The 55,230-nt window shown below is 40.6% G+C and overlaps 1 protein-coding gene and 1 non-coding gene across 3 annotated transcripts; both read right to left on the bottom strand.

Annotated features, from left to right (window-relative positions):
* Positions 1–4,536: 4,536 nt before the first annotated feature.
* LOC141411237 (small nucleolar RNA SNORA44) lies at positions 4,537–4,664 on the bottom strand. The gene has a single exon (XR_012436051.1). It is a non-coding gene; the product is annotated as a small nucleolar RNA SNORA44 (small nucleolar RNA).
* Positions 4,665–10,436: 5,772 nt separating this feature from the next.
* Positions 10,437–45,845, bottom strand: Hpse (heparanase). 2 transcript variants are annotated; one of them, XM_074041869.1, is made up of 12 exons: positions 45,231–45,845; positions 40,279–40,424; positions 38,189–38,314; positions 30,380–30,553; positions 28,829–28,997; positions 28,301–28,348; positions 27,703–27,796; positions 27,072–27,178; positions 25,303–25,417; positions 23,770–23,888; positions 22,502–22,648; positions 10,437–12,007 (listed from the first exon to the last, which is right to left on the bottom strand). In XM_074041869.1, exons 1-12 carry the CDS (start codon positions 45,527–45,529, stop codon positions 11,848–11,850), a joined length of 1,704 nt encoding a protein of 567 aa, XP_073897970.1. In that variant the 5' UTR covers positions 45,530–45,845; the 3' UTR covers positions 10,437–11,847. The 2 variants fall into 2 exon arrangements, with proteins under 2 accessions (XP_073897970.1, XP_020014677.2); XM_020159088.2 differs by having other exon boundaries at positions 45,157–45,459.
* Between the last annotated feature and the right edge of the window lie 9,385 nt (positions 45,846–55,230).

Raw genomic sequence — 55,230 nt, 5'->3', positions numbered from 1 at the left:
AGTCCGGAAATGATTTAGGTCTGCCCCAAGTCTTAACAGGATGTAATACCAATCACTGAATGCATCCATGGCTCATCAGTTTATGTCCAAATTCCTCAACTTGAGGCCTCTGACTCACCTTTCTTTTCCAAAGGTTGCCCCTCCCCCCACGAAGACTGTTTATACTTAATAGGTAACAAGAGATTATTTCCCATTGCCAGGAGTTTGCACCACAGTTACCTCCTCTTGCTTTAAAATTTAAGAGGTATTATGGATATTTTTTCCACGTTGGGTAGAAAAAAAGATGATAAAGTATTTTATTTCTTAAAATACTTGAAGTAAAATATATCCATATAAAGACGAATAAATACTGTTGGAGGATTTTTACAGTTGTTATTTACAGAAACAGGAATGCTCAATGCAATTGAATGCCCAGAAAATGGGACCATCTAACATATGAAAAGAGGCATTAACATTTCTTCTCAGTTTTTAAAAAATTATAATCCTACAGGCTAATTCAGTGCAGTTGTCTTTCTAGAAACTGATAGGGGTCCTAAAGATCACTGCCAAATTCAGTGATTCACTAAAGAGAACTCACAGGACTCAGGATGTAGTCATACTCGTGGCTGTGACTTGTTGCATCCAACTGATAAAAAGAATGTATCAGTTGAATGTCTGGAAGAAATTAGGTGCAAACTTCCAAAAATCTTCTTGTAGTACGGTCACATAAGACACAACTTAATTTCCTCAGCAATGAATTGTGACAATGCATATAACATGTCTCCTTTTAGGAGAGCCTCAGTATCCAGGGTTTTTATTGGGGTCTAGTCACATAGGCACCTTCTATCATGCGTGTATCAAAATTTCAGGCTTTAGAAGGAAAGCAGATGTTCAGCATTAACCATGATGGTTGTGAACCAATTTAGGCTAACAATCCAATTTTATTAGTTCTAGGAATGGTAGGAACCCTCCCAAATTAAGTGCCTAAGGCCCATTCAAGGGACACCCTTGCCTGCAGGCCTTTCTAAACAATAGTCTCAGGCCTGCTGTATTATCTCTTTTCTGAGCAATAATACTGTACAAACACAACATTACCTAAAGTGCATCATAGTTACAAAGCTAAAAACAAATATTATTGCTGCGTTGTATAACAAGAGCCAAGAATGCAGTGTATACTTTACAGATAAACATTTTGGGCCACTATCTGCCTGAGCCTAATAGTGCTGGGAAGGAGGCAGTCCTTAAAAATTTTATAAACCAAGCCTACAATTTGTGAATTAATTAATTACAGAAGTAGACTTAAAACTATAATTCCAGTCCTAAAAGAAACCCTACATAAATTCTCTTCCTTTTCCTTTAATGTGCTAGGCAGACGAAGAGTCTAATATTTGCAATCAAATTATTAGACTCAGGATATTTCTTACAAAAAGTGCTTCAAGATAAGAGTAACTGGCTTTGCTACTAGTCTTCCAGAAGTTGCAAACAGTTGAGCCAGAACAACAAGTGGTCATTGATAAACAGTAACTCAGAGAGTGCCACCCTTGTGCAGGCAAAATACATAGACTTCAGACAAAATGCCCCAGTTGATGACTTGTAAGCCCTACCCCCAGGAGTGAAGGGAGCTCAAACATGAAAGCCCTTACTGACTCAGGCATCTGGCATGGGTCTTTTCTACTTCTGCCCCAGGCACAAGTCACAGTATTTTAACCTTTGCCATAGAGGCACAGGAGCTTCTGTGGGCCTTTGTTACCAGGAGGTAATGCAGAGCTTCTGTGACTGCAGTGACCCTGGAATGAGAGTACTCTTTGTGGATCTGGGTCTTCATGAGGAGCCTCGTGGTGTTGGGGGACAGGTAAGATGTTTGGCTAAGAGTCAGCATTGATGGAGGGCAGCACCTAACTATTCATCCTCATCTATGTGTTTCAATCTCTTCTTCATCTGGTTTCTCAAACTCAAGACATTTACTTTGGAAACACAGTGACATATTTTCTGTTGGCACATCAGCACTTAGATTATCCCCAAAGTGGGAAATACCTATGTGATGTGATTCTAGTTAAGCTTCTTGGAAGCCTCCCAGTGAGTATTTCCATAGATCTGGGGAGAATGAGTCTAACTTTTCCTTTCCTAGGTGATTTAGCTTTGGAATGAGAATGCTGTCTGTTGTCCTATCTCTGGTGAGACGAACTCAGAGGAGATACGAAGAAAATAAGAACTTCCTAAGTGGTCAGGCCTTGCCCTTCAGCTTAATGCAGACATGCTGGTCCCAGTCCGAGTTCTGAAATCGTCACTGTCAACATGAGAGCCCTTATCCACTAGCTTCCTTGGTGGCTGTATTATCTCTGTGCAACCCTTAGGCTTGTCATCAGAGTAGCTTTTGTGTTTGATAGGAAAAAGGGCCCTACTGTTGGATGATCTTGGCAGGTAGAGTTGGTGGTTTCCTTTCCCAGTTTGCTACACACTCCACGCTGAAATTTACATGCAAGAGCAGCATCTTCTCACCCCTCACTGCCAATCACATTTAGAATTGCAGACACAGTCCTTCAACTAGAAAAGATTTTTTTCCTCTCCTTAATTTTTTTAGTACTGTGTATCCAACCCAGTGCTTCATGCATGGTAGGCAAGAGCTCTACTACTAAGCTACACCCCAGTCAATTCTTAAATTAAAAAAAAAAAATGTCAGACTGGGTCTTACTAAGTTGCCCATACTGGTCTTGAACTCACTATGTAGCCTAAGCTTACAATTCTGCCTCAGCCTCTGGAATAGCTGGAATTACAGATGTCTATCACCACACCAGGCCTCTCATTAAAATATTAATAGAACTTTCTTTTGTTTATTTTATGGAACTTAAGTAATTTCCTTTGTATTTTAGTAATTTATATGCTTTTCTCATTTTTAATTGAAGCCACTTAAGCGAGAAACTTACTATAAGAAAATATTCAATGAATTCTTATTTTATAAAAGTACTGTGCTTAGCATAGGGACAAAAAGACTCTCAAGGAACACAAAGACTAGAGAGGAAAGCATTGTGTTCCCAACAGCAATATCTGATACAAATTGGGTGTCCTACAATGCAAGTCTGACACTAACTTCCCAAAGTTAGGACAGACCCTGTAAATTAAAGGTTCAGTTCTATACACCAGCCACAAGAGGGCTCTCATGCTGCCTGCCCTTGTGGCTGGCCAGCTGTGAATTTGGTGGTACCCATGACCCTTTCTCAGGTTTGATAATTTCCCGAACAATTCACATAACTCAAGAAAGTACTACATTTAGGATTATAGTTTATTATGAAGGTGTGTTAGTTACTTTTCTCATCAATGTGACAAAATGCCTGACAGAAACCACCTAAGGGAGGAAGGATTTATTTTGGCTGACGGTTTCAGGGATTTCAGTTCCTAGTCTTTAGTTCTATTAATTCTGGGTCCATAGTGAGGCAGGCTGCAGGGGTGTGCAGACAAGGAGGCTGTTCACTTCATGGTGGGCAGAAAGGAAGGGACAGGGGACCAGATCTAATGTTCCCAAGGCATGCCTCCACGATCTACTTCCTCTAGCTAGGCCTCACCTCCTAAAATTTCCATCACCTCCCAGAATAGCACCACCAGTTGGGGACCACGCATTCAACCCAGGAGCCTGTGGGGGACGTTTCACATTCAGACCATAACAGAAAGATCCAAATTTAACAGGCAGATGAAGGGATACAGAGGGCAAGATTCTAAACAACTCAAGTACAGGAACTTCTATCTCCATGGAATTGGAGTGCACCACCTTCCTGGTACATAAATTTGTTCACTAACCAGGAAGATATCCTAGGTCCATTATTTGAAAAGTTTCGTTGAAGCTTTAAGGTTAAAACATGATTAATTAAGCCATTGGCCATTGGTGATTGGACTTAATTTTCAGCTTTCTCCTCTTCCTAAAGAAAGTGGGGTGGAACTGAAAGTTCCAAGCCTCTAATCTTGTGGGTGGCTAGCCCTTGTCTTGAAATTATCTGAGGTCATTAGCATAAACTCAGGTATGGTAGAAAAGGATTTTTTTTTTTTTAATTGGTAGTACTGGGGTTTTAACTCAGGGTCTTGCTCTTGTTAGGCAAGTGCTGTACTACTTGAGCCCTAGTCCTTTTTGCTTTTAGTTTTTTGTTTTCAGAGAGGGTCTCATGCTTTTGCCAGGGCTGGCCTCTGACCACAATTCTTTTATCTCTGCCTCCCCAGAAGTTGGGATAATTGGCATGAACCACCATACCCACCCTGACAAGGGATCTTTATGAAAACACTCCTATCATTCAGGAAATTCCAAGGATTTCTAGAGCTCTGAGTCAGGAATCAGTGAGAAAGACTATATAATTATACCACAAGCTCCCAAAGCAGCAGGAAGACTGGAACATATCTCCTTGGCTATTGATGTTTCAATGTGGAATAAGACCCAGAAATGTGGCAGTATTTCTAGGTCAGAAAAGCTGGAGATAATTGGGAGCTATCTGGCACTGAAGGGATTTTATTTACATTCCAAAAAATTACATCTGAGAGCCCAGAATCCTTTTCTTTTGCTTTTTTTCTCTAATACACTATAGGAAAGACAAATGGCAGCTGCAGGTATTGTAATGACCTGAACTGTCAGTCACTCCAGGTTTCTCAGTATGCAGTTGGAGATCCCATGGCCACAACCAGCCACAGCCCTTGGAAAAATGCTGCCAGAATCCTTTTCATCCTGTGCCCAACATCCTGAGGTGTGGAGAGAAAGCTGCCTCTTTCTCCTTTATACATTCTTTAAAAATCTATATTTCTCCTTTTCTCACCTGTAATATAATAGACTTCCAGATTTGTACGGATTAGACATTTGGCCTGGTTTTGATTGCGTTGCCTCAGGAGTAAAAATTGTGGTATGGGGAATTGAGCAAATAGCATTTGCTTTTTAAATGAATAATAATAACAATACTTTGAGCCACCATATTGGGACCTGTGTCTGATGCTGAGAGAGGCCTCAGGTGTCTCAGCCTCCGTCTGTAGCTTTGTGCCCTCCAATGACTGAAGGAGTCATCGGAAGGGCACCAGGACATGCCAGACACTGGGAATGGCAAAAGGGACTTCACTCTTGTGATTCAGCTAAAGATTTTTTCTCAGAACATAATAAATAAATAATAAACTTTTCTCTGGTGGTAGTTTTATTTATTTTTTTCTTATCATATTATTGTACTGGGGTACATTGTGGCATTTATAAAAGTGCTTACAATGTATCCTAGACGCACCCTCTCCATCCTTCTCCTTTATCTCCCCTCTCGCATTCTTGGAATAGTTTGCCACTTTCACACACGAGTACATAATATTTCCACGATAAATGCCCTTCTACGCCCTTTCCTTATCCTGGGTTATAGAGCTGAGTCCTATGGAACCTCAAAGGTCCTTATAAGAGGGAGAATGCAAGAAGAGGCATTTTCCCGAGATCCTCCAGGAGGAAGCAGCCCTGTCGAGTCCTCAATGCAAGCCCAACTGAAGCCCAGAGCAATTGATTTCAGACTTCAGGCATTTACAAATATAAGAGAATAAATCAGTGCTGTTTGAAGCCACCAAATTGATGGTGGGGCATGTTTGTAATTCCAGCTACTCAGGAGGCAGAGGGCAGAGGATCACAAGTTCAAGGCTAGCCTGGGAAAAGTTATCAAGACACAAAATAAAAAACAAAATAAAACAAAAAAGAGGGTGTCCGTGGTTCAAGTGGTAGAGTGCTTGACTAGCAAGTGTGAGGACCTGGGTTCAATCTCCAGTACTGAAAAAAATGTTTATAGCACTTTGATATAGCAGTTCTGGGAAAGAAACACATTAGTTAACACTGAAAATGGCATCCTGCTGTTAAATATTGCATTGCCTTTAGTAACAAAATTAGTTTCAGATCACATTCTCAGGCCAGGCTTTTTACTGAGAAAACTTAAGCAAGTTGAGGTGGTGCCCAGGGGACAATCTCTGGACTCCACTCACAGTGGCAAAGGAGTCTCAATAGCTCAGGTGCAAGATTTGCTCTTGGAGGCAATCCTTTGTCATGAGAATAATTAATACCAGGTAGCTACTGGGGGACCCATCATAAGTCCTGGAATGCTTACTTCCACCAACAGTGGCTCATGAGGAAATGGAAAATACCCCAAACGATTGTTCTTGGTCAAAGTGGAGAGGACTCTGAAGAGATGCTAAAGATCTGTGTGATTGTGGCCTACTGGTTCTAACGAAGATAAGCAAACCTGAACTTTGATACAATCAGAAAGATGAGTTAACACAGAAGACCTGGTGGAAATACTTTAACAAAGAAAAATCACCTTCACCTGAGGATGTAGCTCAGTGGTGGAGAACTGGTGTAGCATGTATAAGGCTCTGGACTCCACCTGCAGCACAGCACCGGAAGGGAGGGAGGAAGGAAGGAAGGAAGGAAGGAAGGAAGGAAGGAAGGGAGGGAGGGAGGGAGGGAGGGAGGAAGGAAGGAAGGAAGGAAGGAAGGAAGGAAGGAAGGAAGGGAGGGAGGGAGGGAGGCAAGGAGGGAGGGAGGGAGAGAGAGAGAGAGAAAAGAAGAGAAGAGAAGAGAAGAGAGAAAAGAGAAGAGAAGAAAGAAAAGAAGAAAAGGAGTGACCTTTTGAAAATACTTTAGCAAACCAAAGGAACAAACAAAATCCTGTTGGTAATTCTTAAGTTGGGAACTCACATATTATTGGATGGAAGAGTGGCAATTTACAAGATTTTTTTTTTGGGTATGTGTATTAGTCCATTGTGTAAGTTGCTTTCATTTGTGTGTGTGTATATATATACAAGCAATTGTTTATATATTTGTATATACAAATGTCTTTTGTATGTGTGTATTTATATATAGGTATATAAATTTCTCTTTTGTATGTATATGTATACTATCTGTAATTATGTATAAATTGTCTCCATATTATATATGTGTCTGTCTCTATAAAAGTTTATTTTTATGTATGTGTCTATTACACAAATATAAAAATGTTTTTATGTGCATATTCATAAATGTATATTTATATCTTAGATAGGTATATATATTAAGACATGTATAAATATGTGGAGTTTTGTAAACATATATATAATATACAGAGCCAATAAATACATACATATGTTTCTATCTATGTCTAAGATGAATTTATATAATTGTGCATCTTTCTATAAATATGTATATAAATGTATACAGAGAAGGAAATAAATTGATAATGAGGAATGAAAAAATGCTACTTTGTCTCTGTTCTGAACACTTTATGTTCACATTCAAGATAAAGTTAATAAACATAAATATTAAAAATGTTATGAAAACAGTATAATGAAACCCACCAAACACTGTTTGAAAAAGAGGAAGGAAGGGCTGGAGACAGCTCAAGTGATAGGGTGTCTGCCTAGCAAGTGTGAGGCCCTGAGTTCAAACCCCAGAACTGAAATAAAGGGTGGGGGGGAAGAGAGAGAGGAATGGGAATATAATGGAGGGGGTGAAGTTGTTCAAAGTACACTGTACACATGTGTGGAATTATCACAATGAAGTCCCCTTGTATTATGAATGTATGCTAATTCAAAAGCAAAATAAAAAAAAAGTAACATCACAAAAGAGAGCAAGGTCCTTTCTTGATACTGTAGGTATGATAACACTCCAGGAAGAGAGTTGGGATTGTCTCTCAAGAGACTGCACTGGATAGAGACAAGCAGAGAAACAGGGACCCAAAAAAAATACAGAGAAGAAGCAGCAAGAGCGGTAAATGGAAAACCAGGAGAATGTGTTGAGGAACTCAAGAGGATGATTTCAAGGAGAGAAAGTGGCCAACAGGGTTAACAATAAGAAATGAAAAGTAACCACTGGACATATTCCTTGCAGCAGCTGGCACAGTGCCTTTTACATGGTAAGAGTATATATATATATATATATATATATATATATATACTGATGTAAAGAGAACAAATCTGGAAATATCAACATCTGGATTTTAGCCAGGTGTGTTGGCTCGAGCTGTAATTGTACCTACGTGGAAAGTGGAGATCAGAAGAAGCAGGGTTTGTGAGGCCAACTCAGGCAAAAATTAGAGATGCATATCAACCAACAGCTGAGCAGGATGGCATGCACTTGTTATCCCAGCTATGTGGGGAAGCACAATAGGAGGATGATGGTCCACGCCTGCCCCAGGGGCATAAAGCGAGACCTATTAGAAAAATAACCAGTTCAAAAGGGGCTGGGAAAGGCTCAGGTAGTAAACCACTTGCTTGGCAAGCTCGAGGACCTGAGTTCAAACTCCATATGCCCAATATCAAACACAAAATCTGGATTTTAATTGCAACTGACACAATTGTTCTGAACATATTATTGCATATATCAGAGGAATTTGACTTTCCTGTGACTACTAAGTATAGCCTTCATGTAGCAAGCTTTCTCAGCTCTAAAGAACTGAGTACTCTGAGCATTTTCTCTGTCATTCCATATTCTTCCAAAACATGGTTGTTAAGGACTGTAAAATAGTCACTCATTTATTGGTACCATGACTATTTAACCATTCTCTCAGGCACTTAGATGATTTTCACTTTTCACTACTATCAATAACACTTCCCCCGATGACTTTTGTAGGTACCTTTTCAGTCACTCTATTTCCCCTATTTTTAGATTCCTAAAAATAGCGTCAAATTTTTCTGGTTTGACTGAATTACATGGCTGATTTCCACAAAAGCTTTAAGAATGTCCTAAACCACAGTGCCTTGGTGGAAGAGTTCAAAGTAGCATGAGAAAGCCACAAAGATTAGTGTTTTAAAAGCTGGGAAAGCATTAAATAAGGAGTAAAGCTAGCAGACCGTACAGATGCTGCATGGACTGGCTAGACATGAGCAACAGGTAGGAAGGTCCAGTGGGCTCATTCTTTTCCATTCTTTAGCTAGTATCCAGTGACAGGACTGGCTACATAATTTTTAAAAAATGAGTCCAACTACAAAACTGACAAGCCCTGAACACACAAATTTCACCTGGACTTGGAAATTCTCATTTTCATGGAGATAAAGTGAACCACACGGGCAAAACTAAAGGACAAAAATAATTTTGAGCCTTAGGATACATATGCTAATAGAGAGGTACGGGCCCCAAAGTCAGTGACATGACTGAAAAGGAAATCTAAGGACACCTTAACATTACATTCTTTTTGGAGATAGCATCTTGTTTTGTAGCCTAGGTTGACCTTGAACTTGCTCTAAACCCCAGATGGGCCTCCAACTTGAGATCCTTCTGCCTCAGCCTCCTGAGTACTGGGATTACAAGTGTACACCACATCTGGCTAGTATTATTGCGTTTAATATACCTTCTTCACATAACCATGCCTTCAGTTCTTCACGTGACCACACACCATTAGGAACAACTTACAAACAATTTTTTTGGCAGTACTGGGGTTTGACCCCAGGGTTTCATGCTTGCTAGTAGTCACTCAACCACTTGAAGAACATCCCAAATCTTAATTTAAACAAGAGATTTTTAGAGATATAGCAGAAACCTTCTTTTGGAAATGTCATTAGATTTTTCGGAACAAAATCAAAATAAGTCAGCCAAGTTTCAAATTTGAATGCTCATTAAGATGTCATTAAGAAGACATCTGAACAGTTACCATATGCCAGATAAAATGCCCAGCACAGAGAATGAAAGATGATTAAGATACTGAACCTGTTCCTAGTAAACCTCAAGTCAAGCAAGACAGATTTGTGGCTACAATTAAGACGCATCATTAGTGCACAGTAAATGTTGAAAGTGCTGTGGAAGCAAAGAAAAATAATGAATGCTACTTGAGTGATAGAGGAACCATCACAATTAATGTCTGAGCTGTATCTTCATGAACATGAATGTTTGCCACCTAGACAGGAGAACTGGATCAGGATGAGGGAAAGAGCAGCACAAAAGGATAGGAGCAAAAGGTATAAGAGCATGTGTGTTCAGGCTTCTCAACTCATGTGTACTTGGCAAACAAAATTCATGAGTAAAGTGACAAGGGTTAAGCCTGAAGAAAAAGGCAGGTGCCAGGGTTTGGAGAACCTTATGTGCCTAAAAGAAATGGGAGTTATTTAAGAATTTTTAAAAAACTCAGTGAATAACTAGAATATTATTATAATACAAGTGAAAAATTATTCTTGAATATTTTTAAGTGGAAGAGGGGACAGGGAAAAGAAAAACAGACAAGAAAGAACTTTGATTGTAATAGAATCTATATAATGAGGTAGAAAATTGTGTTTATGCCTGATGGTCCCTCTTCTTCAAGTACTTTGGTGCTGGGGAGGCTGAAAGGACAGATAAAGGCAGGAGGTTTGGAGAAAACAGTGAAGGAAGGCAAGGCTTGTTTTTTGTTTTTCCCAGTGCTGGTGACCAGGATTCTACCACCAGGTCATACCCCCAACCCAGAAAAACAAAGCTTTCAAGTACAAGAATCTGTGGGTTCTAGCTTTATTAAAAGAATAAGCATGCAATATTAAGGGTATAAAATTATTTTATTTCAAATGTGAAAATATAACAACTACTTACATATAAAATTTTAGGGTATTGAGGCATCCAAACTTTAAATTCTAACTTTATAAATGAACTTAAATTGGAGATAATAGTTATAGCAGGCATAAATATAATGGATAGTAATCCTTAGGTGGATTAAAATATAGGAGAAAAATAATATACTTTGTCACTGCTAAATGTACAGAATTGTCATGTCTAGTGCTGTGGACTCCCCCAAAACTTCTCCTCTTCAAAAGAGGATAACCAGAAGACAATTATAGGCACCTCATGGTTACGGGCAGGGATTGGTGAAAAGACCACATGACCTATTTCTGACCAATAAGACATGAAGAAAGTTTTGCTGGGAGAACCTCTGAGAAAGAGTTCAAGTCTGAGGGGACAGAAAAAAATTGTTCATCTTCTTCTGGATGCTACCAGGTCTGAAAGGGTCCATGGAACAGCCACAGCCACCATGCTACTAGCCCCAGAATGAAACCAGCACTGAAGAAGGCTGAGCAGATAAAGGGAAAAGATCTACACAGTTGTCTGAACCTGCCCTACTTGAATCTGTTGTTATGTGGGGTTGTAAATTTCCTTGTCTTCTAAGCCATTTAAATCAGGATTTTCTGTCACTTGTAGCACAAAGTTTTCAAAATGAAACAAGAACTAACAGGAGGGAAAACTAAACATTAACAGATGGTTATGATGTAGTGGACATTTTCTAAAGTTTCTGCTTTTAGTAAGTCAATTTCATGCACAATCATTTTAACACCTTATTTGAAGTTTACATAATACCTTCCCTCTGAATTGTCATTCACCATTTTTTGGGGGATGCTATCTCATCTAATCATCTGTCCTCTCACAAACTGTTTCTGAAAAAGATACACGAGCAGAGAGAAGTAGCAGCTGAATGTAGCTCCTGCTCTGGTGTAAGCAGGTAGCTCCTTTTTTACAACCAGCTTCAAGTTCTGGCAGTAAACTTCTCCCCCTTGGGAGCCTGTACAGATGGCAGAGGGAGGCGAGCATCTGACAACCTTCGAGTAGTTTTTAAAAATAAAAATAAGCACTTTCTTAAATCTAAAAATGTATCCTTCACCAATTTGCCTCCCAGCCATACTGGGAATATTCTTATACATTTTTAATAACCTTAAAAATAGTACACGCAAAGTGCTAAGCATAGTGTTTGGCACATGGTTTAATTAGCTACCATTATTAGCAGTGTTCTACTTAGACATCAAAATTCTGAGCTAAATTTGCAATGAGAGAGTCCCGGTGTTTCTGAGGCTCCCACTGGTTGATTTGTAACAAATCTGCTTGCCTTTCTATGGCTTGAGTTTTGCTTTCCTCTTACCAATACTTTTGAAATAGTTCATCTCAGGGCTAGACATTTGTTTTCATATACAGGCAGCAACTTTGGCATTTCTTATCACGAAAAACCCATAGGAGAAAGGGGGCAAGCCTAATGCACTTCCTGGACGGAGAGCTTTTTCTGACAAAGCTGGCAGGGTTTGATCATCCACCATCTTCAGAGTTTGACCATTGAGTTGGACAGATCTGCAAAGAGAAAGATACCTCTAAGTGAATAAAGGTGTACATGTACCATGACCCCTACAAAACTTGTGAAATCTTTTTTAGACCAAAAGAAATTTTTGTGGCAGGCATTGTTATACAACTTGTATTTCAACACTCTGCACGGCATTTGACATAAATGATTTTTACACTACAGTGGTAGAAGAGTTGGAACCAAGAACATAGGAATGCAAAGTCTGAAATATTTAGTTTCTATCTGGCCCTTTACTCAAATGGAACACCCCCCAACCTTTACTAGGCAAGATGATGGATATACAAAAAGGAAAACATAACTTCTGGAATTGTGGCAATTATATTTGATGGAAAATAGTTGGAAACAGTTATATATAAACGTACATTTTTATTAGAATAGTATGTAAATTTCCTTAACATAAAAAATGAAAGTCCACTTGAAACTCTGTCCATAAACCATCTAACTAACTCCTTTCTTTCGCCAGAAAGTATTGGCTCATTATGTTACATTAGTAAGGTATTTTTGTAGGGTGTATTTTGCTATAGTGAAATAAAAACAATTTTGTTTGGCTAAACCACAGGAAAAAATATGTCTCTGTGCATTTTACTGTTGAAATTAAAATTAAAAATTGAGCTGCTGGCCTATAATCCTAGCTACTCAGGAGCAAGAGATCAGGAAGATCGCAGTTTGAAGCCAGCCGGGGCAAATATTTTGCCAGACCCTATCTTGAAAAAACGTTTCACAAAAATAGGGCTGGTGGAATGGCTCAAGGTGAAGGCCCTGAGTTCAAATGCCGGTACTGGGAAAAAAAAAAGAAACAAAACAACAACAATAAAAAACTGAGTCAAAAAATGAAAAAAAACTTAGACTAGTGTTATTTCTTATACATACCTATTATTTAATAAAAAGTAATTGTGCTCAGCAACTAATCCAATATAGGTAAGAGTCTATGAAAAGCTTTAGTCTATTTTTACTGATTTCCTCAATCCTGAATTATGCTTATGTCTTTATCATTTTCTTAAATACTTTTCATACTACAAAAAATCAGTATGAAGAGGAGGATCCAAGATGGTGACTAGAGGGAGGAAGCAGACAGCATGAGCTCTGTGAATCAAATATCTTACTGAGATACTGGAGCCACACTTGGCAGGAAAAAACCACCAAGAAGAAGCAAAACTCTGACACCTCGAGCTCCCAGCCCATACAAAGCTTTGCCACACTAAATTACACTAAGAAAAACGAAGGGCTCCTGCGCCGCTAGATGCTGGCTCCAGACCTGCTTGGGAGAGGCAGACCAACAGACTAGGGACAGAAACAGCACCAAGGGGAATGATAGGCAGACGAAAAAGGGATGGAAACTATTCTCCCCCACCACCCAACAATAAATTAGTACAGGATTCAGAGGGAAGTGAAGAAAACGGATACCCAATTCCAGACTCTAACAAAACAAAGGTAGACTATGCCAAGCCCACAAGAACACCCTGAAAGAAGAAATCCTGCAAGAAATCACTGAGAATTTCATGGAGATGTTACTAGACATGGTCAACCAAAATGTACAGGAGGCACTCAAAAAATTCCAAGACAACAAAAATAAAGAATATGAAAAGACACAAAAACAAATAAATGAACTCATAGGAGCCCTAAATAAATACCAAAGTGAAACAGAACACCACAAATAGAGAGATAAATGAATTAAGGAAGAAAATTGACAATATTAAAGAGGAAGTGACCCATGATATGGACAACCTCAGAAAAAAGAATGAAACAAAAATACAAAGAAAATGGATGGCCACTCCAGCAGACTAGAACAAGCAGAAGACAGAATCTCAGAACTTGAAGATGAAATAGAAATTAAAGGAAAAACTGAAGAACTATTAGTCAAGCAACTCAAAACCTGTGAAAGGATTATGCAAGAACTCACCAACTCTAACAAAAGACCAAACCTGAGAATCATGGGCATTGAAGAAGAAGAAGAGGTGCAAGCAAAAGGAATTCATAATATATTCAACAAAATAATAACAGAAAAATTTTCCAAATCTAGAGAAAACTATGCCCATTCAGGTACAGGAAGCCTCCAGGACACCAAACAGACTTGAGCAAAACAGAACTACCCCATGACATATTATCATTAAAACAACAAGTACAGAGAATAGAGAAAGCATATTGAAGGTTGCAAGAGAGAAAAAACAAATAACACACAAAGGTAAACCCATCAAAACCACAGCAGATTTCTCAACAGAAACCTTAAAAGCAAGAAGAGCATTGAGTGAGGTATTCTGGGCACTGAATGAAAATAATTTCAACCCTAGGATACTCTATCCAGCAAAGCTATCATTCAAAATAGATGGAGCAATAAAGTCTTCCATGATAAGCAGAAACTAAAACAATATATGACCACCAAGCCACCACTACAAAAGATTCTTCAAGGAATTCTGCACACACAAAATGGAAGGAAATGAAACCATGAAAGGACAGGCAGTACGAAACCACAGGAGAAGAAAAGGCAAGAAAGTAGAGAGTAACACTGATTCAGCTGCACACAATCAAACCCTACATGACAGGGATCACCACATACCTATCAATACTAACACTGAATGTTATCAGACTTAATTCCACAATCAAAAGGCACCATTAGGCAAACTGGATTAAAAAGGAAGATCCAACAATCTGTTGTTTACAGGAGGCCCATCTCATTGACAGAAACAAGCACTGGCTTAGAATGAAAGGCTGGAAGAAGATTTACCAAGGCAATGGCCCCTGAAAACAGGAAGGAGTAGAAATTCTTACCTAGGACAAAGTAGACTTCAAACCTACATTGATCAAATGAGATAAAGAAGGACATTCCATACTAATAAAAGGGGAAATACACCAAAAGGAAATAACAATTATCAACCTATATGCACCCAATGTCAATGCACCCAATTTCATCAAACATACCCTGAAGGACCTAAAAACATATATAGACTCCAACACAGTGGTAGTGGGAGACATTAATACCACCCTATCACCAATAGATAGGTCATCCAAACAAAAAATCAATAAAGAAATCCTAGATCTAAATCACACCATAGATCAAATGGAACCTAGCTGATGTCTACAGAATATTTTATCCAACTTCTGCACAATATACATCTTCTCAGCAGCCCTTCTCCAAAACTGATCATATCTTAGGGCACAAATCAAGCCTCAGCAAATATAAGAAAACAGAAATAATCCCATGCATTCTATCTGATCACAATGCATTAAAACTAGAACTAAACAACAAAAACAACAGCAGAAAATACACAAGCAATTGGAAGCTGAACAACACATTACTCAATGATCAGTGAGTCATCAATGAAATAAAGGAGGAAATTAAAAGGTTCCTGGAAGTTAATGAAAATAAAAACATGACCTACCAGAACCTATGGGACACAGCAAAGGCAGTCCTAAGAGGAAAGTTTATAGCCATGAGTGTCTATATTAAAAGGACAGAAAGATCGCAAATCAATGATTTAATGCTTCATCTCAAACTCCTAGAAAAACAAGAACAAGCAAATCCCAAAACAAGCAGAAGGAGAGAAAAATAAAAATAAGGGTCAAAATCAATGAAATAGAAACAAACAAACAAAAAACACATACAAAGAATCAATGAAACAAAAAGTTGCTTCTTCGAAAAAATAAGCAAGATTGACAGACCCCTGGCAAACCTGACTAAAATGAGGAAAGAACAAACCCAAATCAGTAAAATCAGAAATGCAAAAAAGGGAGATAACAACAAACACCACGGAAATCCAGGAAATCATCAGAGACTACTTTGAAAGCCTATAATCTAATAAATTTGAAAATCTTGGAGAAATGGACAGATTTCTAGACACCTATGATATCCAAAACTGAACCAAGAGGATATTAATCACATGAATAGATCTATAACACAAAACAAAATTGAAGCAGCAATCAAGAGTCTCCCAAAAAAGAGAAGTTCAGGACATGATGGATTCTCTGCTGAATTCTATCAGACCTTTAAAGAACAAATACCAACCCTCCTTAAACTGTTCCATGAAATAGAAAGGGAAGGAAAACTGCCTAACTCATTCTATAAGCCAGTATTACTCTCATTCCCAAACCAGACAAAGACACTATAGGAGAACTACAGGCCAAGCTCCTTAATGAACATTGATGCAGAAATACTCAATAAAATAATGACAAACCAAATCCAACAACATATCAGAAAGATTATTCATCATGACCAAGTTGGCTTCATCCCAGGGATGCAGGGGTGGTTCAACATACGAAAATCTACAAATGTAATACAGCACATTAATAGAACCACAGACAAAAACCATTTGATCATCTCAATAGATGTAGAAAAAGCCTTCAACAAGATCCAACATCACTTCATGATAAAAGCTCTAAGAAAACTAGGAATAGAAGGAATGTACCTCAACATTGTAAAGGCTATATGTGACAAACCTATAGCCAACATCATACTTAATGGAGAAAAACTGAAACCATTCCCCTAAAATCATGAACGAGACAAGGGTGTCCACTATCCTCACTCCTATTCAACATAGTCCTAGAATTCCTAGCCAGAGCAATTAGGCAGGAAGAAGGAATAAAAGGAATACAAATAGGTAAACAAACAGTCAAAATATCCCATTTGAAGATGGTATGACCCTATACCTTAAAGACCCAAAAAACTCTACCCAAAAGCTCCTAGACACCATAAACAGCTGCAAGGTAGCAGGACACAAAATCAACTTACAAAAATCATTAGCTTTTCTATGCACCAATAAGGAACAAACCAAGAAAGAATACATGGAAACAATTCCATTTGCAATAGCCTTAAAAAAAATCAAATATCTAGGAGTAAACTTAACAAAGGATGTGAATGACCTCTACAAGGAGAACTATAAACTCCTGAAGAAAGAGATCGAGGAAGACTACAGAAAGTGGAGAGATCTCCCATGCTCATGGATCGGTAGAATCAACATAGTAAAAATGGCTATACAAAGCAATCTACACGTTTAATGCAATTCCCATCAAGATCCCAATGACTTTCATCACAGAGATTGAAAAAATCTACCCTAAAATTCATTTGGAAACACAAAAGACTGTGAGTAGCCAAGGCAATACTCAGCAAAAAGAGCAATGCTGGAGGTATCACAATACCCAACTTCAAACTATATTACAAAGCAATAGCAATAAAAACAGCATGGTACTGGCACAAAAACAGACATGAAGACCAGTGGAACAGAATAGAGGACCCGGATATGAATCCACACAGCTATGCCCACCTTATTTTTGACAAAGGCACTAAAAATATACAATGGAGAAAAGACAGCCTCTTCAACAAATGTTGCTGGGAAAAGTGGTTATCTGTCTGCAAAAAACTGAAACTAGATCCATGTTTATCACCCTGTACTAGTATCAACTCAAAATGGATCAAGGGCCTTAATATCACACCCAAAACTCTGAAGTTGGTACAGGAAAGAGCAAGAAACACTCTGGAAGTAATAGGTACAGGCAAGGACTTCCCCAGTAGAACCCCAGCAGCTCAGCAACTAAGAGAAAGGATGGACAAATGGGACTTCTTAAAATTAAAAAGCTTCTGCACAACAAAAGAAATGGTCTCTAAACTGAAAAGACCACCCACAGAGTAGGAGAAAATATTTGCTAGCTATACATCAGACAAAGGACTGATAACCAGAATATACAAGGAACTTAAAAAACTAAACTCTCCCAAAATTGATGAACTAATAAAGAAATTGGCAACTGAACTAAACAGAACTTTCTCAAAAGAAGCAATTCAAATGGCCAAAAAAACACATGAAAAATGCTCACCATCTCTAGCCATAAAGAAAATGCAAATCAAAACCACACTAAGATTCCACCTCATCCCTGTTAGAATAGCCATCATCAAAAACACCAACAATGACAGGTATTGGCGAGGATGTGGGGAAAAGGAACCCTTGTACACTGCTGGTGGGAATGCAAGCTGGTGCAACCACTCTGGAAAAAAATTTGGAGGCTTCTTAAAAATCTAAACATAGACCTACCATATAATCCAGCAACCCCACTCATAGGGATATACCCAAAGAATGCAACACAGGTTGCTCCAGAGGCACCTGCACACCCATGTTTATTGCAGCGCTATTCACAATAGCCAAGTTATGGAAACAGCCAAGATGTCCCACTACTGATGAATGGATTAAGAAAATGTAGTATTTATACACAATGGAATTTTACTCAGCCATGAAGAAGAATGAAATCTTATTCTTTGCAACTAAATGAACGGAACTGGAAAACATCATTCTGAGTGAGGTTAGCCAGGCTCAGAAGACCAAAAATTGTATGTTGTCCCTCATATGCGGACTTTAGATCTAGGGCAAATGCAGCAATGTGGTTGGACTTGGGTCACATGACAAGGGGAGAGCACATACAGGAAGAATGGGGAGAGGCAGGAAACCCAAAACATGTAAGCATTTGATGTCCCCACTGCAGAGGAGCTAATACAGAAACCTTAAAGCAACAGAGGTCAGTATGAGAAGGGGATCAGGAATCAGTGTAAAAATCAGTTAGAGATGAATCAATTCGGGTTGTAACACATTTGTACAAGGAAGCAATGCTTGGAATCTCTCTGTATAGCTTTCCTTATCTCAACTAGCAAAACTGCTTTTTCTTTCTTATTGTTGTCTATACTCTCTCTTCAACAAAATTAGAGATAAGGGCAGAACAGGCTCTGCCTGGAAGCAAGTGGGGGGGTGCAGGCGGAGAGGAAGGGGATGGGGGGCAGTGGGGAGAAATGGCCAAAACAATGTATGCACATGTGAATAAATGAGTAAAAAAAATCAGTATGACAATGAAAAAGTGGGACCTGTTGAAACTATTCTAAGAATGGGGAAGGATAAAAGAGAATGATGGAGGGGGTGAATTTAACTAAGATACATTGTAAGCACTTTTGTAACTGTCACAATGTGCCTCCAGAACTACAATAATGATAATAAAAAAGCACTTTTTTATTGTTGAAATCTTAGAAAACTATGTGAGTTACACATGTACTAATATGCGACATAAGTATATTTGTGGAACACTTATAGTGCCTTGCAGACATAAGCACCATGAAAGTATCATGCATCATCATCCATTATTTTGATAAACACAACAAAAATAAGCTATTTTTAATATTTTGATGTATATTCATTACATCTTTCTAAGTATGTATATGACATTTTCAGTTAACAAAAATGAGCATAATGAACATATTTTCTTAAAACTCAATTCTTTTTTTCTTAATACATCCTAGTGTTTGCTCAGATCATTTCACAAACACCCACTACACCACTTGCATGGATACACAGGATGCCATGCTGTGAGTGTATTAATTTATTTACTTAATCCTCCACAGTTGGGATATTTTCTTGTTGCCATGCAGAGTTGCCACGTATTTTTTACTGTTAAAGATCTCTCACCCCCTTCCTTAAAGGATGAATGAGCAGAAAGACTGTTTTCATGTAACTTCAGTTCGATGCTCAGCTCTGGGTGCCTTAAGTTAAGACATATCACTAACATACCCATGGCTGTGCCAGAGGCTACCAAGCCTGCACGTGTGTCAGTCTTTGTTTTATTGCCTACGTCACATCAAGCTTAGATTTGACAGGAAGGAAACATCATGACCGTCATTAGGACACCACGACCAAAAATAGGTCTTGAAAACACCTAAGTGATGGTAAGAGTTTGCATGACACTAATACCCTGCACGAGAACACAGACAAATGCCACAAATGCTTTGGGGAAGGGTATTTTGCTACCTCCATTTAAAGGTCAATCTGATTATTTGAATTAATACTGCTGTGGTACCATAAGGAATATGGGGAACACCGTATCATCGGGCTGTGTTGTTTTATCAGCTGTACAGGTACCTAAAAGATGCGACAAGTTTACCGGGTGTAAGCTTCCTGTGTGCTGGGCCATGAGGTGGGTTTTATTTCAGGGTAGCAGCTTGTTTCATATTTTGGAGACAGTAACATGAAGATAAGGAAATAGAAGACAAGTTTGTCAAATTTCAGATGAAGTAAAGCCTTAAAGAATTAGTAAGCAATAGGTTTGGCAGAATTGGGAAATATTTATCTGAGATAATGTAAAATACTGCTTCCTTATTAAAAATGTTTTCACTCAAGTATTTATTAAATACTACTCAGAACCCTGTTAGGCACTATCCAAAGATGGTTCAATTAAAAAATTATTTTTCAGGCCTGGGAGCCAGTTGCTCACATCTGTGATCTTAGCTACTTGGGAGGTGGAGACTGGGAGGATTGGGGTGATTATGGTTTGAGGCCAGCCCAGGCAAATAGTTCACAAGACCTCCATCTCCAAAAAAAGCAAAGCAAAACAGACTGGCTAAGCAGTAGAGTATCCGCTTTGCAAGTGCAAAGCTCTGAGTTCAAACCCCAGTCTCACCAAAAAATACTTATTTTTTTTCAGGGTGACCATGGTATAACTTTCAGAGCAAGTGTACAGACTATAATTTCAAATTCATTTGGGATACTGTTTGCAAAATACATAGGGAAGTGTGACCAACATATACTCATCAATGTCAGGCTAAGGAAATAAAATGTTTTCTATAATTTCACCAATTTTCTAATTATAAAGCATGAATTATGTGCTCAAAATAGAACTAGGTCTGATAAATACATCAAAAAGAATAATTGAGCTGGGCAGAGTGGCTCACTTCTGTAGCCCCAGGTACTCAGAAGGCAGAGATCAGGAGGATCATAGTTAGAGGTCAGCCCCAGCAAAGTTTACAAGATCCCATTTCAACCAATAAAAGTTGGGTGTGGTGGTACAGGCCTGTCATCCCAGCTATGCAAGAAGCATAAATAGGAGGATATCAGTCCAGGCCAGCCGGGCTTAATTGCTAGATCCTATTTGAAAAATATTGCAAAGAGCAAAGGCTCAAGTGGCAGAGTGCCTGGCTGGCAAGCCCAAGGCCCTGAGTTCAAATCTCAGTGCCATACCCCACAATGGAAGAAATTGGACATATTCAGCCTGGAGAGAATGGTCCTTCAAACACAGGAGGGTTAACCAGGAGAATATGAGGTGTTCAGCATTGCTCCAGGTCAGGGGTGGCAATGAACAGGTTACATATGTAAGGCAGCAGGACAGGGATAGGACACCAGGGTCAGAAAGGGGCAGAGGAAAACTAAAGATACGAATGACCTCCCTAAAGCAGACAGCCCCAATGCTATTCCAGCTAAGGGAGCAAGCAAACTCAGGGGTGCCAGAGTATCCATTGTACAAGAAAAGCTAGAGGGTTAGGGGTGTGGTTCAGAGGCACGTACTTAGCATGTACAAGGTCCTGGTTTCGATCTCCAGCACCAAAATAAAAAAAAAAAAACAATCTAGAAATTCACTCAGATATTGTAGTAATTGACAATTTGTAAATGTTGACAATTTACTCAAAACAAAAACTTATAGAGTGCATTTTAACCTTCCCTATCAAACCCACATTTTTTGTTTGTTTTAGCAGCACTGGGGTTTGAACTCCGGGCCTCACACTTGACAGGCAAGATGCTCTCCCACTTGAGCACAACTTTGACCCTTTTTGCTCTGGTTACTTTGGAGATAGGGTTTCACTTTTCTGCCCAGGCCAACTTGGACCACAATCTTCTTATTTATGCTTCCTGCAGTAGCTGGGGTGACAGGTGTGTGCCACAGTGCCCAGCTTTTTTCTGTTGAGATGGGGTCTTGTGAACTTTTTGCCTACGCTGGTCTCAAATTGTGAACTTCCCGATCTCAGCCACCCTAGTAGCTAGTGTTACAGGCGTGAGCCACCGGCCCCTGGCTAAACACTTCATACTTTAGAGTCCACTTTGAGAATAGTCATGATAAAGACAGAACTTTTTGACCCACCCTAAACAGAACCTTAACAGTCTATGTGTCTAGCTGTTCAAGACAGCCATTCTTTGTGCTCCGTGAAACATATTCTTTCATAAGATGTAATCAATGATTGGGTTTTAAAACCAAAGTGTATGTGAATCAATTTCAAATAATCACCTAGATTATTCTGGCCATTTTTTCCCCTCTTACTTTAACAAATAAGAGAAAACAACTTCGATGCTATAAGAGAATCATACCTAGCTCACATGATGTGCTATTTTACACCACCCATGTGCCCTTCACAGTAATTACCACAGAGCTATGTTTTGCTTTAGTGGCTGTGTTACCAAGAAATGTCTTTTCAGAGCAAGTAATGTAAATGCATTGAGTGGATCTTGATGTATCAAGTGATTTGGAAACACAAATTGTCTCTTGAGATAACGGCTGGATTGTGTTCATATCCTGCTATGGGCTCTCAGGTGAGGTACACTTGTATTAGTAAGTATTCACATACTTCCTGCAGGCTAAAACTGTTAGAACTTGAAACAGTTGTTGTTCTTTTTTTTTGCTCCCTTTCAAAACTCTCTGTTCTGATAAACACCAATAAATAGAAAGAAAATTGGAAATGAACGAGGCAAATGACTCACTTGGAAAGTAATCCATCAGGTCCTGAAGGTTTTACAAGGTACTTATCCACTTTTTTGTTAAATAAGTGACGTGGTAACTGCAAGCGCTTGGTGACATTATAGAGGTTTAAGGCATACAGAGTTATATCTCCTTCTTGATACCTTGGACTACAAGCAAATAGGTTAATTCAATAAAAATCCTTCTCCAATTTAAGCAATTAAGAGCTTGACTATAAGTATGATCTTGAGTATTAAGTATTAATTTCCACAATGATGATGGGTATCTTTTCTTTTAAATATAAGATCAGGCCACTCATGTGTTCCTACTTTGAAAGTGTAATACAGGTAGTTCTTCACACCATCATTTTCTGAGCCAAAGCTCAACATCTTTGCTGCTCTGCCAGGCTGTTTCTAGAAAGCCAGCTAGACCACCTATTTTTAGAGGTAGGAAGGTTAAATGATAAAATAAATAAATAAATAAATTTTGTGAATTTATGTGAATTTAAATTACAAACCATATAAACAGGAGCTATTGCTAACCTCATAAAAAGACTAAAACAAGAAAAATAAGTTGACACTTTTCAAAATTTATGCATTCAAACCATTCCCTCTCTACTTTGTGGTGGGGGCCTCGCTATTCAGAGTTCCCGGTCACCAGGAATGGGAAGCGCTAGGTGAAGTTTTGGGCTTAAATAGAATCATCCCATCAGGAATGACAGTTGAAACTAAGAAAAAGAGAAAATTCCTGAGACTTAGGGGTTTTCTTTGCTACCTAAAGCTAGAGTATAGGACTACAAAAACCTGTATGATTTCTCAATTCTAGAACCGTGGTTACAACTTTAAAACATAAGATTGTTATTATTCTTCTTTGAATTCTTTTTCTTCTTCTTCCTTCATGGATTTATCAAGAATGATGCAAGGAGATAAGATTATTCATATCCGCTCGTGTTTGTATTCACATTCATTCATTCCTTTAGTGAATTAGTTGTGTAAGTATAGCTATTTTTCTTATTCTTATTTACTAAAACTCAGGATATATTTCCATTACAGATTATGACAATCAAAACATTATATAAGCCTTTATTGGACCTCAAATGCCTGTTTTAAGCAATGTAGGTGGTTTTTTTTAAGTTGAATTCTGGTGTCATATCACTATGATTATGAAAAAGAAAAAAGAACGATGTTACCGCTTAGACCCACTATGTAGATAGCAGCAGGGTGTTGGAGCAGGAAATTTGTGCTTGCAGATTAAAACTTGTTGCTGGGCCCGAGGTGTGTGTCACACTTACTGGCTGGCATCTGTGCAGTGAAGGTACACGCGTAGTTTGCTTCTTTCTGCACCTTTCACACTTGCCATGAGCACAGTGCTGCCCACCAGTTTCTTGAACAGAAGAGACAGCCAATAATCCTAGTTGTGGTGGTTGGAGAGGGAAAAGACAGGTCTTCACTGATTTCCTTATTTTTATTTGAACAAAACCACCGACAAGCACACAGTCATCCTGAAGGAATGTGACTGCTCTCTTAGCAGGAGATTTAAGAAGGATTCTGTTTTGTTTTTTCTTTTTATGAATGTGATCAGCATGAATCTGAGGACCATATTTTGCTTGCTGCATTTTATCCCTGGAGGACCCTGTTTCTTTAATTAAAAGGGCCATTGTCACTGAAAGACTTCAAGTGTGCAGTCCATTGCCCAGAAAGTTTAAATAATCTTGGTGGTCTTTCATCCAAGAACACACTCACACATGCACAGGGATAAGTTTATAAAATAAAACTTTTGTCTAAAAAACCCAATTTTCTTTAAAACGTTATAGCCATCTTAATTAGGCAGTGGACTAGCTAACAATCATCATTTGCTATGCATACCAAAAGAGAGACAGATAGACATTGTGTGCTTCCTGATGGAAGAACACAGAATCACCTGTGACGATTTCTTGATAAGAAAAAATTTTTTTGCTAGGTGCCCATGGCTCACACCTGTAATCCTAGTTACTCAGGAGGCAGAGATCAGGAGGATCGAGGTTCAAAGCCAGCGTGGGCAAATAGTTTACAAGACCCTATCTCGAAAAAACCAATCACAAAAAGGGCTGGTGGAGTGGTTCAAGGTGTAGGCCTTGAGTTAAAAAAAAAAAAATTAAATAGGATCACGTTAACAGGAAACAAATTAAACTGAGGAACATGCAAAATAATACCACGGGAATAAATTCAGCAAAACCCAGAATAATGGGAAATAATATAGAAAAAATGACTTATTTTCTTTAATTAAATATTCTAAGAAACAAATGTAAGAGACACATCAACCAAAATGCTTCATGTGGATCTGATATGGATTCTGATTTTAATAAATCAACTATAATAATATTTTAGACAATAAGGAAATGTGAAACACTGACGAAATTACTCAAATAATTCCTTTAAGAATTATTCTTTCAACAGATATCCTCAAATACCAGTTTGGACTATAAAAATCAAGGTCATACTTCTTAGGGCCACATCTATAATGCCTTACCTTTTAGTAGATCTCTCTTTCAAAACACTACATTTCCTGGCTTAACACTAAGATAAGAGATAGGCTAGAAGTAAGATTTTATTAATAAATCTCTTAAACATCATTGACAAAATAATTGATTCTTAGGGTGATTTTTAAAACATACACAGTACTGGCTTATTGTAAAGTTAAATAACTGTGATTTCATAGCCAGGTGTGGTAGTACACATGACTTGGCTATTTATTGAGAGGTTGAACTTTTTGTAGGAGGTTAGGTTAGCACCAAGGGTCCTAGGTTTCCTCTAGTTATAGAATTAGAAAAATGATGGTCACTTACCGGTAATGGTTCAAAGTTTTGGTCCACTAAATGATAGTTTCCGGCTCCAAATAACACCTGCCTCATCACCACTTCTATGCCCATTTGGGCTGAGAGGCCCAGTTTATCGAGCCACCTAGGACACAGTGACACCCCTTCTTCAGATTTGAAAGCAAAAATCACTCAATTCTAAATACACACAGATTTAATCATCTGTGTGGGAGGAATTAACAGGAAACTAGAAGAGTATCATTAATTACAAATATGCCATTCAAATGAAATGGTGACCATATATGGTGACACGTCCTCCCTCTACATCCTCCCTCATGTTAGCAAGACAGCACGTCCTAGCAGATTATTAGTATGTCACAGCAGTCCTTCTCAACCAGAGCCAGACAAAATCTACAACGTAGAGTACACAAACTCCCACTCCTACAATTCTTCATCGTGTAGCCCACCCTGCACACACACACACACACACACACACACACACACACACACACACAACTAACCTGTTATGGACACCTCCCTCATCCTCCTTCTACCCCCGCCCCCTTCAGGTAAGGGTAAAACAAATATCTCCAGCCTTCTATTCCTCGTGCTCCTATGAGCATAAAAGATTGGTATTTTATTCTAAGCTTGTGACAATGAAGATGGCTGTGGGCAAATAAGGATGGAAGTGGAAAGAAAAAAATCTCAACATATACAGACATGTAAATTAAGAGTACTGAGAGAGTGAGGCATTGAAAATAAGTTAACCAGTAGTTTAGCACAATCAAATTTGTGGTGTTGGCTAATGAGATGATTTAGTAAATTTTTAAATTCACTGGTAGTCTCTCTGATGTGACTTCATACTTTAGGCTCTAAATTTCTTGGGAATCTGTAATACAGCTGCATATACTAATATCCTTCTCAGAACCAAAGTTCACTCTGCCCCTCTGCTTCCTTCCTTCTTTTCTTTCTTTAGCAGGGTCTCTTGTCTCTTTATATAGACATCCCCGACTGGCCTGCAACTCATGATCTTTCTGTTTCTGCCTCCTGAGCCACGATTACAGGCATGAATCACCATGCTTGGCTGACAATGAGTTTCTTTAGAGGATGGTCTCTGCTATGGTTTGGACCTTAAATGTCTCTCAAAGGCTCAAGTTTTGAAGGCTGGGTCTCCAGTTAATGGTGTTCTTGTGAGGTGGTGGAAACTAGAAGGTGGGACCTAGTTGGAAGAAGTAGGTCATTGGGGGGGCTTGCCCTTGAAGGGGAAATTGGGATTTTAGGGCCCTTTCCTTTCTCTCTCTCTCTTTTGCTTCCTGTCTGTGATGAGGTGAACAGCTTCCTCTGCCACACACCTCTGCTATGGTGTTCTACCTCACTAAAGGCCTAATGGTAACAGGGTCAAGGGACCATGGACTAAAACCTCTGGAACTATTTACCTGGGCTAGCCTCAAATCAAATTGTCCTAATCTCAGTCTCCCAAGTAGCTAGGATTACAGTATGAGCCATGGTACCTGGCTCTTTTCTCCTTTTAAGTCATTTATCTCAGGTATTGTCACAGTGACAGAAGGCTGAGTAACACAGATTCCTTGGCATATTTGTAGGTCATAATTAAGAAGCAAAAACCTGTTAAAGATGTCTAACAAGCTTCAGCAAGTCATTTTCTTCCCAACTCAGCACAAATGTTGGGGCTCAGCCACAAAAACTGACTTTGACCTGGTTTTGGACACTAATGGCTATGACATGAACAGAAAGATGCAGAATGCTGCGAGCAGATCGTGCAGCCAGGGTGGCTCACTTACATGAAGCCAGCAGCAAAAGTGTTGGACAAGAAGGGCGCCCCACCTCCGTAGGCAGAGCTGGTTTCCCCCAGCCATACCTTCTTGCTGGGTCTGGTTTCCTCCACCACCTGCAAAAAAGGAAAGTCTCCATGGTAACTACCAGTGAGCTGGCCAGCTGTGGTGCTGAAGATGAACAGTGTTCAAACCTGTCCCAAGACCATCTGTCCCACACAGTTACAAAATGTGCTCACAGCCATTTAGAACTTAGGCCACTTTCTTTTATTGGAAGGCTTGGGTGTGGAAGGAACAGAAATAAACCCGTTATTATGGTCTCTGATAGTTAATTCTACTGAAAGGCTATGGAAGTATTTTTTAATTTCTAACCAACGTACATGGGTAAAATACAATGCTGAGGAGGAAAACAAGGGCTAATAAGAAATAGTGCTTGTTCTCTAAACTTAGAAAAATATTTGTGCAGGGGGGACAAATGACCTAAACACTGTATGCACATGAGAATAAATGAATTTAAAAACAAAAACATTTGTGTATATGTTATAAATTATATATATATATATATATATATAATTTAGAACTAAGTAGACTATAAGATAAGGACTTTGGCTTTACACGAAAAATTTAGAAAGAATATTACCTGGAAAATTTTTTGCACAGATAAAATAAAAGTGTCCAGCACATCAGGGTTTAGAAAATCTTCTTTGGTAGCAATGCGTCCATTCAAATAATAGCTAAATTATTCAGAAAAAAATAACAGTTTACTTTGTGATTTTCAAGCAACTGCCAATCTTATTATCCTTTCTTATCCCCATTATAAAAAAAAAAAAAAAAGGCAGGGGTTTCACCAGGGAGGGACCACGATGGAAGGGAGACAGAGGAAGAGACCATTGAATTTGCATAACTAGAAATCGGTTGTTCTGCCTTAAGAACAGCCAATACTCAGGAACTCCTGAGTTACCTGTATTTCACAAGCAATTGGTTGTAGCTACTCTTATATTCCATGAGTTAACTGGCAGAGTAACTTTGTCTTTATAGTAGCCAACATATTATTTTTAACTAATGTTAAATTTTTGCTTTATCAATGTTAAAATTCTAGTACAATGCTGCTTGAGAAACTATTTGTTTCTTGCTTGAATTACAAAGCCAATAGCACTTAAGTGGAAGTAATTTTTTGAAACAGCAGTAAGTAAAACTAGCTTTACTTTCCCAGTATTAAGAATAGAGGACATACTTACTGATGCCATGTCATTGAGTCAATCACGTCCCCACCAGCTTTCAGGAAACTAGAAGAAAAACTGCCATGGTATCACTTATTCCCCATACATCTGCACAACAGTTACACGAGTTCCATTCCTAGAAAGGGCTGCTTACTATAAGAAGATCAAACACAAATGTCCTAATCTTAGGTGCCATTTGTCCCAGAATCCTTGGCACTCTGAGCCAGCATTTCCTCTGTGGTAAGCCATGTCATCAGCAGCAATTTGTTTAATAACTTGTGGACTTATGGGAGTTCTCCACCAGACAGAATTTTTTTTTTTTCAGTACTGAGGTTTGAACTCAGGGCCTACACCTTGAGCCACTCTGCCAACTCTTTTTGTGATGGGTTTTTTTTGAAATAGGGTCTCATGGACTTTTTTTGTTCAGGGCTGGCTTCAAACTGTGATCCTCCTGATCTCTGCCTCCTGAATAGCTAGGATCACAGGCGTGAGCCCAGCTAGAAGCACTTATTCTTCAGAAAAAGTCCCATATCCCCTTGCTCTTACCTCGTTAGCAACTTCACTGTCTTTCCCCGGGGCTGGCCAATATCAGGTCCATAAATTTTCGCGCTTTTGAAAGTGAACTTCCCTAGAAGCTTCCGTAACGCAACGAAATCTTCTCCTAACTGTGATCCGTTGACGAACACACCAGCCTTCTTCCAGAAACTGTTAGGCTCTGAAACACAGCAGTTTTCACGTGACTTACCTGAGCAGTTTTCATTTGAAAGCAAGCAAAGTAACAAGCATTTTCCAAAATAAAAAAATTAGAGTTTAAAGTCAAGAAAAGTAAGACTCCCAGTTATAAAGAAGATATTCTAGAAAAATTAAAATTTCAACTATGTAACTTAGGTATGAAGGGGTATTAAACAACTTTAAGCTAATAATGAGCATATTGAAAAAATGGCTATTTGGGGAAAAGTCTGTATCCAGTATTTAATAATCTAATTTACTTAAAAAAAAAAAAAAAGAGCAGGGCATTGCTGGCACACACTTGTAATCTTAGCTACTCAGGAGGCAGAGATCAGGAGGATTGTGGTTCGAAGCCAGCCCCAGGCAAATAGTCCGTGAGACCATATCTTAAAAAAACCCAACACAAAAATGGGCTGGTGGAGTGACTCAAGGTTTAGGCCTTGAGTTCAAGCTCCAGAAAAAAAAAAAAAAAAGAGCAGGAGAAGGACATTTAATCACTTAATGGTCAGAACAGTGCCTGCCTGGCATAGATAGAATGCGTTCATCAAAGCACTACATTTTATTTTTTCCATTTTATATTCAGTCTTATTGGCTGATGTACCAAAAAGTCCTATAAATATATTTTGAATACATATGGCTAATCATGAACACTTTAGTTAGGACTCATAAATTTCTTGCAAAAATAAGGGGACACTCAGTTGCTTGCCCTGGGTAGGAGCAACTTCTAGACAGCTCAAGCATGTAATGAAGATGGGCTTGGGGTTGTGGAGACCAACTGATAAGTTGAGCCACAGAGAAGGAAGAGAAGAATAAAATCAAACTGTTTACTTCACAGTTTTGTTGAGTAAAACTAGCAGGCCAAGCATAATGGGCTTAGAGACTCTGAAAATCTCAGGGGAACCTGGGAGCTGGAGAGGTTACTGGCTCCAATAGTTTTCTCACCTCAAAAACAGCATAAAATGGTGCGTGCTTATAATTCTAGCTAACTTGGGAGCTTAAAGAGGAAGATCAACAGTTTGGGGCCAACCCAAGCAACTTAGTGAGACCCTGGCTCAATATAAAATTAAAGGTGGGGGGAGGGGCTGGGGATAGCTAATAATAATAATAATAAGTAAACTGGGATCAGCAATAGGTTCTGGGGTATACTATGCTGTCCCCAAAGTGCTATTGTTGTGCACTTGCAAGAATGTGCCTAGGCAGAAGTATATTTGCTCATGATAAAAAGAATGTCAGCTATCACAATGAAACTCCCTACATTGTGCAATCAATATATATTTAAAAAATCTTTTTAAAAGAATGTCATAAATGAGAATAAACGAAGACCAGTTTTGAATCTGTTTATCAGGGCAGTGTTCCTAGGGTGCTTACCGTTGCCTAGTTCCCATGAAATGTTGTAATTCTTGGAAGAGCAGTAGTCCAGGAGCAACTGAGCGTTAGAACTGTTCCACTGCAAATCTGCTGTTCTCAGTAATGCATTTAGACCAAAGATCAAATTCAGCCCTGAGCAATTTGCAAAAGTATACAGCATATCCACTGAGCTTCCTAGAAGAAAAAGGTTGCACTGTAATGGTTAGATGAGCACCACAGTGAAGAATCTTCCAGGCTTGATCTTCATGGTCAGTTACTATTACTGTTGTGAAATGAAAAAATTCCAGTTCTAGTAAGTGACTACCATGATTTGTAAGTGAAGACAAAATTAGATGGGCAAGTTTTTAAAACACTGACTTCATTTGCTTCAGCTGTTGGAAGTTCCCTGCAAGGTACAAGAGTTTCTAGTCTGGTCACTCAGGCTATCCAAGTGACTGGAGGTGAACTGGGGAAACACGGTTATGGCCTAATATGCATGGGCCACACTGTCATGAGCATAAATTCTACCTTTCATAATCTAAATAGCTCTGCTCACATGCTCAACTGTGAAATGTTTGCATCATTTAAATTATATTTAAAACATCTTTAAATTCTTGTATGATTTATGAATTTGAAATAAATAGGCAAGCACTGGTGGTTCACACCTATAATCTTAGCTAATTGGGAGGCTGAGATTGGGAGGATAGCAGTGGAAGGCCAGCGCTGGCAAACAGTTCTCGAGACCCAATCTCCAAAATAACCAAAGCAAAATGAACTGGAGGTGTGGCTCAAGTAGTAGAGTACTTGCTTTGCAATCGGGAAGCCCTGAGTTCAAATCCCAGCCCCACAAGAAAAAAATAATATAGAATTTTACATTACAAAATAGGCCCAGGGAAGCAGGGCTGTGGTTTCTAAACTATGTGCCAAAGGGCCCTGGGGACCCACAGTCAATTAAAGGATATGGTTGTGGGAGTCAGCAAAATACAGGACAGGTATTTGTGTACTTGTGTACCTGGTGGCAATGATATAAAATTAAGTATGGTGCTTAAATCAAGTATTGTATGTATAATAAGTCCTTGTGATTTTCAAGCATATTTTTGAGTCATTTGTTAAACAGAAATTCACTCTTGAACTCTTCTAGTTTTTTTTTTTAAACTGTATCTGGAAAGCTTAACCTTTTCCTTAGAAGTGACTTTGCTTTCGGTTTCTAAGCCTCCGGCAAAAATTCCCTGGAGAACCACAGCAGTGAAACCCCAGACTCAGCATTACTGACACACTCTGCTGAGCCACACAACCCTAGCCAGCTGCTGCAGGTGTTGTGATATTTGCTGTGTCACCCACTTCCGCAGAGCTGCCGCCAGTCATTAGGAGTGACATTAGGATTTGAGAAGCTCGGAGTCCTGAGGCCCAGCATTCTGCTGTTAGAATCAGTTAAGAACAATGTCGAGCTTGGGATCACCAAGCCTATCCCAGCCCCCACCCTCATTTGTCTATGAGGAAATGCAGATCCAACTGGGCAAATGCTTTGCCAATGTCACATGGGTTTTTGGTGCCAGTGCCATCTCTAGAACCTATTATAAAAGGATGACTCAACTACCTTAGTCACAACTGAGTTACAGGTTTACATATTGCAAAATCGCATTGTAGAAAGTACCCTGGATTGGGAATCCTAAGCCCTGAGCTCTGGGTGCAGCTAACCCACTTACAAGCAAGTGACATCTTCACCCTACAGAGGCCCCAGCTTTGGTTGGACAGTCCTGGAGTGAGAACCATCCATGCTTACTCCATAAAACCAAGGTTGAAATGACACAGGTGAAAGCCACTTTTAAGCCATAAAAACCCCTCATAGGTACAAAGCACAGTGACTGCCTTACTCTCTCACAAAGATAATAGCATTTTTCAAAAAGCCTACAATGCTCGTGTTTTCAAGTGTGCAGTCAATACCTCCTTTACTCTTCCTCTATTTCTTCATTCTTCCAAATGCATTAGGAATTTACATAGCTTGAAATTCTACTATACATTCCCCTGCAACGTAACAAACTAATATCTCCTAGAATAAAGGCTATATATTTCTGAGTTTAAAATCTACTTTTAAAAATAAAAATAAGAAGTGCTAGGCATGGTAGCAGAAGCCTGTAATCCTAGCTACTTGGAGGCAGAGATAAGAGGAAGATGGTTTGAGGCTGGCTGGGCAAAAGCACAGGAGCCTATCTGAAGAAAAACACAACAACAACAAAATGGCAAAAACACCGGGGTCATGGCTCAAGTGGTAGAGCACTTGCCTAGTAAGCTTGAGGCCCTGAGCTCAATCCCCGGTACTGCTAAGAGATAAATACAGAAATAAAGATAAGAAAAACAATCCCACTGAGTCTACTTCCTTCCCCAAATAGAAGAAACAGAAAGAAAACTTATAACTAACTGTCCTCGTCCCAATTATTTTCTGAACTCTCATCTCTCACTCTGTGGGAGAGTGGAGAGATGCTTGGGGTGGAGATAACGCAGACAGCACACTTCGGGTGCAGTGCACTGTGTAAGTTTACACCGCGTGGGGCCGGGGGTGGGGGTGGAAGAGCAGAGTGATGAGGAAGAGAGGAAAGGAAAGCAAAGCATTGGCTCATTCCATACGATCAGTGTAATAAGGGCCCTCCTTCTGCAGTTACACCCACAATTACTTCTGAAATGTCGCCTCTTTCTCCTGCCCAAACAGGCTTACAGTGTGAGTCTGTGTCCTCATGATGAATGTCATCGTCATCTTCTACTTAAGTAGAACACACCACCCAAGAGGACCCAGGTTAGAAAACTTAACCTGTATCTCGTAGGACACCTGTTTTAAGGGCACAGGCCACTAACTGAGCAATGAACACTTCTCTGCGTCTGCATTTTAGCTCTTTCTTTCACTGCACGATGACCCCCAAGTCACTTAGCCAACACCAACCTCAGCTACAGATTGAAAACAACGGGTTGAAACACCTATTAGCTTCTGAGATATTTGCCACCACTCATGAGTAGGTGACCGGATTGATTTCTATGTTTCCATGACATAGATTAAAATTCAAAATCTCCAACAGAAGTCAAACATTTCCCAAAAGGAATAAAATATCTGAGTTTGTTATACATTTTAGCATTGCCAACAGGGTGGTTGGTGTTACACTAACCCAGTTGTGCAGATGGCAAAGGGAGACCATGCCCGGCTGTTGGAACTATGAAGGGCCAAGTGTCAGAGGCAAGTAAAGATGTTGGGGAACCTACATCTTGGTAACAGAAGGATCACGTGAGGTGGCAAACGTATTCTAGAAACTAGTATAATGTTAAATATGACCCCATCCCCCCAAATCAGGAATCCACTGATTACATAATATCAGGTGTCCTCTCCTAACTGGTCTGTGTCCTAATTTATTACAAATGAGACTGTACCACTGTGGATCACTTGTGCTTTCTGTCATTCCTTTAATGAGATCCAGGACGGATCCACCCTATGCCAAATTTAATTCAGCAATAAATCATGCTCATTAAAATGGCAGAGTAGTTTCCTCTCCTCTTAAGAATGCCAAATGCCTGCTTAGCAAGCATGAGGCTCTGAGTTCAAACTCCAGTACCACGAAAAAAAAGAGTTCAAGACTGACAAAATTAAACCGGGTGCTGGTGGCTCACACCTATAATCCTAGCTACTTGGGAGGCTGAGATCAGGAGGATTATGGTTTGAGCTCAGCTCAGGCAAAAAATTTACAAGATCCCCATCTCAACCAATAGTTGGGGGTAGCTGCACATGCCTATCCTCCCAATTATGCAGGAGGCTGAGATCAGGAGAATTGATTTTACCAGGTCAGCTATGGCAAAAAAGTTTGCGTGATCCCCACCTCAATGGAAAAAGCTGGGCATGGTGGAGGGCATGAACCCAGCTATGGTGGGAAGCATCAAATAAGAGAATAGAGGACTGGGCCTTCCTGGACAAAAAGTGAGACCCTATCTTTAAAATAACCAGAGAGAGCAAAAAAGGTTGGAGGTGTGGCTCAAGCCATAGGGTGCCTGCCTATAAGTGTGAAACCCTGAGTTCAGACCCCAGTCCCGAAAAAAGAAGAAAAAAAGCCCAAAACAGAGAACTACATTAACTGTTAGCACATAATCCATGTTCTGATTTCTTATGTATTACACTTTTCTGTACATCATAAACAAAAATACAAAAAACTGAAAATCCACACGATACACTTAAGTCCAGGTGGTACAGTGAGTCTTAGAAAGACAAATAGTTCACTTTAAATCATGCACAGGAATGCTTTGGAGATACTGCAGGCTTAATTCCAGACCACTGCAATAAAGCAATGAAGTAAGTCACTCAAGTGTTTTGGTTTCCCAGGACACATAAAAGTTAAGTTATATGATATTGTAGCCTATGTAGTGTGCAACAGCATTAAGTACAAAATTATATACTTTAATTAAAAATACTTCATTGCAAAAATTGCTAACCACCATCTCAGTCTGCAGCAAGTCACTGTGTATTTGCTGGTGGAGGGGCTTTCCTGCGTGTCGATGGCTTGACCAATCAGGGCATGGTTGATAAAGGCTGGGGTGGCTGTGACAATTTCTTCAAATAAGACAACAATGAAGTTTGTCTCATAGATTGACACTTCCTTTCACGAAAGAGTTCTTTGTAGGATGCAATACTATTTGACAGCACTTTACCCAGAGAGGAAACTCTTTCAAAATTGGAGTCAATCCTCTTAAACCCTGAGGCTGTTTTATCAACAAAGTGTATGTAATAATCTAAATTCTTGTCATTTCAACTATGTTCACAACATCTCAAGAAATCGCTTTCTCTGCTCAACCATAAGAAGCAATTCTTCATGTGTTAAAGTTCTGTCTGAAGATTGCAGCAACAGTCACATCTTCAGCTTTCACTGCTAATTCCAGGTCTCTTGCTGTTTCCACCCGCTCTGAGTTTCCATCCACTGAAGTCTGGAATTCCCCGTCTTCCACTCTTCCCAACTCTTGTGTTCATATTTGGCTGTCTTCCTATGAACTCTCTCTCTCTGTCTCTCTGTCTCTGTCTCTGTCTCTGTCTCTGTTTCTCTCTCTCTCTCTGTCTCAGCAGTCCTACCATTTCCATTTCAGCCCACTTTGTTTAGCTATTTTTCAAACAGGGTCTTATGTTTCTGCCCTGGCTAGCCTGGACCATGACCTTCCTATTTATGATTCCTGCATAGTTGGGATGACAGGCATGCACTGCCACACCCAGCTTTTATTGTTTAAGAAGATGTCTCTCAAACTATTTGGCTGAGCTGGCCTCGAATTGCGATCCTCCCAATCTCAGCCTCTCAAGTAGCTACAATTGCAGGGTCCTGGCTACAAATGTTCTTAATGTATCTAGAATGGATGCTGGGTGAGAAGGCATGGAAACGACATTAATCTCATTGTATATCTCCTTTAGAGCTCTTGGGTGACAGGTGCACTGTCAGTGAGCAGTAATATTTCAAAGGAATCTATTTTGCTGGGCAGTAGAATTCAAGAGTGGACTTAAATATTTGGTAAACCACGTTGTAAATAAGCATGCTGTCTTCCGGGTTTTGTTGTTCCACTTATAAAACACAGAATAGACCCAATGCAACTCTTAAGGGCCCTAGGATTTCTTGGGCTAGTGAATGAGAATTGGCTTCTACTTAAAGCCACCAGCTGCATTAGCCTCTAACACGAATGCCAGTCGGTCCTCTGATGCTTTGAAGCCAGTCATTGACTTTTCCTCTCTAGCTACAAAAGTCCTCCATGGCATCTTCTTCCTGTATAAGGCTGTTCTGTCAATGCTGAAAATCTGTTGTCGAGCGCAGTCACCTTCATCAATTATCCTGCTAAATCTGTTAACTTGCCATGGCTTGTACGCCAGCCCTGGCACATTTGTGCCATAGAAATGCTGTTTCCCTTAAACCACATGACCCAACCTCTGCTGGCTACAAATTTTCCTTCTGTAGCTTCCTCTCCTTTCCCAGTCTTCACAGAACCAAAGAGAGTTGGGGTCCTGTTCTGCATTAGGCTTTGGCTGAAGAGAATGTTGTGGCTGGTCTGATTTTCTATCTGGAATGCTCAAACTTTCTCCTTATCAGCAATAAAGCCATTTTGCTTCTTCATCATTTGCATGCTCACTGGTGTAGAACTTTCAGTTACTTCCAGAACTTTTCATTTGCACTCAGAACTTGGTTAACTATTTGGTGCAAGAGGCCTAGCTTTTGTCTGCCTCAGTCTTTGAAGGTCCCTCCTTTCTAAGCTTAATCATTTCTAGCTTTTGATTTAAATTAGAGCTGTGTGACTCTTCTTTTTTTTTTTCTTGACTATTTGGAGCCCATGTGAAGTTATTGATCAGCCTAATCTCAATATTCTTGCATGGTAGGGAAGAGGATCCTGAGAAGAGGGAGACAGATGGGAAAGGCAGGTGGGACTACACACATTTATCGATTAAGGTTGCTGTCTTATACAGGCGTCATTCATGGTATCCCAAAACAATGATAATAGTAACATCAAAGATCAATTATCACAGCTCACTTATCACAGATCGCCATGCAGATATAATAATGAAGGAGTTTGAAAAATTCTGAAAATTACCAAAATATGACACAGTGACACAAAGTGAGCACATGCTGTTGGAAAAAAAATGTTGCCATAAACCTTGAATTTGTAAAAGCCAGCAATATCTATGGATGTCAATAAGCCAAGGCAAAATAAAAATTTTTTTAGGAAAAAATGTGAGTAATGCCAGTAAGAAAAGTCAGGATAATGTCAAACTATTTCAGTGAAGGAAATCACCGACTGGTTGAGTTAGTCCTGTGTTTATAAAACTAAGGGGAAATAAAAAAAGAGAAAGCTGCTCATAGGTTGAGACCTAAATATTTAGAGGTCACTGGAAAGCTAACAATCGGCCTAATTTCCACTTGAACTTAGGAATCCTCTGGCCAGTGCTCTCTACCACCTCATACTGTGGGCTGAAGTTCCCTTAGCTGAAATGATCATGACCAGCAGTGTTTCAGATTTCAGAGTTTTGTTTTTATTTTGGCCTTTACCAGTTAAGCATCCCTGATATGATCAAATCCCGAAAGTTGAATTTTGGAGAATTTCAAATTTTAGATTTTCAGATTAGAGATTTTCACCCTGGAGGAGTTTCAGGAAGGGAGAAAGATGAACAATGAAGTATGAATAATTTTTACCTTTTATCCTTTGTACTTTCATATTGTACTTTTACCTGAGGAATACAGTCATGTGCTGACTCCCTAGCCTTCTTTTTATTGGGGGGGTGGTACTGGTGTTGAAACTCAGAGTCTTGCATTTGTAAGGCAGGTGCTCTACCACTTGAGTCCTCAGCCCTTTCTGCTTCACTTTGTTTTTAGATAAGGTTTTGTATTTTTTGCCCAGGCCAGCCTCAGATGAAGATTCTCCTACCTCTGCCTCCAAGTAGCTGGTATTACAGAAATGTGCCTCATGCTTACCCCTTCCCTGCCACATTGTTCTTGAGAGCAATACAGGCCATAATTAGACTGAATTCTGCATCTCATTCTGGGGCCAATAGGCAAAGTCAGAAGATAAAGATAAAGCCAGAAGTTTTGGGTTCAAGATTTCCCATTAACTGTTTTTTTTTTTTCCCTTGTTGTTGGTTATTGAGTCCAGGACTTCACACATGCTAAGTGTGTGCTCCACCACTGAGCAACACCTCAGCCTCTCCCATTAACTCTTGATAGCATTTAATATCGTACAGCTTTACACAATTGCTACAGAGCTTATTAGATCCATGCCCAAGTCCAGCCTATCCAAATATTTTTGTGGCAGGACACATGAGGGCGCCTCATTTCTTACGTGAGTAGGTGCTGTTCTTAAACCGTTTCTCATACTGTTCTTTGAGCAGCAGCTGCTCCTGGAGGGGCCATTCCAACTGTAGCCTTTTTTCCACATCAGAAGGGAAGGATCCAGGTTTGCAAATACCTACAAGTGGAAGAGAGAATTGAGGCTCTGTTTTCACAATGATAAGGTTGAAACCCTGTGCACATATTTAGTTAGCTATTATGTGGTTAATAGCTAAGTAAGCTTCTAGTTACTGAGTATGAGATCAGAGAAAGATATATTTCGCTACATGTGCCAAGTTGGCTGCTGTCCAACAGCCACAGAAAAACAACCCAATAGCAGTTTTCCTAAGAAACATTGGCCACATACAGGACACAAAGCATTGGACATGACTTTGAGCTTTTTGATAATTCAGAAGGTTCCTCAGAAGCTTGAAATTACCAGGGAATTCTAATAAGGAAAATACAACTCAGTTCTCTTATGGTTCATTTTCAAAATACAGCTGGAACTTGTGGTGCACACCTATAATCCCAGCTCTTGAGAGGTTGAGGCAGAATTTTGAGCTCCAGGCCAGCCTGGGCTACAAAGCAAGTACATAGTCATTTGTTCTACATGGATGAATGATATCTGCTCTGTGGTGGTTGCTTCTTGCCACAATGAAGCTAGGACAGGAATTATGGACTTTTCTGCCTTTAAATTTGGTTCTATCCAAGCTTCTGCGAACACAACATGAGCACTTAGAAAATCCACCACCATCCTGTCAGGAAGCTGCATTTCTTTATCACAGGGCAGCAGGTCCCCAGTGCTTGCTGCCAGGGTCAGTGATGACTTCCTTTCTGGGAAGTTATATACTGTGACTGACTGGCAGCTGGTGTCTCATCCATCCCTGTGTTCACAAAGGGTGTTTCAGAGGATCTTGGGTAATCCCAGTGAGCCCCACAGCCCAAACACACACCAGGATAAAGAAAACTGATGTGGAGAAGACAATTTTCTATCTGACATCTTATAGAGATGTTTTGAACGCACAGGACTGGTAGGAAAGGGCCAAAACTAAACACACTACTCCAACTTGTTATTACAAGAGGACTCACCTCACCTACCTTTTCCTAAGTTTTCTAATTACCACTCTCAAATTTGGCTCAAAAGCTAATTAACTGTTGTAAGTACTTTCTAACTGAAGGAAATAAATAGAAGGAAAATATGTAATATAGGGAATAATTACTATTAATTATATAATGTACATATAATATCGGTATTATTAGCTAATATATTATATTATTATAGGCCAATTATGTGAGCAATATATTTAATAATCTTTCAGATAATGATTTAACTGACATCTGATGTCTGATAGAACTCCTGAAAGTCACAGGAGAAACCCTTAGTATCACTCCCTGGGGCAGGTTTATCAGATTAAGCCTACAAGCTTCTGTTTTTTTGTGGTACTGGAGTTTGAACTCAGGCCCTTGCACTTGCTATATAGCACTCTACCACTCGAGCTGTGCCCCTAACCCTCACACACTTCCAGCATCAGAATCACTGGACAAGCTTGCTAAAGTCAGAATCTAAGGTTGGAGCCCAGAGAGCTAAATGTTCAAACTCCCCTGGGGTGGTATGGATAGTCAATAAGGTTTGAGAACCATCGCCCAATAAATCAAGACTTGAAACCAAGTCTTAGAAGGGATGTGATCTCCACAGCCCTTCTTAGATTTTGCCTCCAGAATAAACATCCTTCGATCTATTGCTGCCCCAATGTCTGATTATCCATTCTAGAGACGATTGTCAGCTGGTCATACTCTTGTCTGTTTGATGTCTTTCTACCCCATGCCTTGTTCACTCCAAGCTGCTCTGTCGTTCAGGAATAACCACTGTTCTATTTATTGATAACTCTCAGTTATGCCAAGCACACCTTGTCTGAGGCTCACAGCCATGCAAACATCAGATGAGGAAACCTCACAGCTTCCTCTTTTTGTTTGGGTGCCTCCACAGGTCAACTGGGGGTCCTTCACTTCTTATTAATTGTGCGGTGTGAGCAACACTTTTCTTGAAGTTCTATCATGACTGAGACAAGTTAAATAAAATATATAATCATTAAGAAGCTTCACCCTGGTTGACTTGAGATTGCCAGTAACTTCTCTCTTCAAAGGTTGGCTCCTTCTTGGGATCAAAAATTAGGAAGTCTGTCTTGGTGCCACCAAATCTTAAGTATGCAGGAGATAAGCCTCTGGCCAAAGTACGAAGCTTTGGAGAACTGTTATGAAGACAAGCAAGAAAGTACTATTATTATTATTTTGTTGCTATGTAGCTCAGGCTGGCCTTCAACTTGCAATCCTCCTGCCTCCACCTCCTTAGTACTGGATTACAGCTATGCACCATCAGACATAACTTCTGATTACTTTTCCAAGACAATTCAGTCAACATTTTTACTTCCTTCTTTCTTGGTGAACCTGTTTCTTAACTTCTAGTTCTAGGGGGATGGAGAGAGGAGGATAAATTCAGGATGTGTTTATACGTAGTAAGAACAGATTTGGTCATTAATTGAGTGTTCAGGAGGAGTCAAGGGTTATGCTTGGGAAGCACCTTGGAAGATGGTAACGGTGTGACAGGTTGGAGATAGGGATGAAGCAGGAGGATGGCAGAGGGCTCAGTTTTGTAGAATTTCAGATACCAGTAGAACACTAAAAACCATGTTTCTGTCAGCCCCTGGGCTATGTGTGTCTGGAACTCAGGAGACACATCTGGGCTAGGGAGTCCTCAGTGTAAGTAACTAGTGACTCCTTGCCCACAGCTCCCAAGACACAACCCTAAAGCTGATGTGAGGAAGTTCCTTTGAGTTACTCAGGCCAGGCATCAATTCTGGTCCCTGGCATTTTGATTATGTTCGATGATACAGAAGACTCATTTGGATTTGTGTAGCTAGTATCTGTAAGCAGTTAAAACTTGGCAAGAGAATGGTGCTGTTTAGGCGGGAAGCTAGCACCTGGAAAAGGAGCTGTGGCATTGTGGCCTGGGTCAGACACCTGACGACCAGAGCTTGGTTCCATAGGGACAAACTCATCACATCACCCTATTTCATTCACAGCATTCACCACTCTGAAATCAGCCTCCTCCTATGTTTCCTTGGTTTATCTATCCCAGTCACCCTCCCAGAAGTAGGCTGCCTAGACAGCTGGAACGTTGTCTGTCTGGTTTATCAGATCCATCCCAGTGTCTAGAGAAATGCCTCGCATCCAGCCAGTACTAAATAAATATTTGTTATGTGAATGAACAGGGAGGCCAGCCTGAAGAAAGGGTAAATGGAGGCCAGACAAGGATTGTTTTCTGAACAAAATTAAAACCTAATGCCACAGAAAGGAAATGACATGTTTCAAAGTTTTGGTATAAAGGGCTTTTTTGTTTGTCTTTTGCAGGGGAATATGTTTGTGTTTTGAGAATACGACATTGACGCCCTCTGACAAAAGCCAGATTTAATACAGCTGCAAAACTTGCCACAAAAACAAAGTAGATGAAAGGCACAGTATTTCAATCATACAGGAACAAGAAAGGGAAAAATATCCACTGCCCCAGTGTCATGGAAATAACAAAAGAATGCATAAAAGCAGCGGCAGCTATCCCATTTCCAGAGCAGTTGGTGAGGGGAAGAAAATCAAGAGTCTACAGGTGTTTCTATTTTACTTTTTGTGCAAAAATAAGTTGCTTATCTATGACACAAAAAGCAGAGGTAGTTTATTAAACTAGTAAACATTAAGTAATATTTTCCATTTCTAGATTTGGAGGTCACCTTATAGACTCCAAAGGGACTAAAAAGGTTGGGCTGAGTAAGTCAGGTTTGGAGTTTTAGCAGGAACAACAATATGGCAGAGGCTTGGGATTATTATAACAAGAGGAATATGGATGGATGATAAATCAAGAAGCCCAAATCAGATATGGAAGAAGTAGAAAGAGGAGGGAGCTGTTCAGTGGAGGACTTTAAAAAAACAGTGTGATGGGAGAAATTGAAAAGGTGGTCTTTTTCAATTCTAGATTGTTGAATCACTGACATTTAAGTTTTGTGTACTCTATGTTCTCTGGTTACAAATGTGAAAAAAACGTGCTCGCCACTGTAGGAAGCCGGAGCCATGTCACCTGATTAAATTAGCACAGGCCTCCTATGAAGTACCTGAGAGGTTTGGGCCCGGGTTCTCCTCCCTCTGTCAATGCTTCTTTTCATTACATCGGTCTCTCATTGCATTTGGACAATATTTTTCTAATGTGTTCTTCCCTGTTTCCTTTAAAAAAATAAAAACTAGCTTGTTTTCTTTTTGTGTACTGTTGTCTCTGTGATCAGAGTCTGGTTTCAAACTCTCTGGCTGACTGTAGCCAAGTTATTTAATCTCCCTGTGCCTCAAGTTCACTTTGAAAAGCAGTCATCTCACAGCACGGTAGCAAGGACTCAATGAATTGCATGTAGGAGGAGCTTAGAGCAGGGCTGGCAAATGACATGGTTCAGGAAGTGCCAGCTATTTATATGATCTCGCCTGCCTTATTCTTTCAGCTCTCACCACTCAGCTCTTGCCATCCTTGCCCACGCAGCTTCACTTTTGACAAACTGTGATTAACAACACCATGTCATCCTCCTTTACTGTGGGCAGACATTAAGCTTAGCTTCATGTATTAACTACCTTGAGGAGAGGAACCTTACCCCCTAAGCGAGCAGTGAAGTCTTAGATCATGGCGGGCACTCCTGCCTGCCTCTCTACGTTGTAGCTGAGAAGAGCTATAGGACAGGAATAAATTGTTTTTTCGGTGGGACTGGGGTTTGAACTCAGGGGTTTGGGTTTGCAAAGCAGGTACTCTATTGCTAAATCACACCTCCAGTCTATTTCCCTCTGGTTATTTTGGAGATGGGCTCTTGGAAACTATTTGCCTGGGCTGGCCTCAAACTATGATACTTCCCATCTCAGCCTCCCATATAGCTAAGATTACAGGCATGAGTCACCAGAGCCTGCCTGAGGAATGAATTGTTTTGTAAAACAAGGAAGAAACAAACAAATAAAACCATCAAGCCATTTGTATTTAGTGCATTGCCATGGGGGAGGGGCAAGGAAAGAAAGTGCTCTGGAAAGCTGTGGTGTGTTAAAAACAGCAAAGGCATTGCCCTCTCTGAAGTGTAGACTAGAAGTTCTGTGTGCTTGGGATGGGTTGCTAGTTAACTGGCATGAGTTTGACTGTACAGTGATCAGGCCTGGACCCTGAAAGTCGTATTGTGGGATTTTTCTTTTGGACCTGTTTCTCTAAGGGGACTCCCCACCTGCCCTTCCCTGGCGAGGGGGTGGGCATATGCTGGCGGTAGCAGAAGAGAACCTACTTTCTCTCACTGCAGCCCTCCAGGACTGGGGTCCTCAGATTTGGAGGCCTGTGGTTCCCATCCCCCAACCAGCTGCAGCCTGGTGTCAACTTCCTACCCCTAAAAGGAAGGCCAAAAAAGCAGGGCTCCTCCCCCCAGGAAATTCTCTCTCTGTAACCACAGGAGAAAAGAGAGGTTAACTGCAATCAAAAGAAACACAGAAAACTGGTGAATGGTTAGCAAACACCATTTGCCAGGAAGAAAAATTAGCTTAAACTTTAAACACTCTGAGTCAAGCATTGTGCCAAGTGTTTATTATTGTATCAGATCCTCATAATAATCCCAAGAGGCAGGTTCTAGAAAGCCTATTCTACAGATGAAGAAACAAAGGCTTGGAGTGGCCAAGCAACCTGGAAAAACCAACTTACCCAGTTTATGACAGTTGGGAGTCAAGCCACGGTGGTCTGACTTAGTGCCTTAACCACTAGGCTACCTGTAAAATTAGCAATAGCACCTGATGGCACCTGAGGGCAGTGTCTAGGTCTGTGAGAGTAGCACGATAATGGACTGGTGAAGATGTGGTGATCAGCAAGGAATGGTGGCACACATCCGTAATCCCAGCACTCAGCACTAGTGCGTGTGTGGTGGTGGTGGTGGGGTGCTGTGATAGGACTCTGGGCTATATAGCAAACCCTGTCTCAAAACGACAAAATATGTGGTAATCTCTGGAAATGACCTAGGATAGTACCTACGGTCCCTGGTCTTGGAATCAGTCTGCACTCATGGAACAGGAGCCATAAACCTACATCAAGTGCATTTCTCAAGGTGAGAAAAAAAAAACAAACAAACCCAAAAACTTAACGGTTGATAAAGCAGCAGCATATCTCACAGCCCCATTTCAGAGACCTTCCTATTCAGGGTCCATGAGTCACTGCTGAAGTCTGCTTGGTCTTACCTAATATTTACATTTTTAATGTAATTTTTCTTTGGCAGCACTGGGGTTTGAACTCAGGGCCTCACGCTTGCTAAGCAGGCAGGCACTTTTACCACTTGAGCCATCTTGCAAGCCCTGTTATGTGTTGGGTATTTTCAAGGTAAGGTCTCACAAACTATTTGCCCCAGGCTGGCTTTGAACCAAGATCCTCCTTATCTCTGCTTCCTGAGTAGCTAGGATTACAAGCATGAGCCATCAGGGCCCTAGGATTTTATTTATTTATTTTTAAGAAAGTAACACTCTTCTCTTTGAGACCTTCTCCAGCTGACGTTTTAAAACATAAAATCTTCCTAGCAGAGTTTAAAGGACGACAGCCCGATCCACAGCTTATCTGTACACTGTGCAGAAAATCCAAAGGCCCCCAGCCCCCCAGGGGCCCTGGCCCAGGTCCCCTCCTCCTAGCAAGGTGCTGGGGCAGGTGAACAGTTTCTTTTCCAGTTCCCCCTTAACATCTGTTATTAGGTGGAGCCCAGCCAACAAGTGCTGAATGAATGAAGAAAAATGGAAACAAGCTGTTTGGGGATGGGGTTAGGGGTGGAGAGGAGCGTGTCCCAAGAACGAATGTGAAGTTGTTTCCGCACAGAGGAGAGGAGAGTGGCCGCCCGGCTGGTGTGGGTGTCCTGAGTCTGGGAGAGGGGACGGGACCTGGGGGCCGGCGCTTACCCCAGGAAGGTGAGGAACCGCGGGTCGGTGGCCAGGTTGGCGTCGATGGTGAAGGACAGGAACGCGGGACTCACCAGGTGCAGCGGCCGCTGGGTGGAGAACTCCAGCTCCACCACGTCGTCGGCCTGTGCGGCTCCAGCCTGGGCGCGAGGGGACAGGGCACCGAGTGGCCCCAAGAGCAGCAGCAGCCGCAGCCCCGGCAGCATCGCGCCCACCTGGCGTCGCCCTCGCGCGCTTCCCCGGGTCCCCGGGTCCCGCGGGCCCACGCCCGCTCCGGCGCACCCTCCCGCCGCGCCCTGCATCCCGCCGCTCCTCCCCTGCATCCCTCCCACCGCTCGCTCCTCTCCCGCCCTGCCTCCCGGCTCGCTCGCATTTCCTTGCAGCTTTAGCTCGGTGGCGGTCACATCCACTTACGAAATCGCGCACACCCATCGGGAGGGAGCGGAGATGGCTCCGATCCAAACGCCCGGGAGGCCTGAGGAGCCGAGCTCCCGACGTCCTGCGTGCCCTGCTGGGGGGCACAGCCTTTCCCTCTCCTAGGTCCCATCAGACCAGAGTGCTGACTGCCACTAAAGCCTCCAGTAGAGCGTTCTTCGCATCCCTTCCCATCTGGCTTAAAACGCTGCTCTCCAAATCTGATGAGCCTTGTGTCCCCTGGCAAGAGCTGTTTTTCGGTAGCTTCCTTAAACTGCAGCTGCAAAGAGGTCAGCCCGCAAAAGTCTTTACCAGTGTCTCATGACAACAGTATTTGGCAGAGCCATAGAGAATTAGGTGCTCTGACATTTGATACTGGGAGCATGAAGCCCCCATAAAAAAATGAAGAGTGTGCTGCCCACCCTGGGTACTCTATATGTTTATCTTTAGCTGTTGCCAAATTTTTCTGTAGTTTTCTTTTGATGCTTTCATTGATGTAGAATGAAATGACAGCAAGGGCCAAGCATTTAGTGCCTAGTGTGTGCCCATCAGGATGAGAAGAGTTCTAGTCGTGTTACCTACCTTGAACTTTCACAACACATCTGCCAAACATATTTTCCTCATTTTACCCTGGAGGACCCAAGCCCTGAGACAGGAACTTGTTCAGGTGTCAGACCTGAGATGTGATGCAGTTACACAAAGCGCCCCCCACCCCCCCCCCCCACACACAGCCTGTCTCCGCTGAAATGCCATTCCCTGCAGGAAGCTTTCCCTACACCTCCAGGCAGAAGAAGTCCCCCAGGACACACTGGCATAGGATCCTGAACCTGTGAGAGGTGACCACAGGCATTAGTGCTGTGATGTCGCACAGCACTCTTGTCTACTGTATTCCAAACTCCCAGAAAGCGGAAGGAGGCTTTGTCTTGCACTCCGTGCTCACCAAGGCTCACACGTGGCACTTAAAACGCCTCCCATAAGTATTTGTTGAGTAAACAAATGATCCTCCAAACCCTTACACTTTTCTGCTTCGATTGCAGCACCAATAAAGTAATAAATAAAAATGGATTGTTTAAGGAGGGGGATGAGAAAGAGTAACAGAGGGGGTGAATCCACCCCTTTGTACAACTAATCTATACTAATTAAATGTAAAAACTGGATTATTTTGAAATGTGTACCTAATTCACATCAGATAAATGCATGGCTAATTTTGCAACCTGAATCAGGTTGATATCCAGCAATGATGGTGTACATAAAGAAATAAAAAAATCATCCTGCTGCTGCAGAATGGAGGTAGAAAAGCAAAGATGAGGTTCTTCTTTTACCTTTGTCAGGCATTGATCCTACATCCCACCCTTTGTCCTTGCCTAGTGTTGTCATGGGCAAAATCACACCAATTTCTTTGGAATATTTGGGTGATTTGAAAACCGGATGGTGGTAAGTTTTCTAAGTTTCAATATTCATGACATCCTGAGATGTGAGCCAGTGCAGTCTACACCTAAGTTACTAATATGGAAACTGGGAAAACACAAATGAGGAAATAAAGAGAAGCCACTTGCTCACATGACCACCTCTTGGCTGAGAGCAGAGGTTTCTGGCTCCTGACTCAAAGGTAGTTGCTTTCTCCCACTATGATGGAGAAGAGGATAATAGGTACATGGTGGGGAGGAACACATGGGAATTTTAATAGAAAGTCATTTCAGAGATGCTATAAAGAATGTGTATTTTTACAGCAAATTGTAGTTCACATGTATCCAGCTAAAGCCCTTGCTTGCATCCTAGTCCTTGGGAAGGTGTGGAATCTTAGAATGGTTTTTCAACCTCTAAGAGTTTCAATTTCTTCATCTGTAAAGTGCAGGTAACAACACGTATTTCAAAGTGCCATTTTTTGAAATTAACTTATTTAGTATATGTAACACACCTAGCTCCATGGGAAGTACATCTTTAACAGATGAGAAGAGTTTTTAAAAATCAGCCTATTTAATCTTCACAATGACCTTGTATAGTATGAGAGCAGCTTTCTAATTCCAAGTCCAGAATTTTCCTACAATACTGCCCAGACTTGGTGACTCACAAATTGGTGCTAAACATGACTTAGATATAAAAATCTTCAGACGAGCTAGGCTAGTTCAAGGGAATCACTTAACAGTTAGAATGTAGTGTCTTTCCATGTGGACTTCAGACTGATTTGCAGTGTGACACTAGGTTTTTAGAGATTCATGCGAGATTTGCCTGGCCAACGAGTACAAACACTTGTAAAACAGTAGGCTGATTTCAGGGTATTTCCAGAAAATAATAATCTTTCCTTGTCTGTTTAGAAAATTAAGATTTTCCTACTGTAGAAGTCTGTTAAAGGAGCCAAACTTTTGGAATTTATAAACAGGCTGTGTAAACAGTTATATACTGTATAGTTTAATACATTAGGCTATAACTTCCTAAAGTTAAGTTTTAATTATTTGGTGATCTTTAGATCACAATACTCTAGAATCTGGGCATGTTGGTACACCTCTAAATCCAGCATTCAAGAGGCAAGGCAAGAGGATCGAGAATTGGAGGCCAGTCTGGACTACATAGCAAGACAAGACCTTATCTAAAAAACAAAACAAAAAAATATATAAGGGACAAACAAAATCCAATACTCTAAAATAAGGGCAAAAGAAAAGATTTGCTAGATACTGAAAGTACAGAGATCATGCCGTTCTTCAAGGTGCTTTCACAATTCCATCTTCATCTATTCATTCAAATATTTGCCTGCCATGTACTAAGCACTGGGGCACACGTCAGCAAGTAGCAAGCAGGAATGGTTCTCATGCTTTGCATTTTTACTGGGAAAGTAAAAGTTATCTATTTATTTATTTATTTATTTGGGCAATAGTGGGGCTTGAACTCAGGGCCTCATGCTTCCTAGACACATGCTCTTCCACTTGAGCCATGCTCCCGGTTTTTTTACTTTTTAGGTTATTTTTCAGATAGGATCTTACTTTTGCCTGGGGCCAGCCTTGAACCCAAGTCCCCCCATCTTTACTTCCCACATATCTGGGATTATAGGCACACTTACCATGCTTGGCTTAGATAGTATTTTTTTTTTAATCACACTAAAGTTGTAAGTGTGGTAGGTGCTCTAAAAATGATGATGCTTCACACATAGATGAGTGAGGATATGAATTTGGGATGGAGGGAGCGGGGTCCCTGAGGAGATGACACTTGAGTTGAGATCTGAAAGGTGAGTAGACAACTAGAAAAGGGGGTGGAGGGGAGATTTCATTCCAGGCTTAGGGGATGGCATTGCAAAGGTCCTGAGGTATGAGGGATCAGGGAGAGTAAGGAGAATGAGAGAATGTTCAAGCACCTGGATTAGAGAGAGCAAGGGGCCAGCTGGGGAGAAAATATTGCAGAAACTTGCAGTATCCCTGTAATAATGGGAACCATTGAAAGAGCTGCAAGCCAGGGGTGAAGGTGTTATATGATTGGATTTATGATGGATTATATTTATATACATACAAATCCATATATATAAATAAATCCATATATATGTATATATATGAGGTGGTACTGGGGCTACACCTTGAGCCACTCCACCAGTTCTTTTTTTTTTTAAAAACTTATGTATTTATTTATTTATTCCTTTATTATTGTGCTGGGTGGGGTACATTGTGGCATTTACACAGGTTCTTACAATGTATCAAATATATCATACATGAATTCACTTCCTCAACCTTTCTCCTTCATTCCTACCCCCCATTCCTGGAGTAGTTTCGACAGGTATCATTTTTGCATTTACTAACGTGTGTGCACATTTTTTGCAAGTTATTCACCCTCCTACTTCCTATCCCCAACACCTCCTCCCTCCTTTGAGTGCCAGCCCTCTACTCTGGGCAGGACTTGTTCTGCCTGCCTTTCTGTTCTCTGAGTTTGTAGGAGAAAAAAAGAAAAAAGACAAAACAAAAAACCATGATACTTTAGCTTGTTTGGGATAAAGGTAGCTACACTGGGAATTTCCTTTTGATATTTCCATGTATGTACGTGTTATAATCCCAATTCCAATCAGCCCTTTTTGTGACAGATTTTTTTCAAGATAGAGTCTTGCAAACTATTTGCCTGGGCTGGCTTTGAAATTTGATCCTCCTGGTCTCTGTCTCCTGAATAGCTAAGCTTATAGACATGAGCCACCAACACCCTGCCAACTCTTTTTTGTGTTGAGTATTTTTGAGACAAGATCTCATGAACTATTTGCCTGGGTGGCTTTGAAACATGATCCTCCCTATCTATGCCTCCTGAGTAGCTAGGGTTACAAGCATGAGCCGCCAGCGCTCAGCTGGATTAATATTTTTAGAGGGCAGATTATAAATGTTGGTTTCTCTGTTGGGCTGTAAGGAGCAGATTGTGAGAAGTCTATGAGAACTTGACATAAGCACAATTGTGCTCAATGATCTACAGGCTGAGTTTGGCATGGCCCCAGCCACAGAAGAGAGTGAGAGGCAAAATGCAGCACAGCTGCTTTTCCTAAGTTGTTTATGTTCAGAGAAGTAGGAATGCAGGTTTCTCTTGTTACAATGTCACACCCCCCCAGAGAACTGTTGCTCCACCTCTTTGTTTACTACCGTATATAAAAGACTCACTGAAGGAGGACATGAGATTTTTTGATGGGGGATTGATTGAAGGTTTTTTTGATGGGAGATGGATCGATTGGTGGGCTGCTCAAGAGAATGACACTGCTGATAAAGGAAATGCAAATTAAAACCACACTAAGATTCCACCTCACCCCTGTTAGAATAGCCATCATCAGCAACACCACCAACAACAGGTGTTGGCGAGGATGCGGGGAAAAAGGAACCCTCTTACACTGTTGGTGGGAATGTAGACTAGTACAACCACTCTGGAAAAATATTTGGAGGCTACTTAAAAAGCTAGACATCAATCTACCATTTGATCCAGCAATACCACTCTTGGGGATATACCCAAAAGACTGTGACACAGGTTACTCCAGAGGCACCTGCACACCCATGTTTATTGCGGCACTATTCACAATAGCCAAGTTATGGAAACAGCCAAGATGCCCCACCACTGATGAATGGATTAAGAAAATGTGGTATCTATACACAATGGAATTCTATGCAGCCATGAAGAAGAATGAAATGTTATCATTCACTGATAAATGGATGGAATTGGAGAACATCATTCTGAGTGAGGTTAGCCTGGCCCAAAAGACCAAAACTCGTATGTTCTCCCTCATATGTGGACATTAGATCAAGGGCAAACACAACAATGGGATTGGACTTTGAGCACATGATAAAAGCGAGAGCACACAGGAAGGGGTGAGGATAGGTAAGACACCTAAAAAACTAGCTAGCATTTGTTGCCCTTAACACAGAGAAACTAAAGCAGATACCTTAAAGCAACTGAGGCAATAGGAAAAGGGGAACAGGTACTAGAGAAAAGATGAGATCAAAAAGAATTAACCTAGAAGGTAACACACACTCACAGGAAATCAATGTGAGTCAATGCCCTGTATAGCTATCCTTATCTCAACCAGCAAAACCCCTTGTTCCTTCCTATTATTGCTTATACTCTCTCTACAACAAAATTAGAGATAAGGGCAAAATAGTTTCTGCTGGGTATTGGGCGGGGGGAGAGAGGGGGCGGAAAGGGTGGTAAGGGAGGGGGTGGGGGTAGGGGGGAGAAATGAACCAAGCCTTGTATGCACATATGAATAATAAAAGAAAAAGGAAAAAAACCAAAAACCAAAAACAAACAAACAAACAAACAAAAAAAGAGAATGACACTGCTGTTGGGCTGCTGAGTTATGCTAGAGATTAGAGGAAACATGGGACAGTGCAAATCTGATGGGACAGTGCAAGTTTGAGCTCTGAGACTAAGAAAGCTAAAGAGAGAAGATTGAACAGTGCAAGTCTGAGGGCAAAGACTCTAAGAGAGATTATGCTAAAGAAAAGCTAAGAGAAAACATGGGACAGAGTGAGTCTAAGGAAAGAGACTTTAAAAAATAGAAAAGAAGCAAGGTTTTAAAGAATGTAAAGGAGTAAGGCCTTAAATAATAGAGAAGTAAAAAAGCAATGAGGCTGTTGTGCATCTCCACTCAAGTGCTCAACACAGCTGACCCCAACTTTCTGCATCTCTGTTTATCATTTGTCCTTTCTGAGCCTCCCGTTCACCCAGTTAGGTCAGGAGACCCAGGAGCAAGAGAAAGCTCACTCCATTGGGCTGATGTTTATTTATAGTACATGAATGTGCATTTCTCTGTAGATATAAACAGAATTTGCAGTTTCTTTTATTAAGCTTGTTTGTTTTTATGTTTGCTATATTATGTTATGTATGCTATGTGTTTATATTATATATGCTCTACTATGCAGTATGACATATGTATCTCTCTGTGTGTTTTAGGTAAGTGGTTTCTGAAAACCAGCACGTTGTTAAATTTTAGCATATGGTTTTTGGGGTACACATTCAGATCATAGCAATGCCCAAACCCCCTCTTCAGGAAATGTTATGGAAGCAATCACCTACTCATCTGAGCTGGTTTTAAGGTGTCAGAGGAAGTGGGAAGTGTCCCTAAGAAGAAATAGGCTCCAGTGGTCACACTCAATCACCAGGTAGATTATTGCACTGTAGGCTGAGTGTTTATTTAAAAATCCCTGGATATAGCTGACTGTCTAAATTACCTGCCTCTGGGAGATAAAGGCTGTGGGAACCATTAGTAATTATTCTCATGCTGAAAAAGCATAATAAGGTAAATCGAATGATGCATTGTTATGGCTACCCCTCCCCCACTCTGTAACAGTGTAGAATAAATGGTACAAACACAGGCCAGAGAGGACAGAATGTGGCACATGCATTGGGAATAAGGAAGTGGTTGGGGTGGGAGAAGGCACCCTATCCCAATACTCCGTGTAAGGCTACACTCTCTACTATGTTCTTGACTTTGGGTCAGTTTTCAGTTAGTTTTGGACTCTCAAAAAATAGAGAGCTTTGGCTGTGAGTGAGTGGTAAAGTGCTTGCCTAGTATGTGAAAGAAAGGAAGGAAGGGAGGGAGGGGAGAAGGGAGGGAGGAAGAGAAAGGCGAGAGAGCCTTGAAGGTGGGACAAAAGTATTTCCTGCTTTGTTGTCTCCAAGTTAGGAGTGAGTGAGCCTGTGTAGGAAACAGTCCTTCTGATAGAACTCATTTGCTCTGATGATGGAGGCCTTGTAGTGGCCTCCAGACTTTGCATCCAGATTTTGGCCAAAGTGTAGACGGAAGTCATTGACCTGAATACAGTGTTTTTTGGATGGCTGTTGCTCTGGCTTGCATGTGTACCCCCAAAGCCTACACTGAAGTTTAATTGCCACTGTAACAGTATTATGAGGTGAGACCTTTAAGAAGTGGTTAGGAGCTGGGCGTTGGTGGCTCACGCATGTAATCCTAGCTACTCAAGAAGCAGAGATCGGGAAGATTGCGGTTTGAAGCCAGCCCAGGCAAATAGTTCACCAGACTCTATCTTGAAAATATCATCACAAAAAAAGGGCTGGTGGACTGTCTTAAGGTGAAGGTCCTGAGTTCAAGCCCCAATACTGAAAAAAAAGAAAAAGCAGAGGTGATTAATAGCGTTATTGGAGGAGTGAGTTTAGTATCACAGGAATGGGTTCCTGTAACGATGAGTTCAGTGCCCCCCCACCTCAGGCCTTCACCAGGTGCCAATGCCTCAATCCCAGCCTCCAGAACTGTACAAAACATATTTCTGTTCATCATAAACTATTTCACTTGCAATCGTTTTGGAAATCATTACGTGTGCTGATAGAGAAAAATATTTTCTTCTTTTGCTTAAATTGACACACAAATTAGTCAGTTTTCTGTAACTGTTCCAAATAGCTATGATAAATCAACTTAAAAAGAAGGAAGGTTTATTTCCGCTCATGGTTTTGTTGGTTTCAGTCCACGCCTGACTGTCCTGGTTGCTTTGGGCCTGTGGTAGCACGGTGCATGTGTGCACGCAGTGGGAGTGCATGCGTGCACGCAGTGGGAGTGCATGCGTGCACGCAGTGGGAGTGCATGCCGGGAGGCCCACTCACCACATGGCTCGGGATGAAGAAGAAAGTGGAAGAGTCCAGCGGGATCCCACATACCCCTTTGAGGGATACCACCAATGACCTCTCACTAGAAACTCTGCTCAACATTTCCACCATCTGCCAGTAGAGCCATGGGCCAGCAATTAAGCCTTGGGGAGACAGTTCACACCTAACCAATAGCAACATACAGATTTGTACATATTTGTGGGGTGTGATGTGCTCCTTCAGTATATGTGTACATTGTGTAATGTTCAAATCTGGGTAAGCGTGTCTACAATCAGATCTATCTGAAACTAGTCCGAGCCCTCAATCTGATGCTCTTTGGACTTAAACAAATGAAGTGTGCATTCACTTCTGAAGGAAGACCTTATATGAAAGAACCTATTTAATAATGCTAGAAATAATGCCTAGCTTGGTGACACACACCTGTAGTCCCAGCTACTCAGGGGGGCTGAGGTGGGAAGATCACTTGAGCCCAAGAGTTTGAGACCAGCCTGGGCAGCATAGTGAAACCCTGTTTCCAAAACAAAAAGACTAGAAACAATCTTCTTTCAATCCTAACTCAAACAAATCAACTTTATTTTTAGGGAAACATGGGCTGGAATCAGCTTGATATTAAACAAGTTATTGCTAATTTCTTAAAGGGAGGATGTTGGCACTATGAGTGTTTTTCAAGGATTCTTGTTTATTAGAGAGAGATTTGCTGAAGAGCTTATAGGGGAACTGATTTGCTGTTTAGGATTTACTTTGAAGTAATCTCAGGAGAATAGAAGAAATAAGACTGACCATAATTGAACAGTAACAGAAGTGGCTTAGGTGACCTTGGAAGCCAGGTCATAAAGGCCACGCAGCACCCACCCGATTCTCTCTGATTCTTGCTCTCCAGTTACATCTCTCAGAATCCCCCCAACCCCCTCCCCACACTCCCACAAGATCAGGTCACTGAAGATGTCTTGCTGAGACACAAGTGTGTGGCATTTATCTATAGATCTATCTATACATATATCTATCATCTTTTGCTTTTTATTTTAAAATAAGATCTTTGATACACATCAGTAGAATAATCTTTTTTTTTTTTAATTTCTTTTGGTGGTTTGAACTCAGGGCTTCATGCTTACAAAGCAGACATTCCACAGGTTGAGCCCCACCACCTCCAGTCCGAAGCACAAATCTTAAATAGAACATTGGATAAGTTTTGACAAATGCACGAACTGGAACCTATCACCCCTCTGAGTTCCTTCAAGCCTTTTCCCAGTGAGTCACTGTCCCCTGCCCAGAGGCAATCACTCCTCTAACTTTACCCATCAGCAATTGTTTTAGCCTGTTCTAGGACTTAATTTTACTCTTTTGTGTAAAATTCCTTTAACTCAGCATAATGTCTTTGAAATGAAGTCAGGTTGTGTATTAGAGTCCTTTTTCTCTAAGTGGTCCCATGTATGAACAAACAATAGCTTGTCGTTCCATAGTCCTGTTTTTGTATATTGGTTGCTACCAGTGTTTGGCTATTTTGAATAAAGTTGCAAAGAATATTCTTATTGTGGTCTCTTTATAGACCTATATTTTCACGCCTCAAGAGTGAACCATCAAATGTGGCGTCGTGGGGTC

Source organism: Castor canadensis, chromosome 9 (genome assembly GCF_047511655.1).
Source record: "Castor canadensis chromosome 9, mCasCan1.hap1v2, whole genome shotgun sequence".
In the NCBI taxonomy this organism is placed as follows: Eukaryota; Metazoa; Chordata; class Mammalia; order Rodentia; family Castoridae; genus Castor; species Castor canadensis.
The sequence above is the reverse complement of the archived record's forward strand: the minus strand, read 5'-3'. Positions and strand labels throughout refer to the sequence as shown.

Excerpts from the sequence above, each read along its gene's own strand:
- Hpse (XM_020159088.2), bottom strand. The coding sequence starts at position 45,458 with ATGCAGGGCGCGGCGGGAGGGTGCGCCGGAGCGGGCGTGGGCCCGCGG. Across the intron at positions 38,315-40,278 it reads GCAATCTCAAGTCAACCAGG|GTATTTGCAAACCTGGATCC; the intron begins GTGAAGCTTCTT and ends TTCCACTTGTAG. Across the intron at positions 23,889-25,302 it reads AAAACTTTGAACCATTACCG|GATTATTGGCTGTCTCTTCT; the intron begins GTAAGTGACCAT and ends CACCACAACTAG.